At 42.3% G+C, this 55832-nt stretch overlaps 2 protein-coding genes across 14 annotated transcripts; one reads left to right on the plus strand and one right to left on the minus strand.

Moving 5' to 3' along the window:
- Positions 1-18921: 18921 nt before the first annotated feature.
- nat9.S (N-acetyltransferase 9 (GCN5-related, putative) S homeolog) lies at positions 18922-27778 on the minus strand. 7 transcript variants are annotated; one of them, XR_005964798.1, is made up of 8 exons: positions 27663-27778; positions 24533-24654; positions 23252-23361; positions 23027-23164; positions 22425-22484; positions 22245-22339; positions 20762-22167; positions 18922-19260 (listed from the first exon to the last, which is right to left on the minus strand). XR_005964798.1 is itself a non-coding variant. In XM_018238496.2 (8 exons), exons 2-7 carry the CDS (start codon positions 24607-24609, stop codon positions 22024-22026), a joined length of 624 nt encoding a protein of 207 aa, XP_018093985.1. In that variant the 5' UTR covers positions 24610-24654; positions 27663-27778; the 3' UTR covers positions 18922-19260; positions 22007-22023. The 7 variants fall into 7 exon arrangements, 5 of the variants coding, with proteins under 5 accessions (XP_018093985.1, XP_018093982.1, XP_041435079.1 ...); XM_018238496.2 differs by having other exon boundaries at positions 22007-22167; XM_018238493.2 differs by having other exon boundaries at positions 18922-21265; positions 22007-22167.
- Positions 27723-43625, plus strand: tmem104.S (transmembrane protein 104 S homeolog). Of its 7 annotated transcripts, none has more exons than XM_041579143.1 (13): positions 27723-27861; positions 31998-32106; positions 32345-32754; positions 34751-34866; positions 36130-36218; positions 36811-36932; positions 37347-37428; positions 37517-37604; positions 37689-37769; positions 38411-38510; positions 38932-39034; positions 39662-39755; positions 42272-43625. In XM_041579143.1, exons 5-13 carry the CDS (start codon positions 36174-36176, stop codon positions 43030-43032), a joined length of 1476 nt encoding a protein of 491 aa, XP_041435077.1. In that variant the 5' UTR covers positions 27723-27861; positions 31998-32106; positions 32345-32754; positions 34751-34866; positions 36130-36173; the 3' UTR covers positions 43033-43625. The 7 variants fall into 7 exon arrangements, with proteins under 7 accessions (XP_041435077.1, XP_018093979.1, XP_018093978.1 ...); XM_018238490.2 differs by lacking the exon at positions 32345-32754 and adding an exon at positions 35391-35575; XM_018238489.2 differs by lacking the exon at positions 32345-32754 and adding an exon at positions 35461-35575.
- Positions 43626-55832: the final 12207 nt, after the last annotated feature.

Below are 55832 nucleotides of genomic sequence, written 5' to 3' on the forward strand. Positions count from 1 at the left end.
GGGGGGACCAGGGGATCCCATAGTATGCACCTGCAGTTAAAGTTTGTGTTCATAAGTTGTTTTTGACCTTCCTAATAGGAAGGGTTGCCTCTAATTCCTTTCTGGGAAGCAAACAACTGCCCTGTCTTGCTATATGGCAAAGATTGTAAAATTAACACTATAAAGGTGACCATACACTATTTTCATACAGTTACCAGATATACAACAGGGGAGAGCCCCATACACCCAAATCAGCATTTTAAATCTGCCAGTGTATGGCCACCGTTAGGATTAGATTGTTTCATAGGACACAATCAAATCAGCTAATTCTACAAGCGCAGAAGATAAGGGAGTTTAACTACGGCCAAACAAACAAACCACTGGAATCTTTATACACATGAGTAGATGAAATCTAGATGTCTACTGGGATAGAAAGGCACAGCACTATTAAAGATTAAATGGGACTAGTAAATGTGTGACGGCAGAAACCCCTTAATAAATCCATGTCACTCTTTTCATTTAATGCAACAAGAAATTAGAGTGCTCTTACCCATACATGTGTGATAAACATCCGATGTGATGATCGGTGCTCGCTTATTCGGGACACTGCTCTTTCATGGTTTACATCTTATCTGTCTGACCGTTCCTTTAAAGTTTCCTTCTCTAACTCTATTTCTACTACTTTCCCACTCCCTGTTGGAGTTCCTCAAGGCTCTGTTCTTGGCCCCCTGCTGTTCTCGCTCTATACAACTTCACTAGGAAAACTTATTCAGTCATTTGGACTTCAGTATCACCTTTATGCTGATGACACCCAACTCTACTTGTCTACTCCTGATCTTTCTAATTCTGTCCTTTCCCAAGTCACAGACTGTCTCTCTGCTGTCTCCTCCTGGATGTCACAGCGCCACCTGAAACTGAACCTTTCTAAAACAGAACTCATTATATTTCCTCCAAGATCTTCCCCTGTCCCTCAGATATCACTCACCGTAAACAACACCACCTTTCATTCCACCACACAGGCACGCTGCCTAGGAGTCATCTTAGACTCTCATCTGTCTTTTTCACCACACATTCAAACACTTGCAAAATCTTGCCGTATTCAACTGCGCAACATTGCTCGAATACGACCCTATCTCAGTTCAGAATCAACTGAAACACTGATTCAGTCTCTCATCATCTCTCGCCTTGATTACTGCAACTTACTCCTCACAGGTATTCCAACAAGTCACCTTTCACAACTCCAATCTGTTCTAAACGCGGCCGCTAGACTCATTCATCTAGCCCCCCGCTCAACATCAGCTGCTCCCATATGTATGTCCCTTCACTGGATCCCAATCTCTTCTAGAATCAAATTCAAATTACTTACACTCACATTCAAGGCCCTTTATAATGAAACCCCTCCCTATATTTCATCTCTAATCTCCAAATACACTCCTTCACGAAACCTACGCTCTGCTTCTGATCACTTCTGCCCATTCTCGTCTACAAGACTTCTCTCGGGCTTCTGCTTTTCTCTGGAACTCTTTGCCACAAGCTGTCAGACTTTCTCCTTCTTTCCAAACTTTCAAGTGCTCCTTAAAGACCCATCTGTTTAAAGAGGCTTATTCGATGTACCTTAATTAATCATTGCTGTATCAAAAATGACAAAGTGTTTATATAATCCTAATGTCTCAATTGTACCCTAACCTTTTAGTTTGTAAACTCTAATCTCTAGGTCCTTCTAACCCTATTGTATTCTGTAATCCTTGTTTGATATCCACAATTTATTCCCTGTTTGCTATAACTGCAGTAAAGCACTGCATATCTTGACAGCGATATATAAATAAATGATGATGATGATGCTTATAGGTCTCTAGACTGCAACTGGAGACTTATTTGTAATCAAACTGAAGAATTTAGCGGCACTCTAGTAGTTTTAGTCAAACTGAAAATTTTATTTAGCCCTCCACAATGTAAAGCAGGCAACGTTTCGGACCCCACTGGGCCTTTTTTCAAACCTGTAGGCCTCAAGGCTTGAAAAAGGGCCCAGTGGGTCTGAAACTTGCCTGCCTTACATTGTGGAGGGCTAAATAAATGTTTCACTGTTTGACTACAACTACTAGAGTGACTCTTTACATTTAAAGCTTTCAGTTCCTTGCCCTTTATGCACCTACAGCTAGTAAGTTATGGAGAAGACACTGTGTTTGCCAGAGATCCATAGCAACCTTGCCCGCAGGTTTAGCACAACTCTGGGTATCTGGGCAGCGGCTGGGAGAGCCTAGGAATGTACTGTCTTTTCTGAATCCCAATTCTTTACCATGGGAACGGGTGGGGGCAGTGTGTCCAGCTGTGACTGCAATCATCTTACCTCACTGACTCACTGTGTCTGCACAAACTCCAATTATGGGGGTAGGAATACAGAGAGATAGGGTATACTTTGAACCAGGGCTATGGTATACTGTATTTAATATATATATATCTTTATATATTTCACTTTATTCAGGAATCTCTCAAGAAACCAACTAACTCTACTCTAAATACGAGACATGCTTGAGGAAGCTGAGTATCTGTGGGGCAGGCAGTATGGGTGCTGACTAAGACATATACATATGCCTACACTGTATCATCTTCACACAGTATCAGACTGCTCTGTGTGGTACTTTATTACCCAAACCACCCCACACTGGTATAACCCTAATTTTGTTACTGTCTCTTTAAATAGCAACTTACCCGTGGCAATTCAGGGGCCCGAGTCCCTTTTGTGTATGAAAAGTACCGGGAACTGGGAATACAGCGCAGTGCCTCCACCTAGGGAACACACCTCAGGGGGATTCCACTAGGAATAATAAAACACACAGTTTGCAAATTAAACAGATATAAACTTTATATAAACTGCAGTCAAATTTGAGCAAACTAATACACCATGCACTCCTACACTGGGGACACGTGGGACACTACCTAAATCACTATTAGGTATTATCAAAGTCCCAATCCTCCGAAAGGGTTTACTAACCACACAGTTCAAATAAAATGTCCTTTCCCCAGAGCTCTTATTCCCCAGGTCGCGCTACCATTTCCCCAAATTACCTCTCCCTTTGGAATTTAGCAGCAACTCCCACATTGCAGGTAAATACACAAGACTTGTCTTCACTTTGGGGCCCCACACTTGTATCCTTGCCAGTATCCTCCCTTGGGTGGCTCACTCACTGGGGTGCTCTCAGAGGTAATCACACTGGAGATTACAGGCAGCTCTTCAGCAGAATCTCCTTCTGAGTCTCTAGCAGCTTGACAGGGGACAGGCTGGGCTCAATCTGTACCTCCACAGATGTAACAGCTTCTCTGTACTTGACAGTCTTACAGCTACTCGTGCTGGCTCTGTTTAGCTCTCTGGGAGACCCTGTACATTTGGCTCCAAAGTCAGGCACACCCTCTCTCCCAAGGTTGCACTGGGGTGCCCAGCCAATTGAATCGCTCTCCAGCCTGTAACTGGGCTGGATGATGTCACAGGCAGGAAAACAGGGGAAGGATTCCTCTTGTCCCCTACACTGGCATGCCTGGTACCATTCCATCCCTGTTCAACATCACTTCTTTGCCTCTTACTGTATTGCCTGAGACAGGCGGTCCTCCACACTCACCCATAATCAATATTCTAAGGACATAAAGACATTTTGCACACAAGCTACTAAAAATGCCTTCCCCTTTAAAGGAATTGTATGAAAATAAAAACTGGGTAAATAGATAGGCTGTTCAAAATAAAAAATGTTTCTAATATACTGTAGTTGGTTAGCCAAAAATGTAATGTATAAAGTCTGGAGTGACTAGATGTCTGACATAATAGCCATAACACTACTTCCTGCTTTGTTGCTTCCTTGGTTTCCACTGATTGGTTACCAGGCATTAACCAATCAGTGACTTGAGGGGGCACATGAGCCATAACTGCTGCTTTTTTATCTGAGATGCATGCTAAGGATCAATTGCAAACTCACTGTACAGTTATGTCCCATGTGGCCCCCCTTCAAGTCGGTGACTAACTCAGAGTTAGAGATCTGAAAAGCAGGAAGTTGGCTTCTCTTCTGTTATGTTAGACATCCAGTCACTCCAGTCTTTATACATACATTTAAGGGTGGTGGCAGACGTGGCTACTGGGGGAGATTAGTCACCCAGCAAAAAAATTGCCTCTTCTTCGGTGACTAATCTCCCTTAAATGCCTTCCTGCCTGCTAGAATGTAAATCGCCGGTGGGATGGGACTCGGGTCGCTTCAGCTTTCCGAAGTTGCCTAAAGTTTCCTCGTGAGGCAACTTCAGGCGACTTGAGAAAATGAAGCACTCCGGATAACTGGTTTCCAGATAACGGATCCCATACATGCACTTCATTATACATTTATACAGTTCTTGTAACGACAAGGCTCCTACGTTGTGTGCAAAGAAAGATGGGGTCAGTATGTCTTCCTGGAACACCTTTATCTTTCAGTGTTGCATCTCTAGTCTAGCAGTTGCTATAGCCACACAGAATATAGCACCAAAATGTACTCTCCTTGCTTTCCTTTGGTTTTAACATGCTGACCAAAGCATTGTAGCCACCTGTCAATGCACTCACTGTCTCCTATCACTCTCTGTCTCGCGGTTTCACTTCCGGATGTGGTTATGTACCTAGTTTGAATTCCTGCACTTACTGATGCTGAGACACAGAATGTCAGTTTAGCTGATATATTTAGTGACCTACAGGAAGACTTCGAAGTGAGTCCTTTCTCTTCTGCTTCTACACTTTTTCCATGCCTCTGGGTCAGTCAATCTGGTTCCCCTTTGGCCCTGGAGTTTGGGGTTCAGTCCGTAAAGGGATACTGTCATGGGAAAAATGTTTTTTTTTTTCAAAACACATCAGTTTATGTATGTGTAAAGTGCTGCTACAGCAGAATTCTGCACTGAAATCCGTTTCTCAAAAGAGCAAACAGAGTTTTTTATATTTGATTTTGAAAACTGCCATAGGGCTAGACATATTGTCAGTTTCCCAGCTACGTCCAGTCATGTGACTTGTGCTTTGATAAACTTCAATCACTACTGCTGTATTGCAAGTTGGAGTGATATCACCCCCCTCCCTCCCCCCCAGGAGCCTAACAACAGAACAATGGGAAGGTAACCAGATAGCAGCTCCCTAACACAACATAACAGTTCCCTGGTAAATCTAAGAACAGCACTCAATAGTAAAATCCAGGTCCCACTGCAACACATTCAGTTACATTGAGTAGGAGAAACAACAGTCTGCCAGAAAGCAGTTCCATCCTAAAGTGCTGACTCTTTCTGAAAGCACACGGCCAGGCAAAAAGACCTGAGATGGCGCCTACACACCGATATTATAACTTAAAAAAATACACTTGCTGGTTCAGGAATTACATTTTGTATTGTAGCGTGAATTATTTGCAGTGTAAACAGTGTAATTTAGAAATAAAAAATACATCATAAAAATCATGACAGAATCCCTTTTAAGGAATGCTGTTGAGACTAGAGTTCAAATCCTATGGCCGTTCTGCAGCCCAGAGCAGCACTTAGAAACACCAGGTTAGTAGCATCAGATCGATAGCTAATTTTTCTATGTGCAGGAGGGAATATCATTCTCCATTCTAACTTATTTTGCATTGTTTGGCATACACCATATAGGTTGTGATCTCCTTTAGAACCCTCTTGCCATTTTTCCGTAATCAGCATCTGTGTAACACCAAAGCAGGCTGTCCCACTGGGCAGCAGTGGTGCCCACTTATTGAAAGCTGCCTGAGCATTACACAGCCCTGCAGCACATAAACACCCCAAAGCTACTTGTACCCTCCTTGATATCTGGATGTACCTCTGGCCTATTCCCTTGTTGCTGATATCCCACTTCTGCTGGAGCCCAGTTGGCAACGCCAGAACATGTAGGCGAGGGATAGAATAGTTCAGTCCTTTATAGAGATGGACTATATCACTGGTGTCTAGTAGGAGGCATATACTGTGTATATAGCCCACTGCACATTTCTCAACAGACTTCTTTATATGACATCAAAATTAAATTTGGCACGTGGATCCTCATGATCTTTCTCTCATCTTCTGTGTCTTTCTCACTCTTTCCAACATTACTATTCCTGATGGTTTGCTAGGAGACAGACTTTCTCATAAGATCTCTCCTTGTCTCTCTCAGTTCATCCAAATGATATCCTCTCTATACAACACAATTAGGGTTGCCACCTTTTCTGGAAAAAAAAAATACCGGCCTTCCTATATATTTATCTTTTTCCCTATTAATAACATTGGGATCAACAATCACTTTTAGCGGCCAGGCAATGCTAAACACAATGGCAACCAGGGATCATTCCTGCGATGTATTCCCCATGGCTGTTCTGCTTGAAGTCCGAGTTATTTAAGTATGAAACACTGGGGTTGGTGGGAGGAATCTCTGGAAGTGGAATCTCCATCTTGGATGGATGACGGTATGTGATTTTAATGTTATTTTTTTTTATCAGAATTGGAAAGCTTTGAGGTCTCTCCTGTGTTGGAAAGCTTTTTTGGAGCCTGGTTCATATACATTAAGTGCCACCTTGCACAATGTAGAAAGTGAGACAGAGGTGACCTGTGAGGTGTTTGTTCTGAATCCAGTCACTGGGCTGCAGATTATCTATCCTACCTTCTCTTCTGGTCCACTGCACACGTCAACACAATTGATAGCATTCAGTGCTCTAAGCTCTGCACCAGCCTCTGTGCTGTGGGAATGTCCTGTACAAAGAAAGGTCTGAGCTAGTTCCAACATGTCCTCAAAGTATGGCAACTTTCCTGCCTGCCTCAACCTATCAAAAATACAAGGTTTGGCTGCACGTGGCTTGGTCTAGAGCAGTGCTGTCCAGCTGGCCGCCTGCCCTACGCTCCCTGGGTGTGCCATACGGTGCCTGCCCTATGCTCCCTGTGTGTGCCATAATCTGACTGCCCTATGCTCCCTGTGTGTGCCATTTTCTGCATTCCCTATGCTACCTGTGTGTGCCATACTCGGGCTGCCCTATGCTGCCTGTGTGTGCCATATTCTGCCTGTGTGTGCCATACTCTGCCTGTGAGTGCCCTATACTTCCTGTGTGTGCCATACTCTGTCTGCCCTATGCTCCCCATGTGCGCCATACTCTGCCTGCCCTATGCTCCCTGTGTGTGCCATACTCTGCCTGCCCTATACTACCTGTGTGTACCATACTCTGCCTGCCATATGCTCCCCGTGTGTGCCATACTCTACCTGCCCTATGCTCCCTGTGTGTGCCCTACTCTGCCTGTCCTATGCTCACTGTGTGTGCCCTGCTCTGCCTGTGGAACATAAGCCTGGTAGGGGTTTGCTAGCATTTGAAAATAATTATTAGGGGCCCCTAAGGTGTTTAATGGGGAGTGCTGTGTTATCCATAGGGGAGGATGAGGCATATGGATTTTTAATATGTGTTAATATGTTTCAATATGAAAAGTTTTTTCACAAATGAGTGATAATTGAATATGCTTGCTTTTTTTTTTGCTACCACCATTAATGTGGACATGGTCTTGTGGTAATGTGGGTGTGGTTTAAAAACAGGGAGTGGCTAATGCTGGCTTCCATTATCAGCCCTCCACCATGTGGGCCAGAAAAATTCCATCCCTCGGTACCACAGAAGTTGGACAGCACTGGTCTAGAGGTTCCTGTGATTCTCTCTGGTGAATGTTATACCTGTAACAGTGAAACACAGGTGAGAATCTCAGTGATGATGGGTGCTAAAAAGTCATAATTTACAATGAGAAGCAGAAAGAACCCTGCAAGAGGCAATACACTGCTGCATTCATCTAGGCTATGTTATAATAGACACTTTCATAGCATAAATGGATAAGTGCTTGGAGCTGTAATACCTAACTATTGCCCAACTCTTCCGGTACATCTATGGGGGAATGTAATGAAAGTTGGTAACGGAAAAATATTCGCAATGTGAAAAGTTATGCCACTGTGCGAAAAAATTTGCCTTTGTGCGAATTTAATATAGCGGAAAATGTTTAGCGACCACTTCCGACAGTAGAAGAAGGTTTGCGAATTTTATAGTTTGCGCCAGTGAGCAGCGAATGTAATAAAACTTCTTACTGAAAAAGTTATGCGCAATTAAAATTCGCAACGTAATATTTACCAGTTTATGGTAGAGTATTACATAGCGAAATTAGATTTTTTATTCTTATTTGTGCTAATTGTTTTGCTCTTTGCGACTTTTATTACATTCCCCCACTAGAGTGCTGTTCAGTCCAATGGCCAGAGTCTGATGTTGGCTAACCAGACCACATCTACAGGTCCAAGAAAATGTGTATTGGTGGTCAAGAAAGGAGTCTTAAAGGATGGACTAAATTATACTTTTACCCTGAAGGTTATTCAGCTGGCAGAAAAGAAATAGAGCGAAGGCAGCATCACCCTTATGCAAAATAACCCACTGTGTGTACCATACTCTGCCTGTCCTATGTCCTATGGGTTTTTTAGCATTTGAAAATTGTTATTCCCATGTAGTGTATATTAGTTAACAAATATTATTTACACTGTCCATACTCACTGTCAAGACCCTCCCTTGATTCCATTCTGCATCCTGTATCACAGCTAACAAAGGTCTGGTGCCAACACTTTTAGTCAGTCTTGTAACATGGTCTAGTAACTGTCAATTATTAGAGTTCTGTGACCTTCTCATGTAGCACATTTACGCTGGCTGCTGGTGAGTATATTGTTAGAGATTAATTATTCCATAAAGTGCCCTGTGAACCGATTCTATGGATTTGTTTGGAACAGAAAGTGCATTCCATAAATACCTATGAAAAAATGCAGCGTGAGTAAATGTTATTCTATCCAATGTTAGAGGGTAATTGTACCTCACAGTTGTATCTATGTAATGATATGTATGTTTTATCATAGTATATTATGCAAAAGTAATATTTTACACTGTAATCTTTAATTTTACCTTCTTGTTTATTTACTGGATACAGTGAGAGCTGGAATTATAATTCCAGCGCGAACTGAACTAAACTGAATGAGCTCATGACAAAAAGAGGTGTATATTTTCCCTTTAAGTTATACACCTTACAAGGTTTACAGTTATGTATCAGCTATGGTGTGGTAGTAAAACTCTAAAGCTCTAGTGAGTAGGCTTAATTAAACAAATAACCTGTCTTTTCCAAGATGGATGGACCCAAGTAATGACGGTCAGCTTCTATTCAGTCTCACTGTACAGATCTGCAGTTATTTCAGCTGTATCATGACCCTAGGAGCTGGAATAGTGTGCAAGCTCCTGCAGGGAGTCAAAAGGGGGAGATACAGTACATACCTCCCAACTGTCCCATTTTTCGCGGGATAGTCCCGATTTTGACAGCTCAACCCTCAGTCCCAGGTTTGTTACTGAAATGTCCCGACTTTCTCTTTGATCTCCAGCACTGAGCAGCCAGAAAAAGATACAACGTTTCTAACTTAGTTGGCTTTTGGTAGAGAGCACAGAATAGAGACTTAGATACAATTTAAGATAAGCAGATCTCTTGGGGAAACTGTAATTTGCAGCTTAAAGGGCAATTCACCTTCATTAGCAAAACTGTAATAACACAGAAAAACACAGAAATGTATTCAAACTTTCATAACCTGCCAAATTAAAATACAAACAAACATGGTAATTGGGGGGTGTGGCCACAAAAAAACAAAGGCTCTGTAACACTACAAATACTTTTTTTATTACTCATCTTTCAATTCAGGCCTCCCCTTCAGGCCTTAATATTCCAGTCTCTAATTCAAATCAATACATGGTTGCCAAAGGATTTTAGACCCTAGCAACCAGATTGCTGAAATTGCAAACAAGAGGGCTGCTGAATAATAAACTAAATAACTCAAAACTAAAAAAACTTCAAATAATGAAAATTATTAATAAAATAAAAAATATAATAATAAAAAAAAATTAAAACCTATTGCAAATTGTCTGCCAATATCCCTCTCTACGTCATACTAAAAGTTCATTTAAAGGTGAACAACCCCTTGAATTTCTGAATTTCTGGGTTTTAAACGTAATTCGGCTCTTCTAGTGCATGAGAGTGCAATTGTGCTCTCTGGACCCACAATGTCCCCCCCACACAGGACCTGCCTCCGGGTGGCTTAGGGGCCACCAAAATAATGCCCACCCAAATAATGCAGCAGGATCCTCCAATATGAATTCTGCCTTATTGGTATACACCTGGCTCTGTGGCAATAGTGTAACTATCAGCAAACCAATGCAGGGGGCCCAGAAAGGCCTGACATCCCCTCCCTACTGCTGACAACCATGCTGCAAGATCCAATTGCTTGTTGGCACAGTAGGGAGTGGATCACAGCAGCATGATTTGGATGGGGGCAATAAAAAACATTTTTGCAAGGGGCCAAAAGAAAGTGAAGCTACACCACTGCTCCGTGATTGTTGTTTATGTGACATTAAGGGGCACATTTACTATGGGTCGAATATTGCGGGTTAATTAACCCTCGATATTCAACCATCGAAGTTAAATCCTTCGACTTCGAATATCGAAGTCGAAGGATTTACCGCAATTTGTTTGATCGAAGGATTTTAATCCATCAATCAAACGATTTTCCTTTCATCAGAAATTGCTAGGAAAGCCTATGGGGACCTTCCGATTAAATCCTTCGAATCGAACGATTCGAAGGATTTTAATCCATCGATCGAACGATTTTCCTTCGATCAGAAATTGCCTAGAAAGCATATGGGGACCTTCCCCATAGGCTAACATCTGTGATCGGTAGGTTTTAGGTGGCGAAATAGGTGGTCAAAGTTTTTTTTAAAGAGACAGTACATTGACTATCGAATGGTCGAATAGTCGAACGATTTTTAGTTCGAATCGTTTGATTCGAAGTCGTAGTCGAAGGTCGAAGTAGCCAATTCGATGGTCGAAGTAGCCAAAAAAATTTTTCATTCTAATCCTTCACTAGAGCTAAGTAAATGTGCCCCTAAGTAACACCCTCAAAACAACATGCACAATAATGTCCAATATGACAACTGCTAAAATGGGGGGTCCTCTTGCAACCTTAACTATGTTTGAACTGCCTTCTTTGGCAAGCTGCAGAGCCCTATGTGGAGACTTGTACTATATATTTCATCTTTAATCTGCCTGTCCCTCAAGTACTAAATGTAGCCAGTATGGTCTAAGTGGCAGGGATTTGTCCATAACTTTAAAAGAAATTAAGGATGCTGCATAAGAATATCTAACTAATGGGCATATTTATATATAACCATGTTCTGTCTCAGGCTGCCCCCATGAGATAACCCCAGGCTCCAGATACTAGAAGCGACAGAAAACATGATTAATGTGCTGGATACAGAAAGTGGGGCAAGACGCAGAGCTGAAACTGAGACTTCAGAAATGTCCTCACGGTGCTGGGTAAGAGGCAAATAAATGTTTGCTTAGGAGAAGTAGTTTCCCTAAGAGATTTATGCAGGAAGGACTTGCAGTAATTCTGACAGCAGCAGTTTAACAGAAATTATCCACCCAAGTATGGAGTATCCCTACACCCCTGCCTAAGGCTTGAAATACTTTTGGGATAAATTTAATACATCAAAGCCTAAGCCAATTAGAATGTGGGAGTGGATTGGGTCCTTTTGCCACAAAACTAAATAATGCATGATACAACACAGAATGAATATTGCTTGTTTATAGCTTGGAGGGAGAAAGGGAAAGCTCTTTCCAACACAGAATCCTTTGTTGAAAGTGATATTACAGGAAGTTGCCTTTTGCAACACAGAAATACTACTGAGTATCTAGTGCTATACGCAAATCCACTCTAGGCTTCACAAAGAAACATAATACCCTGCTGCCCCCTAGTGTTAACGAATTTCCCATAGCGCTTTATGGAGTCAACTCAAACATAAAACCAAAATAAAGAATAAGTTGTGTTATTCTTTGCCAGGTGGTGCCATGGCTGCATCTCCTTCGGAAGATATGTCTTTCTATGCCTTAATCCTGACACAAGAGTTGATGATATCAGCCATGCATTCCCGTAAAATCAGTGAAGAGCCTTTGGTACTAAAAGCCCCAGGAGTTGAGGTGCATAGATCCCTCATCCTTTCAAAAGGATTTGCATCATTCAAAACCTTCTGCCTTGTGTCAAGTGGGAAACATGCAGGAGGTCCCCAGAGCTCTGAAAGATCACCATGAGCTACTGCAGTTGGATAGAAGTGGACAATAATCCTTTCTCTTCAGGGATACTACCAAATGCCCCTATGACAACCAAGTTGGTTGCTCTTGAATTCAGCTCCCCTAAAGATAACAACACAGCTGTGACTGATTTGCCAAATGATTCTGTAATTCAGTTAAATTCAGTCTAAAACAATGTTAGCCCTAGACCAACTGTGGTCTACTTAGTGCCAGGAGATAGTGACAATCTTATAGTGACTACAAGCTTGGAACATCTTCTGGACTACACCTTTATAGTAATACCTCTCTGTCCAAGGGTGAGTAGATGGTGTATGCAAATTTCACAAACAACCGACCCAACCTTATTATTGAAATAGGATTTTATTTGCCCAAGTAAACAGTTGAGAACGAAATGCATTCCAAATGTCTGCTAACCCAGATGTATGTTACTATGCACTTTATAATAAACGAACCTCTTAATTTGAAGATTGTTTTGGTATCTGATTGGAAATCAACCTGGTTACTAAGCTGTGGAGCCAAAAGGCCTTATTTGCCAAGCTAAATCGCCCATTTTTTTGCATTATGCATGGTGCATGCAGCTGTCTGCAAATGACCGTGGGCCTCTGTGCTCCATTTTGGAGTGCAGAGACCTATCTATCCAACTCTAACTGCTTAATCAGCACAGTATCCAAGAGATAGAGTCCACACCCTTAAAATACCAGTCAGAGCCACCTAGCTTTACATATTAAGTGGCACTTGTATATGCAGTACCCCTGTCAATGTGCTAGTGAGTCTTTTCTTCAGCCTGTGCCAGTATTTCCATGTGCCCAGCAAGTCATGGAGGATTGAGGGAATGACCCCTAGCAATGCCAGCCACCCAAACCAAGCTGTGTGTAACACTCTGCACCTCACACTTTTTGGTGCCAGTCTTTTTGTTCCTCCACATCACCTAATTTTGCTGCCCCCGGTAAGTCTATATGGTTTTTCACCTACTCCATACCAATATTGTGCTTCCTGTTCAACTTAGAACCTAAAAAGTCTTTCTTTTATAACAGTTGAATAGGTTCTCATTGTCTCTGACAGCCCGTTTTTCCCTTCCTTCCTTCAACAGTTAAGATAACTTAAGTCCATTGGTGCAATTATTTGGACCCCCTTTTTAATTCCACACCATATTTTATATATCCACACCTCCTTTTGTTCATATGTGCTCACAGTTTAGCCTCTTTCTTTTATAGGTCCCACAATCTGCCCAGTGGACTCTTATCCTTCTGCTTTGCTCTCTACTTCTGCCTATTTATCTGGTGCTTGTTTTAATCTCTAACAAACTGCACCATCTGGATGTGTCACACATGGAACCATTCCCCTTTGTGGACAGTGTGGTCAATATAGGTACTGGGTACTGGTGAAGACAGGCTGGAAATGAGGAGCAGGTGTGTAGAACAAATGGTTTGTGTGTATAGGTGTGCACAGTGCACAGTGAATATATCTGTAGAGCTGTGTTTTCTTTCATCCAGGTACCACAGCTCACGTTGGAATAAGCCTGTATAGACTGAGCAAGAGTGGAGCTCGCTATCTAGAGAGTGTGGGAGCATTCGCCGCAGTAGCATAGACTACTTTCAGGTTGAAACTAACTGGGAGAGATCTGGAAAATCTGTGTATGGCATGACAACACAGGTACCACAGGGTAGCTGGGAATTTGAAAAACGCAAGGGAAACCAACACAGACCTATAAGAGTTGAGGTCACAGACTGGTTAGCAATTAAGATTATTGTTTTGAACATAATCCCACAATCAGCCTGTGAGTCTGGGAAGCACTGCCTACTTTAATGCACCTACCTCCTGATGAAAGACAAGGAGATTAGTCACCCCACACAAAGGGCTGAACTTGAAACAATGGGGAAAGATTTGTTGTGCGGTGACGAAACGCACGTGACGTGTTGGACTTGCTGAATGGGACTGATCAAGAAATCGCAGGTACAAACAAACAAACAAATATTTTCTCACCGGTGATTCACTTTGTTGCCAGTGGGGAAGCATTCAGAAGAGATTAGTTACTCACACTAGAGGAGATTGATTGCGGGGTTTTTAGGATTATTTCCAGATTATCTCCTGTCATGCCTTCCTGCTTGTGTCATCCACTTGCGGACAGGATAAAACCAGTGTTGGACTGGGACACCAGGGGCCCACCAAAAACCCTTAGACCAGGGACCCACCCAAAAACCTTTAGACCAGGGGCCCACTCTAAATATTATTTTCTTCCTCTCTTCACTCAACCTCTATTCTCTTTTCTTTACACACTATAACCTATTATTCCATCTATTTAGCGTCTTTATTCTCATAGAAATAGGCAATAACCATGAAATAGGCAAAATGTTTAGAAGCAGGAGGGCACACTGATACCTGGGCCCACCGGGAGTTTTTCTGGTATCCCAGTCTGACACTGGATAAAACAACTTATTCCATAAGTCTCATGTAGCTATAAACAAGGAATAAGGGATCCTGGTTCTTTAATCATCCACAGGGCCATCATGAATCATAGGGGCTCCATTTTACTCTCCCAGAGAGGGTCCAAATCCTTTGTTCATCTAGTACAAGAGCCTTTTCAACAAGTAAATTGGGTCAAAAAAGATACATTGATGCATGGCTATACACCTGATTTACCGCAGTAATGCTTATTATACTAAATCCCTGCCCAGTCTCCTGCAGACCCTGCCCCATTCTCCACCCATAAAAGCACTTTTGCATTTCTGCCATGGGGCCCCTGGCTGAAGTACCGCCTATACTCCACTGATGGCAGCCCTGGTCAGCCTTATAAGCTTTAGTTAAAGGTGTAAGCAAGTGCAGCACTACTTTAATTGGGATGAGCATGGATAGAACAAGCTGTTTTGTGTGCAAATCATGTGTCAGCGGTGGTCTTCCAGAGGCCACAGCAATCTATGGTTGCTCAGTTTGGGCCCGGTTGAACATTACCCACATATTGTGGGGGCAAAAGTTCCAGAGTGCACAAGTGGAATAGGTATGCGGCATTTGCATTGACCCTTGGTGATTTAGCTGTATATTAGATCATTGGCTTTTGTTGTGATTTGTTGTGGAACCACCACTCAGTGATCAGGTCTAATAACTAGATTTTATAGTGTATGTCTAATTTGACTTTTCTTTGATTCCTAGAAGAGAATCAATCCATTACAGCTGGCACTCGCCTTAGTGAAGAGTCTGACAGTGCTGGCAAATTTTCCCAATGTACAGATCTGCACTCGGCCCGGTACTAATACTGCTGATGAGCCAAAAGGGGGCTCTGTTCCCTGACACCTACATCACATGATAGGATTATATAGTACATATATAGTAAGGTTGCCTGTGTACTGATTATATAGTACAGGCACAGAAACCTTAAAATTTTAAGGTTTCTGTGCCTGTACTATATAATCAGTACACAGGCAACCTTACTATATATGTACTATATAATCCTATCATTTCACGGTCCTGAAAGTTCTAGTAGCTAATGGTCAGAGAATGCACGCTGCACAGAAGACTGGATAGAGGCCAAGCATGCAATAGTCATTCTCCTCTTCTAAGTCATACAGCAAGGACATTGAGCTTGATTAGTGCTGTGATGGTGCCTCTCTCTCACCCTTGCCATTCACAATATGAATTGGTGAGGGCTTATTTTCTATACTGCTTTGTGTAATACCTATAAAATTCTTTCTGAGTAACTATTTACCAGTATATAAACCAGGGTTATTTTGAGACAGAGTAGAGAGCTCTTGAACAGAACACTAATGACTTATTATTACATTGTATAATAAAGTTAGGGGAACGAAAATGTTTTCAATTAACCACAGGCATATATGAAGGTTACAATATTTTTAGGTATACGCTGGAACCCCCCTAGATGGCTGTTCCCCTCCTGCATACGGTGGGCGATATACCCAGTGCTATTCATGTTACTGGCCTCCTGCATTATGCTTTCTGTTTTGTACATTTCATCCTTATCTGCCAAGGGCATTCTCATGTAGCTGGTCTCCACGACTTCCACTCTGCTCACCTCCACCATCTTTCTTGAACCACTTAAAGTGATATTGACACTAAAAATTGTATTTCACAATATTAATTATTACATGAAAAGTTACCTATAGGTCATGTTCCCTCATAGGGAAAAAGGGGGTTAGAAAGCTGTACACAGATTCGCTTCCAGGAGTTAGGAAGTGATAAAGATGAAATGCAACTCACTGTGTAAAGGCTAAAGGAGAGGTACATACAATGGAATATTGGTGGATATGTAAAGAGTAATTGTGTTTAAAGTTTCTGCTTAAATAGAAAGTGCACATTCTAAATAGGGAAGGGCATAAACAAACAGAACCAGCAGTTACTGCCAATAGGATAGCAGTGTAGCCCATGAGGAGGGTATATGGTATGCTTAGGCTATGTTACCTTAGAAATCACAGTAGGTTCCACATATCCAGTCTTTACAAGGCCCCAAAGTGCTCGGTGGATTTTAATGTCTTATAACCCAAAATAAGAGTAGACTAAATTACTACTAACATATCTGAACAAGGTTATTAGAAGTAGCAAGGAGTTTAATTAACATATAAAGACACACGACTACATGTTGAGTTATACAGGGAACTCTGAGTATCACTCATGTATTATAGGGATAATGTACCCCCTACTGTAAATTATAAGGATATTAGAAGTCACTGAGGGTTTGTTCTTGAGTATCATTCATGTATTATACTCCCTACTGTAAATGATATGGATATTAGAAGTCATTAATGAAGGAGATATGCAGTGCACAACGCAGCAGGTTGAGTGGTTTTCTGCATAGAACTTGTATTTTAAAACAGTATACTGCATGATCTGAGAATCAAAAACTGCCACATTCAGTTGTCCAAAGCCCTAGAAGTGTTCAGGTGATCCAAATCTGAACCGTAAAAATGCTGTCTGGTATAATGAGCAAGTTGGAGTTCATGGCACTGAATGAGAGCTATGATGTCACCGAATTACATGACAAGTATTTGCCCCTTCCTGATTTCACCTATTATTGCATATTTTTTTTTTTTTTTATATCTTGTTTTTATTTGAGGTGATAAAGCAAAATCACAAGATATATTCTGACATGTTTTCACGGAGTAGAGATTGTAGTGATTATGATATCAAATATAAACATTTCAATAACAATTTAAACATTCAGCTCAGTTGCGATGAAAAACATGGGGGGGGATGTAGATCCTATGAGGGGTGCGTTAGATAAGAGGTCAGCTATCTGTTAGTTTGATGACTTCTGGGAGGTGCAGTGTCGGATTGTAGAGATTCTTGTTGCAATGTTGTCAAGTATTGGGATGATTCCATGAGCAAAGGGTGGCCTTTGAGAGTTTCCATATCGTACCATGGCGTATGTCTAAAAGTGTAGATCGTGAGGCATTTGATCCGTTGTGGGAGGTGTGATATATAGGTAGACCAGGTTGAAGAATTTCGGTGTATCATGTTCTTTCCTGGTTACAGTTTCCAACCAGTCCATATGGAATATGTGATGCAATTTTTGTTGTACTAATATCAATGGAGGGGGATCAGTGTGTAGCCATTGTTGTAGTAGTTTTCCTGGCTGCTGCAGCCAGTCTACCCATGAGGTGCTTTTCAGTTTTTGTTAGTTATGTAAATGAAGTGGGATTGCTGAATAGGGCCCATTCTATATGTGCTTGGAGAGGCTTCCCAGTCACCCGCGCACCATAAGAGATGACTTCTTTCCAGAAGGATTGCATTAAGGGACAAGACCATATGGTATGTATCAGGTTTGCCGCAGGGGCGTGGCATTTTAAGCATTTGTCTGAGGAGAGGTTACCCATCCTAAATCTCCTAACTGGAGTAAGGTAGGAGTTATGGAGAATTTGTAATGACATCTCCTGATACCTACTAGCTGGAAGCGATGTCATAATTTTACTATGTTGTCTCAAAATGTCTAATTCTGAGGTGTTAGGAATTTCCGTAATCCATTTGAAGTTAGGTTTGTCTTTGTCATCTACGTTCAATAATGGTTTAATAGCGTGATAAATGTGTGAAGTCGAAAGTTTCTTGGTTTTATTCTTCCACAGTTGGTTCAAGAAGTTGTTTTTGTCTGTAGTCGTTAGGAGTTGTAATATAGCGTTCGCAAAGTGAATGATTTGCAGAGTCAAGTATATGTGGGTATTTGTAAACGGAAATTTTTCTGTCATTTTGTCTAAAGAGAGTACTGAGTAATCATTGTCTAATACCTCATGTATGTTGTGTAGGCTTGTAGAATGGGATTTCGTATACCAGGAATGAAGTTTTTGTTGTCCATCCATGATATGTAAGGAGAAATGTATTGTGAAATGTTCTGCTGTTTCCTGACAGAGTGCCATGACTTATACGTGTCTAGGAATAACGGGTTGTTTTTTATGTGTATTGGAATATGTTGTATGGGTGTATGTAGTAAATAATTCAAGGAGTGGTTATCAGTGTGATATTGGTCTAAGGAAAGCGTGGTATATAGATCTCTATTAAGAATCCAGTCTCCGACAGGTATATTCAAATAAAATTCCTCAATCGGGTGTACCTTACCCCATATAGACTCTCGAAAATATTCCCCCAGACATCTGATATTTGTATTAAGTGTGAACAAGAAATTGGTTCCTACATGCATGTGTTTTGGCACTGCCCACTAATCCAGTCATTTTGGAGAACTGTTGTACACTATATATCTGATGTCCTTGATTTACCAAGAATACTATCGCCCCTGATATGCCTTCTTGGAGTTGAAGAGGACATGGACATCAATAACCACATTAGACTGTGTTATCTTCAACTTCTTTATTACGCAAAGAAAGCCATTCTCCTAAACTGGAAGGCTACTGGCCCACCATCGCTAAACTTCTGGCGAAGTCTTATAAATAACTCATTGTCTAACCAAAAACTGACATATCTTGCCAGAGGTTGCCCGCAGAAGTTTGATGCAGTTTGGGGCACTTGGGTATCATTTCATGACGAGAACAATACGACTATTGTCATTCAACATAATCAACTTTGACATGTGATGTATAACTGTATGAACATCCTTCTCCTCTCCCTGCTCCACTTCTTCTTCCTTCTTTCTTTTCCTGCTTTCTTCTCTTTAATTCGCTGTTTTGTGTTAATCTAAAATGCAAAAATAAAAACTTTAAAAAAAAAAAGAATCCAGTCTCCTGCATATCGAAGGAGTGCCGCTTCATTGTAGGCCTTAATGTTGGGGAAATTGAGACCGCCTAAAGTTTTAGGTTGTTGTAGTTTAAAGAGACTAATTCGTGGGCGTTTCCTGTTCCATACGAAGGTTCGAAATATTTGGTTTAAACGTTTTTGATCGGTTGGTTTAATATAGTATGGTAACATCTGTATTGGGTATAGAAGTTTAGGGAAGAGGATCATTTTAATGAAGTGTATTCTGCCGAGGAATGATAGATTAATTATTATTGCATATTTGTCACACTGTATGGTTTCTGGTCTTCGAAGAAAATACAATTTTAGATAAAGGGTACATGAGTAAACACATAACATACTTATTTAACTTATTATAACTTTAATTCTCCATTAAGTTACACATTTGTTTAAATCTATACTGTCACACACAGTCATGTGACAATAATAATAATGATGATTCAGAAGTGACATCACTAAGCTTATCTATGGCGCTTGTGCACTCACAATCCCAGCTCTCTGTCTGTGGAGATGACTCCGTACCACAGAGATGTTCAGCTTCACATGTCAACCCGCCTGCAAGTTTCCCTCTCATTCCATGGCTGTGCTGTCTCCTCCCTCTCCGTCCTAACATTCTGCCTTCAAGAAATGAGAGCTGGCCTGAGCCTGCCCTTCATACTGGCGTAAGTAAGATGTAATCCTGTGCATTGCTAATACTTCTCTCTTAGCATCCATATCTAGTGATGGGTGAATTTATTCGCCAGTCGCGAATTTGCGCCGGCGAATAAATTTGCGAAACGGCCGCGAAAATTCGCTGGCAAATGTGTGCCAGCGTCCAAAAAGCGGACGCCGGCGTCAAAAAGGAGATGCTGGTGCCTTTTGACAGATTTTTCACCGTTCGCCCATCGCTATCCATATCTGCTTCTACTATAACAGCACCCATCTCTTCCTAGATATCCATGCTCTTTGCTGCTCTCCGCTTCCTCTTTCTGGAGCTTCAAGCCTTGACCAAATGTCAAACTGAGTGCAGCTTATTCCCCAAACTTTGAATTTCTCTGAGCAAACAGCTGCTGCAACAATACCGGGAACAACCAAGAGCTTTCACACAGTGGCAATCCTGACACAGGCAGAGGTAGCACTTGTTGCCACCTTGCTTCTTTTGGGAATGTTAAAGGTGAGAGAGTAGAGGTTTATTTGATATGAAGAAAGAAACATTTTTGGATTTCACTTTTGAAACCCTCTGCATGATAGGGTCATGTAATGTTTTTTTGATTATGGGAGATGGTGGTGGACAGAACAGAAATTCACTAGTGGCAAATGACAAATTGCCCCTTCCCCCAGATACCAACTACTTTCCTTTTCCTTTAATATGAGATCAATTAAATAATAAAATGGAAAATGATTCCTTTAGAGGGAAGAGTGAGCAGATCTGAAGTCGTACTCTCTGCCTCTGTTTGCAGCTTACCAGACAATTGTGTTTTGTACTGCAGTGGGCAATATTTGGCAAGACTTTTCAGGATGTAAAGTCGGAACTTTTGGGATCCAGTCTTGTCATTCTTGCTCTCACAGACAGCATGTGTGGTAAGTTCAAAGGAACTGAGATATGGTAATAGATTTGGTGGAATGATTTGGAGTCACTGTTGTTCCTGTTCCTTAGTTCTCCTGTGTTATATGTCCATCTCTTCACATCCCCTGCAACACGCTTCTATGCTCTGTGCTGGGAAAAGGGTCTGTCCTGCAAAATTCTCCAGCTCTAGGCTTCTGTGTTGGGATGGGTTCTGTCTGCTTGCTGTATGCAGGGGGGTCTTGTGTGCAGCAGTGCTGAGTGGACCTCGGAAAGTTTGAGTGGAAAGTTACCGTCCAGTCTTGAAGCCACAGGATTATGAGATGATTGGTGAAAAAGATTCAAACTCTTGTTGGGACTCATCAAAACCAAAGAGGTGAGGGACAAAACACTGTGGCAAACATTCTATACATATAATGTAAAGAAAACATGGAATTAGTTAATTACACTATTACACACACATGAATTACTAGGTAAAAAACACTCAATGACTATGCTTCTTCTTCCCACAGTATCAACACACTGTGAGATTTGATGGGTTAAAATCTGCTTGCTCCATATCTTCCAACAATGCTAGACTCTCCTGTCCTCTCCTGCAAATCACCTTTTCACCCGCTCTGCCTCTGTATTTCCTAAAGTGCCCTCAACCAGTCCCCATCCTGTGCTTTCTCAAGGTCTAGCTGTGGAGCGTTTTCCCATAGTAGTCACTGATCTTTTGGACAGCTAGATAAAGTGACCACAGCCTTAGAGGAAGTGTGTGCTCTGGAACAAAGGCTGGAAGAGTGGCACAGAACAGTGGGGTCTAGCAAGCCTTCAAAGACAGAGCAACCTAGTACTTCTGCCAGCAAGCACCTTCAGCTTTCTCGCACCTATAGTACTTTGTCAGTTGGCTCTAACTTGGATGAAATCAAAGGTTTTGATTTATAATGTAAGTATAAGGCCAGCCCCCGATAGTGCTGACCGTATGTGTAGGGCACGCCTGCACAAAGCCTCCAGAACAAAGGAGTCAGAGGGAACACTTGGAGACCAAACAGTGAAGAGAGTTCCAGGGGCAGGAAACTTATGGAAGACCCACACAGACCCATAGACCCGCAAACATAGAGCCTGGGACTGTGAGAGACAAGGAGATACATAAGTGCAATGAACCTTTTCCACAAGGATGGTCAGCTCTTTCTGTCAGTAATGCTCTGTTTGATCTCACTATATGTCGCCATTTGGAAAGGAGTGGCTTCAGTTAGCCAGTGTCTCTCTTGCTCTGTCACCTCCCAGCGCAGTGTCACTTCTTGGAATACCTCACTCACTGACGCCTAGAAACAAAGCAAATTAAAATGAAAGGGGTCTGATGTGGGATATGTGGGTAGATGTGTCTGAAAACACCTCTTACCTCCTGGAAGTGCAATTTTTTGAACAGCCGAATGCTTGCAAGATTTTCTTGCCCAATTTTAGCTTCAAAAATAGTAATCCCCAAAACAGTGATACCTGAAAACAGAGAGGTGACATCAGAGCCATGCAGGATACTGAGCAATGACATACATGTGCAATGCGGCAACATACCAGACCTCACCATAAGATAACATCAGCCGCACAGATTCTTCACCAAGTCCTCTGCCACGGAAGCTAGGCTCTGGAATAGAAAAAAAGAGAGTTATAGCTTTAATGTGGAAGAATTCGGACAAACAGCAGAGACTGAGGATAAAGGACAGAATGCAACTGGATGAAATGGTGAAAGGAAGAGATACAGAAAGTGATATAAGGATCTACTAGCAGAGTCACCAAATAAATGTCCAATGAAGAAATTACATGAAAACAGCAGAAAATGGAAAGTCTCATTATACAGATATAACCTAATAAAGGGAATGGTAACTATAACTTTTAGTATGTGTATGATGTTTTGAAACTATTTGCGGTTCATTCCCATTTTCGTGTATTTGTTCTTTCAGTTGCACCCTTGCTGGCAGGGTGCCCTTTGATCTATGCCAGACATTTAGCTCATACAGGTCAAAGAACATCCCCAAAGCTTAAACACACAACTCTGAGTCTTCAGCAGGTGATTGGAAACAGAAGAGCAGGTTGACTGTCGCACTGAGATTTTCATAGATACACACACATATATATACAAGGAGGAAAAGAAAGAGTCAAGTGTAAAAGCATTGGGAATGGGCAGACCTGCAATCATAACTTCAATCTCTGCTGACGCTTGGTTGTCAGGTTCAGTAAGGAAAAGATTTACATCTCCCACCATGCAGTGGTGCTCAGGGCAACCTTGGTCCCACAGTACCGCATCAAGTATAATGAAAGTGCATTCTGTCAACAAGAAGAGAAAAGCCATTAAAATCCCCGCTGCAGAGTCTAAGGTGATGAAGGTCTTTTCTACCACGATAAGAAACTCACTATCAGCATCCTCTCTCCAGCTCTGCTGCATGCCATATTCCTGCTCTAACGTCAGAGGTTCAGATGCAGTCAGCTTCTGTAGCTCCTCCGACTTCATCCATTCATGGTACCTGGAAGAACATTTATAGTGAGAGAACTCTATGAGGAATGTTGAGAATGGTGATATAATATACAAATATATGTATTAAGGGTGTAGCATAGAATATGCAATATTCCAAATTCTCTGTGGCTTCCAGCACATCTGTGTACAAAGCTTGGGGCAGAGGGGGTATCATAATAATGTTTAACACAGTGGCACTGTGCTGTGTGTCAGCTTCAGGTCAGGAACAAATTGGAGATAGACCCCATGCCCATTAACTGGATTGCACACACACATATATATATACTGCATGTATAAAAACTAGGGATGCACCGAATCCACTATTCTGGATTCAGCCGAACCCCCGAATCCTTTGCGAAAGGGTGGGAAGGGAAAAACATTTTTGCTTCCTTGTTTTGTGACAAAAAGTCAGACAATTTCCCTCCCTGCCTCTAATTTGCATATGCAAATTAGGATTCGGTTCGGCCAGGCAGAAGGATTTGGCTGAATCCAAATCCTTCTGAAAAAGGCCAAATCCTGGCCGAATCCCAAACCGAATCCTGGATTCGGTGCATCCCTAATAGAAACAGACTGGAGGTGACAGTGCTCAGGGTAGGGTTGCCACACCTGCTGTCCGGTTTCGAAAATACCTGCCCGGTTTTCAGAAGTCTGAAAACTGGGCAAGCCTGTTACCTGCTTCCTGGACATTGTGGCCAATCACGGGCTGCCAGGTCACAAGCCCACCCCTTCGCATCATAGGCCCCCCTCTTCGCATCACTGGTCTCCCTTTACATCACTGGCGACGCCTCTGACATCACAGGTACCGCCCTCTGCCTGAATTCCGAATGTAGGAAAGGTGGCAACCCTAGCTCAGGGGGTACTAAATTGATAAAAACAGTATCACCCAAAATCAATGATATGTGGAATGGCAGACTAAAAATGCCTGTAGTCCCAGAACTATCCAGACATTAGGACATTGATGATTAATGAATGTTAGAAGACTGTTAGCACTTAATACAGTCATACACCCATGTGAGCTCCAGTAAATCTTTATAAACACCAGCACTCCATAATATCAATTATCATTCGTTCTTATATATCCTAGTTTCTGCAGAGCTTACATTCTTTTTATGTTTACATTGCTCAGTGAGGCATTGACTGTAGATTTGAAAACACATCTAAGAAAATAATTTTTTACATACCTGGGGACATGGTGACGTTCATATGGTACCAACAGCACTCGCTGACCTCTTAGTACAGTGTTCTCATTCTCACGCATGGTCCCGCAACCCAGATGAGCCGTCACAATAAACCCAAATCTTAGCTGCACAGAAACATAAGAATGTGTTGGCAAGTCAATGTGGCTAAAAAATGAAAGTGGAAAAAACAAAGGAAAACTCACTAGAATTTCATGCTGTTAAAGCTGCAGGGTAGCAGGGTTCCAATCGAGGACACAGACACAATGGGTTATCAGCAAAGTGCAAGAATAGTTTAACAAGAATAGAATAATACTTTTTGGATCAGAATATGTTGATGATTAGTGTCTGAGCTAGAATATAGATACTTATAGACAGATGGTGTTAATGACAACAGAGTTGCCTTACAAATAGGCATATTTTTTCACATTTGTTATTTATTTAGTTTTGCTTAACCATTAAAAACCATAACATTAGAACAAGAAGCTGACATTGTGCTCAGTTTACCGCATATTATTGGCATCAAATGTTCATTCAGTACAAGGTTGTGTATAAACATTCAGTACAAGGTTGTGTAAATGTAAACCTTCAATCATGTGTCTGTAAAGGGACAACTGAGTGCCATGCTTAACCAATAAGCGAATTACCCAACCAATTCTGATTATTGTGTGCCCTTTGGGAAACTGGGAGGGGGGGGTAGTAGGGGGGTGAGAAAGCGGAGTAAAGTTAGGGCGTGGGAGAATTCCGTGAGTCTAGTTGGTCTTGAATCATCAATGATGGCATGTGTTCTGCCATGGGGACCAAACCTTGTCAAATTTCTTTGGGCACCCTCTTCGCATGTACAGTATGGCACAATGATACTGAGCTATTGACTAGTTGTAGCCACTGTTTTTTCTTAGGGGAGTTTCCAGATTTCCACTTGAAAGCAATTAGCCTTTTGGCCTGGATAAATAGAAAGCATAGCAAGGCCTGTTCTGCCACTGTGGGAACATATAGGCCTTTTTTTTTTTTCTTTACTGGCGTGGGAGCAATTTCAGATTCTGCCAGTATCGGACTGGTCCTGCTAAGGTTCACCAGAGAAACTGACAGATCGAGGCAGTGCCAAATGGCATTGGTGTAAATAAGAATTAATGGGAATTTTTCCAACTCTGGATTCTACTTTTTACTGGGAAGATGACCAGTGACCTCACCACAGAGAACTTAAACTGTTAAAGTTTCTATAAGGCCATTTTCAGAACGCCTCACCTATATGCTTGGAAGCCAAATATATGGCACATCTGGAATGGGCTCTGTGAAACACATACAAAGCCCTGATGTGGTACTGTACAAACCTCCATGAAATATATGTAAGCACCACAAGCTTGTTTACCACCAAAGCCACCATCTTAACCTCTGCCCATGACAGTGTTGCTTCTGGATGTACCCCAAAAGTGGAGTCATAGAAGGCATCAGAAGCGTGATGTACCTAGTGCACCAAAATAGACACGTCTCTGCTGCCTGCACTTAGTTCTGGCTCTGTCCCTAGAACATCCATGTATCAAACAGAACAACAAGCCACAAGCAAATGCTGGTTCTTTGTGGCTCTAGGGTGGGTGAGTGTTCATTGTTAAAGAAATACTGTCATTACATAATTGTAACAAGTATGTATGTTAATATCATTTGTATGAATGTATATCTTTATGTAGCATTACAGTAAAGGCATTTTACAATACAGGAAAAGCACAAACAGTGAGATAAACTACCCTGCACTTTCAATCTGTGCTTTGCATTACTTAGTTAGGGTTGCCACCTTTTAATAAAATTTGCTGGTGTGGGGGGGCAGGAACAAAGGGGCGGGCCATGATGCAAAAGGGGGCGGGTCATAATGTAAAGGGGCAGAGCCAGAACGCGTGATTGGCCAGAAGGCAGCATTGCCGGTAAATTTGTAATACCAGCCCAGCCTTGGCAGGTATTTTACTGGCTAAAATATCGGCCAGGTGGCAACCTTAGCTTTAGCTTGGGTCACAAGATCTATATTGCTTATATTAAAGAATTATGAAAGTTTTAGTGTAGCCAGCGCCGCCATCAGCTGGGCACAAGTATACCGGGCCTGAATGGGGCTCGGCTGTGCTGCAGTTTTTGAAATAGACGGGCCCCCTTGTTTACTAGCACTCTAAAAGGTGGCCCATACATGGAGAGATCCGCTCGTTTGGCGATGTCGCCAAACGGGCGGATCTCTCCCCGATATGCCCACCTTGAGGTGGCCAAACGATCCGATCCTACGGGGCTGTCGGATTGCGGGACTGCATCAACAAACAGATGCGGCCGCGATCCGACGGGATTTTTAGACCCATCCAATCGAGATCTGGCCAACTTTCGGATGTTCCCTCCTCTCTAGCAGCTTATTGTTTTCCAACAGACCAGACTGGTCTCACCACCTCCCCGAGCAGCCAGCCCATTCCTTACAAACAAGAAACCCCCAGACTGATTTCATTGCCTTTTCCAGCAGCCTATTGTTTCCGCAAAACCACTCAAGACTGGTGTCGTCTGGCATGTTACTACACACAGCCCTTATTGGGCTTCACTTGTAGTCGCTGCACTCAGCCTCTTATTTATGGAAGTTGTAGTGTAGCCAGGGCCGCAATCAAGAGGCACATGTGTACTGGGCCTAAACCAGGGGCCCGGTTGTGCTGCAGTTTTTGAAATACACGGTCAACCCTTGGCATCGGCGAAGTCCTGAAAATAGCCGAAGTAACGGAAAGAGCCGAACTTGGAAGTCCTGAAGCCACGGAAAGACCCAAAGTCACGAAAACAGCCGAACTTGAAGTCCAGAAGCCACAAGTTCAGTTCTACAGAAGACCAATGTGTTTTTTTAAAGCCAAGCCCTAGCTACCAATGTATTATTTTAATACTCAACAGGACCCTGCCACCAATGTGTTAAATAGTAAGGGGGGTGAGATGATGATGGTGAGAGTATTCAATAGCAGGAATCCCTGTCATAATGTTCATTGTTTTAAGCAGAGGTAAAATAAGGGGATACAAGTAAAGATTAAGACAAATAATATCGGTAGTGCTCACTGAGAGACGGAATTAAAAAGTGTACGTTCAGGAAATGACCGATTGTAACCACGCTGGCTATGGCAAATCTTCCGCTTACCTGGCTCTGTAACAACTTCCGCCCTACTTGCGTTCTCTTGCACGTGACTCCCTTTAACCCACGCCCAAGTGACGCGCCCGAAAGCCTTTGCGGTGCTGTTGGTTGTTGTTGTTCGATAGCCGGGAACTGGTTGGTTAGGCATGTGACCCGACAGCTGCACGTGATTCTAGAACTCCCGGAACTCTCGAGGGGAACGATGGTAACTATGGGCAACCCGGGTGACAAAATATGGGGATGGGTTGCCATGGGGGAGCAGGGGTGGCTGTATACGGGACATAAACTGAGTTATACGAGTGTTCGCTCTGACTACTGAGCTTGTGGTTATTTCTTTCCCTACTTCTGTCTGTCACTATGGATTGACCCCTTGTATATAAACACCCTGTGTATAACCTGTCATTCTGTCTGGCACCCAGTGTATAACCTGTCCTACTGTCTGGCACCCTCTATATAACCTGTCCTACTCTCTGTCATCCAGTGTATAACCTGTCCTACTGTCTGTCACCCTGTGTATAACGAGTATTCCTGTCTGTCACCCAGTGTATAACCTGTCTTACTGTCTGGCACCCTGTGTATAACTAGTCCTACTGTCTGGCACCCTGTTTATAACGAGTATTCCTGTCTGGCACCCTGTGTATAACTAGTCCTACTGTCTGGCACCCTGTGTATAACTAGTCCTACTGTCTGGCACCCTGTGTATAACCTGTCCTACTGTCTGGCACCCTGTGTATAACTAGTCTTACTGTCTGGCACCCTGTGTATAACTAGTCTTACTGTCTGGCACCCAGTGTATAACTAGTCCTACTGTCTGGCACCCTGTTCATAACGAGTATTCCTGTCTGGCACCCTGTGTATAACTAGTCCTACTGTCTGGCACCCTGTGTATAACTAGTCCTACTGTCTGGCACCCTGTGTATAACCTGTCCTACTGTCTGGCACCCTGTGTATAAATAGTCCTACTGTCTGGCACCCTGTTTATAACGAGTATTCCTGTCTGGCACCCTGTGTATAACTAGTCCTACTGTCTGGCACCCTGTGTATAACTAGTCCTACTGTCTGGCACCCTGTGTATAACCTGTCCTACTGTCTGGCACCCTGTGTATAAATAGTCCTACTGTCTGGCACCCTGTTTATAACGAATATTCCTGTCTGGCACCCTGTGTATAACCTGTCCTACTGTCTGGCACCCTGTGTATAACCTGTCCTACTGTCTGGCACCCTGTGTATAACTAGTCCTACTGTCTGTCACCCTGTGTATAACGAGTATTCCTGTCTGTCACCCAGTGTATAACCTGTCTTACTGTCTGGCACCCAGTGTATAACTAGTCCTACTGTCTGGCACCCTGTTTATAACGAGTATTCCTGTCTGGCACCCTGTGTATAACTAGTCCTACTGTCTGGCACCCTGTGTATAACCTGACCTACTGTGTGGCACCCTGTGTATAACCTGTCCTACTGTCTGGCACCCTGTGTATAACCTGTCCTACTGTCTGGCACCCTGTGTATAACCTGTCCTACTGTCTGGCACCCTGTGTATAACTAGTCCTACTGTCTGTCACCCTGTGTATAACGAGTATTCCTGTCTGTCACCCAGTGTATAACCTGTCTTACTGTCTGGCACCCAGTGTATAACTAGTCCTACTGTCTGGCACCCTGTTTATAACGAGTATTCCTGTCTGGCACCCTGTGTATAACTAGTCCTACTGTCTGGCACCCTGTGTATAACCTGACCTACTGTGTGGCACCCTGTGTATAACCTGTCCTACTGTCTGGCACCCTGTGTATAACCTGTCCTACTGTCTGGCACCCTGTGTATAACTAGCCCTACTGTCTGGCACCCTGTGTATAACGAGTATTCCTGTCTGGCACCCTGTGTATAACCTGTCCTACTGTCTGGCACCCTGTGTATAACCTGTCCTACTGTCTGGCACCCTGTGTATAACTAGCCCTACTGTCTGGCACCCTGTGTATAACGAGTATTCCTGTCTGGCACCCTGTGTATAACTAGTCCTACTGTCTGGCACCCTGTGTATAACGAGTATTCCTGTCTGGCACCCTGTGTATAACTAGCCCTACTGTCTGGCACCCTGTGTATAACGAGTATTCCTGTCTGGCACCCTGTGTATAACTAGTCCTACTGTCTGGCACCCATTGTATAACTAGTCCTACTGTCTGGCACCCTGTGTATAACGAGTATTCCTGTCTGGCACCCTGTGTATAACTAGTCCTACAGTCTGGCACCCATTGTATAACCTGTCCTACTGTCTGGCACCCTGTGTATAACTAGTCCTACTGTCTGGCACCCTGTGTATAACTAGCCCTACTGTCTGGCACCCTGTGTATAACTAGCCCTACTGTCTGGCACCCTGTGTATAACGAGTATTCCTGTCTGGCACCCTGTGTATAACTAGCCCTACTGTCTGGCACCCTGTGTATAACGAGTATTCCTGTCTGGCACCCTGTGTATAACTAGTCCTACTGTCTGGCACCCATTGTATAACTAGTCCTACTGTCTGGCACCCTGTGTATAACGAGTATTCCTGTCTGGCACCCTGTGTATAACTAGTCCTACAGTCTGGCACCCTGTGTATAACCTGGACTATTGCATGGGAGCCTGTTTATAACCTGTCCTACTGGCTGGCACCCATTGTATAATCTGGCACCCTGTGTATAGCCTGTCCTACTGACCAGCACCCTGTGTATACCCCTCCTACTGTCTGGCACCTTGTATATAATCTTTACTGCTGCCTGGCATCCTATGTATAATCTGCCCTACTGGATTGCTTTGTGCTAACAGTATCATTTAAGGCAATTTAAAAACTCCAGGTAGAACCCCATTAGTTTGTTTGAATTAGTAGAGCACAACCTTTGTTTGCAGAACAGCGCCAGACTGAAAATCTTTATGTTTAAAAAGCCTTTATGTTTAAAAATACCTTTAATATTATCAGCAGCTTTCTCAGAGCAACACAGGATTTTAAAGCATTTTTATAATGGACTACAGCTCTAGGATGGCAATGGCTTTGCACTCCAGTATCATTATACAGGGGTGCTTTATAGATGAGCAAGATAGGAATGGCTTAGCACCCCATAATTATTATACAGAGGTGCTGTATTAGATCAGCACAATACTAGCCCCTTTCTCTCTTTCTTCATGTTGGAATGTGCGTCTCTGAATTGGCATAATGTATGGGTGCTAGGCCATGGATGTACGGGGCATCACTAGTGGGTAGGCTAGGACATACCTCCCAGCTGTTTTCTGCGTGACAGTCCTGATTTTGACAACTCATCCCACATTCCCGGTTGTTTATTATAAAGTCTTGGAGTTTCTATTTGATCTCCTGCACTGACACCAGAAAAAAAAACAAAGTTTCTGAAACGTAATTAACATAAAAAGCTTTTTGGCAGAGAACATGGAACACGCTGCACCTGCACTGGGATATGCAAAGATACAATGGTAACTATTTAAGCAGGTCTCTTGGGGAAACTGCATTCATAGCTTATAGGGCAATTTCACCTTCATTAGCAAAACTGTTATAACACATAAAAAATGACCCTAAAACTCCCAGATATGTGTTCAAACTTAATAATCTGTCAAATTAAAATTTGGACATGGTAATAAGGGAGTGTGGTCATAAAATGGGCATGGTCAAACATTTAGCCATGCTGCACGTCAGCTCTTTTTGTCCCTCTTTTCATTTTTCAAATGTTGGGACTTGTGGGCTAGGCTAGTACACCGCACTAACATTTTGCCTTGGGCCCAGGGTGGTGGCAGGGCCCAAGAACAATACCCATAAGGGCAGAGACACATGTTAGATTTGGGGAGATTAGTCGCCCAGTGACATCTCCTCTTGTTAGGGGTGACTAATCTCCCCAAACTGCCTTCCTGCCGGCTACAATGTAAATCGCCGGTGGAATGGCACTCGGAGTGCTTTGTTTTCCGAAGTCGCCCGAAGTTTCCTTGTCAGGCAACTTGAGGGGGACTTCGGAAAACGAAGCACTCTGAGTGCCATCCTGCCGGTAATTTACATTCTAGCCGACAGGAGGGTAGTTCGGCAAGATTAGTCACCCCGAAGAAGAGGAGATTTGTCACTGGGCGACTAATCTCCTTGAATCTGACTGTGTGTCTCTGCCCTAATGGTGTGTTTAATACAGTGGACTTTTGCCCACTCTGTGTGTGCAGCAGCTGTATTTGTTTCTTTCCTGCTGTTGATCTACAGGGTCACCACCAGCCTGCAGTAATGCAGCTTATCAGCATTTATGGGTTTTTTTGTTTTTTTTTACTGATAATCTTATTTGTTTATGTTTCACCTTTTCTAATATTGGAATGTGTCTCAATAGCCTAAAGAGCTGATTCTACACTCAAGTTCTACACTCAGACCTATCAACACATTGATAGAGAAGAAGGCAATTAAACACCCCAAAGAGGCCATCTACAACCAGTTAATAGGTATAAAATTCAATTTTTAAAACAAATCCTAGTTATATCTATAAAATGCAGCCAACCCATTAGAGCCTACCCAACTAATCATTCACCACATTCTTTGACTTGGTATGCTCTACACTGGTTGCCCTTAAAGCAAGGAACCCGTTCCTATAATGATGGTGAAACCTCCTCCTGCCTGGGCACTAGTAATGTGTAGAGCAGTGGGTTTAGGCTTCCAAAACACTTTTTTTTTTTTCTTTAGAAGGGTGGGTGGCGAGACAGTCTCCAGAATATTGCTGGAAATGTACCGGGACATTCTTGATAAGAATCTGCTACCATCTACCAGGCTGCTGAAGATGAAACGAGGGTGGACATTTCAGAAAGACAATGATCCCAAACTCACAAACAAGGAAACTCTCAGTTGGTTTCAGTGGAAGAAAATAAAGCTGCTACAATGCCACATTCAATCATCCAACTTAAATCCAATTGTAGATTAATGCAAAGAACTGAACATCAGAGTTCAAAGAAGAGGCCCCAGAACCTTTAAGATTTGAAGACAGTTAGTATGGAAGAATGGGCCAAAATCACACCTGAACAATGCATGTGACTAGTTTCTCTAGACAGGAGGTTTTTTGAAGCTGTCATTACCAACAAAGTATTAAATACATTTCAGTAAGTGTGTTTAATTCCCTGTTTAATTTCACTTTACTACACATAATTTAAAGGGATACTGTCATGGGAAAAAATTTTTTTTCCAAAATGAATCAGTTAATAGCGCTGCTCCAGCAGAATTCTGCACTGAAATCCATTTCTCAAAAGAGCAAACAGATTTTTTTATATTCAATTTTGAAATCTGACATGGGGCTACACATTTTGTCAATTTCCCGGCTGCCCCTGGTCATGTGACTTGTGCCTGCACTTTAGGAGAGAAATGCTTTCTGGCAGACTGCTGTTTTTCCTTCTCAATGTAACTGAATGTGTCTCAGTGAGACATGAGTTTTCACTATTGAGTTAGATATTAGATCTACCAGGCAGCTGTTATCTTGTGTTAGGGAGCTGCTATCTGGTTACCTTCCCATTGTTCTTTTGTTTGGCTACTGGGGGGGGGGGAAAGGGAGGGGGTGATATCACTCCAACTTGCAGTACAGCAGTAAAGAGAGCACAAGTCACATGACTTGGGGCAGCTGGGAAATTGACAATATGTCTAGCCCCATGTCAGATTTCAAAATTGAATATAAAAAAATCTGTTTGCTCTTTTGAGAAATGGATTTCAGTGCAGAATTCTGCTGGAGCAGCACTATTAACTGATTCATTTTGAAAAAAATGTTTTTTTTTGCCATGACAGTATCCCTTTACTTTATGCACTTATTTGCTTTGAGTTCTTTGTATGTGTGGATTACTTGAGTTGTTATCGACATCTGGTGTAAATTTCATGTCAATATATTAGAAATATATTTACTGAGAAAAACGTTGACGTGTTCAATATTTTGTTCAGCGCCATTTGTACCTGCCAGGCAGGTGAGATTTCCGCTGGAGTAGAGGCTTATGGATGACACTAGGTGATGTGATTTACAATAAAGGGGCTTTATGGTGCATCGAGTATGACATTCTATTGAAATTAAATCTCCCCTGGGATCCTTATGAAAAGCCAGTTTGTTAGCGTTCAGAAGCACTGGGATTTTTACAGCAGGCCATTAATTACAGCAGGAGGGAGACTGCAAATGGCAGCAGCAGACAAATGACTCCCAGATTCAAAACAACAAAACCATGGGCAAAAAGGCTCCCAATCTAATTTGCAGGACAATGCCGCTCCAGAGGCCCGACTGCTTCCTGGAACTCTTTAAGAGAATGGCAGAGAGATTAATTGGGAGAATCAGTCATAAAAGAATATGAAATGCTTCCTTAATGGTTGGGTCTGCAGAGCAGTTTCAGTCTGATGCAGTATTTGATGTAAAGAAAAAAAGTGGCGGATCGTGTGTGTTTGATAGTATTGTTTCAGTTTTTTTGGCATAAGGCAAAAGCTTTCTCTGTATATGTTATAATTCTAGTCTACCTCTGCTAAAGCAAGCAACTTGGCAGCCCTGACTTGTGAATTACATTTTTTGTGCACACTGTACCCTCATACTTCTGTGTCTTTGGCCTGTCGAGACTTTATTACTCAGCAGGGAGTATCCTACTTCCTAGGGACCACTGCCTAGTTGCTATGGTTAAATGAACCCTAGCAACAGATATCTGCTGAATTTTCAAACGAGAAAGCTGCTGAGCAAAAAACTAATGGTTAATGCCACACTGGGCTATTTTCCAGCCTGCGTATTAAAGCAGCCTGAGAAACCACCTCTCCTCTCATATGTGTTTTTTTTTTTTTTCTGGAGCTACTGCTTTGGCCTGGACACAGTAACATGGAGTCAATTTCAGTGACAGCCTGGCCAAGCCAAATATTTAAAAAAAGAAAAAACATACTGAAAGTTAATTTAAAGGATAACTACTCCATAAATACACCCAAAAATGGGTCTGCCGTGAGTGTATCTGTTAGATCCTGCTTTAAAAAAAAAAAAGCCTCCGTAAAATAGTGCTGACCACAAACGTGGAAATAAAACTTTTTTAATTGCTGGGAGTGCAGAACTCAGTTCCCCTCTCCTGATCATGTCTGTGTATTTGTTCTTTCTAGATTAGAAGCTCCTCCTGAGGACTTTCTGTCGGCTGGGATTATGTGTGAGACAAAGTGACTGTACCCTGCTAACCCAAGGAGTGTGTCTGATAAGGATTCTAAGGACAGGAGAGGCGGTGAGTAGCATTTTCTTTTATCTCCGTCCCTCTCTAGTACAGAATTCCAGCATTAGATTTTTCTCATTAATTTTATCAATGAGCCAGACCCTACTAATAAGCAATAGCAACTTTATAGGGGTTATTGTCAATCTCTAACCTGAGTAAGGAAATATTTTTGTAGCATTTGACCCTCAGCCTGCCAGTCAGTTGGATAGGAGCAGAGCCACCAGTCTCTGTTTAATTCAGGTGCCTGAACTCATTCCAGTATTATAGAGAAAGCCCAGAAATGGTTTGATCCAAACCCCAATTATACTTCTCACTTGACTGTATAGAGCAGATTTAAAGGGAACTATAACCCCCAAGGGCTATAGTTAAATATAAAATGTACTTTTTATAGCCAATGCTCATATTGAAAGGTCAAATAAGACCAACTGCATATGATTTATATTGTGGATGTCCTGCATGGGGGAAATTTGAATGTACATGTTATTAGTTGGACCATTGGTTCTTGTTTGTTTACAGATGTTTTCTGTTTATTAAAGTCCCACAGGACCTGCTGGTGGGCCCAAGCCAAGGACAATGCCCATTATCAGTTTCTTGTTTTCACCATAGATATACAGTATATGACGGCTTTTACATTTAGCAGTGTCAACATCAGATTGTCGTGAAAGGAGGTTCTCAACATCGGACTCACTTGTGGGCCCTAGGACACCCAGCCCAAAACTGTGTATGGAAGTATTATGACATTTATAAACTTTCTTCTCTCCCCAGAGGTTGTTAAATTACAGTCCCCTTGATTCCTCTGCAGCCTTGGCACTAAATAATTACATATCATTTTTGTACGGATCCTGCCATTAGAAAAAGTGAGGGCCCCTGTTGTTCTATATTCTTTATCGCAGAGAAGCCTGCCATTGGCTTATGGTCATTGTCCTTTAACCCTTGCAGAGACATTTGTTTTAAAGTAACACTACTGGGGTTTGGGTGTCTGTGTGTGTGTGTATGCAACTGCTGTTAGAATAGGCATGCACAGCAGTCTAGTTGTTTCTGCCCACTTCAGGCAGTAGGGAGGATGAGTAGATTTGTTAGAGCTAATACAACTGGGCAAAGTAAAACCTCTGGTATAAAGTGGAGTAACAGAAAGTGGTGGATACTAGTAAGCACTGCAGGCAGCTTGTTATGACCTAAGCACTAGGCATTAATAATGAGCTAATGCACACAGGTTAAGTCCAGATTTGTGGTTTCATGTTGCTTTTTAATTTACGTACTGTTTATTACCTCCAGATTTTTGAATTTCAAAATTCTTCAGTTCCACGCCACCAGCAGTCATGGCAGGAGAAATAACAGAAACAGGGGACCTCTACTCTCCATTTGTAAGTACCTACCCGCCCAGCATATAAGCAGCAGCCTTTCTTTCTCTCCTGAGTCAGGAATACAGATGACCAGTCAGGGCTCAGATCAGATATACAGTATATCATGCACCAAATAAACACTGAACATGTATCCTGCCGTTACCCAGAATTAATGACAGGGCAGCCCGCAGGTTTAATGTTTCCATTTCAGCCCTTCTTATTCCCGCATTACTGTATCGTGTCATTAGCATTCCATCCATACAGCTCTTTCCTGTTGCACAAGCTTTGCCACATTAGCTATGCATGCAAGGGGAAATGCTGACAAAGTAAAAAAGGATGTTTAACCCTTATGACACATCCATATTGTCAGCCCTCTTGTTTTTGGCGAGTCAGCAGGAGTAGCAGGAAGTATAAACGTCATGTGACGACACATGTCCCCTGTGGGGACACATTATATGCAGCAATTAGCAGCCCCAGAAAACCACAGTGACCCTTACCTCCTTTCTGCAGTATCTTATTTGCATACTCATTAATATCAACCCAATCCCATGTGGCAGTGCTAGTGTCCTTGTGTCCTATTATCTCATATTCATATCCCTTATCTCCTTTGCAGGTCGGCCTGGTGTATATGTTCAACCTTATAGTTGGCACCGGTGCCCTCACCATGCCAAAAGCCTTTGCCAATGCTGGCTGGCTGGTTAGCCTAATCCTTATTATCTTTCTTGCATTTATGAGGTGAGTGAAAGTTGTAAGCACAGTTCAATGTGATATCTGGGTAATACAGGGTTAAACAGCCCAGCACTTGCAAATCATATGTAAGGGCTACATACAGGACTCGGACAATCAGACAACTGGAAATAGGCAGAAGAAAAAGAATAATTTAAAAAATTTAAACCAATTGAAATGCTGCTTAGAATAAGACCTTCTATAACATACATATACATACATATAACATAAAAGTTCACTTAAAGGTAAACAACCACTTTAAGCATGCTGACAGCAGTGTAAAGCTAATAGCTGTTGCCTTCAGATTTCAAAATTTACACCCAGAGAAATGGTATTACCAGTATGAGTACTCAACACAATTCACTTTTAACCCCTTATTTACTTGCCTGCTATTGACAATGACATAATACCCCTTATTCCTAGCTATATGACAACCACTTTTGTCGTGGAAGCAATGGCCGCTGCCAATGCTCAGCTGCGATGGAAGAGATGGGAAAAGGAGGAGGTGAGTCATACATTGCCTTGTAATGACCTTCCCAAACCTAGGGCATCTGGACATGGACTTGCAGTGACCTGTCCCTTTTTTCCCTCAGGATCCTGACTCATCAGAAAGCTCTGATAATGAAGTTTCCTCTTCCAGAGGGTACAACAGATCTGAGACCCAGCCTATCCTCTCAGTGCGTGAGTATCTGGCACATGAGAGACTGGGCATAGCCACACAGCCCTGTCTACCCCAATGTGTAACATGATTTCTTGGAATTTCAGAACGTCGTGGCTTATCTGACCCTTTTGAGATTGTGGAGCGTGTGGAAATGGGCCAGATGGCATCTTTGTTCTTTAATAAAGGTATATCAATTGCACTCAATATCAGTACACTAATGGCCTGATATGTGGTAGGATTTGCTTAGTACAGGTATAGGACCTGTTATGCAGAATGCTCGGAACCTGGGGTTTTCCGGATAACAGATCTTTCTGTAATTTAGATCTTCATACCTTAAGTCTACTAGAAAATCATGTAAATCTTAATCAAACCCGATAGGCTGGTTTTGCTTCCAATAAGGATTAATTATATCTTAGTTTGGATCAAGTACAAGGTACTGTTTTATTATTACAGAGAAAAAGGAAAAAAAAATTCAAAATGTGAATAAAACTGAGTTTATGGGAGATAACCTTTCTGTAATTCGGAGCTTTCTGGATAACGGTTTTCTGCATAATGGGTCCCATACCTGTCTATATCCTACATTAACAGTGGCTTCTTTTATATAATTGGCAACTTTTCCACTAGGTGGAGCTCTTAAACTATTAATAAAGTCAGAAAATATTTTGTTATTTGTCCCTATGCTTTCTTCTTCATAGTCTCCAAGCTATGCTTTTATGTTTTGTCTGCATAGCAGATTTCAGTATAATGTTTATGATTTGAAGAGCCATTCTTTGGTTGATCTCATGATACGCACCAATGCTTTCTAACGTGTCTCCTTAATTTGCAGTTGGAGTCAACCTGTTTTATTTTTGCATCATTATATATCTGTATGGGGATCTGGCTATATATGCAACGGCTGTACCTCTGTCTCTGGTGCAGGTTACGTGGTAAGTGATATCTTGGGCATAGAAAACTACTGGCTTTCTTACCAACCTTGATCACATGTTCCACAGGTCCTTTCATTATTGGTATCCTGGAGCAGGACGGAACATGGCGGAAGTGAACATAATGTTTCTCTTCCAGCTTCTCTGCAAATGGGTCTTGCTAATTAATTGAACAGTGGGGATCATTGGAATGGTGGGAATTTATGTCCTTCTCTTTATTAATTCATTTGTAATTTAATTTCCATGATCAAACAAGTCATTGGATTAGTAGTTAATTCATTGATCATTTTTACTTCTAATTTATGAATGAATAAGTACCATGAACCATTGGTGAATGAATTTATTTTTTATATAATGATTCATGCTGCACAGTAAATTGAGAAATACTTATTTAGGAAGTGAACCTAATGTTTGTCTCTTCCAGTTTCTCTGCAAATGGGTCTTGCTCAGCCCAGGCAGAAGAACGGAATGACACTGATCCATGCTGGGGACCTGTCCGACGCATTGATGCCTACAGGATCTATTTGGTGAGATGAGCTAGATATCTTGTCAATTTAAATTACAGCCATAAAGTATGACCAAACGGTTGCTTACAATCAGATAGAATCTGTGCCACTGTGACTGAATTCTCTGTTATAAATATAGCTAGAATCTCAGCCATGAAGCAGGACAGGACCAAGGAACAATAAAAATGATTTTGGGAGCAGAAAACCAAGATGGTCTGATAAGTGTTCTGCACAATGTCAATTTTGCAAACAAAATTATCCTCACTGCCCTTTTCCACTCGTCAATTAGCCTCGTTAATTGGTGACTGTGCTTAGACATTGCCCTCATCCCCTTATTTGGACACCGCCAAGGAAATTCATTCCCAGCATGATGGTTAAAAAGCAATTTCAGAATGCTAGATTATTTTTGTATCATCATTGTTCTGATGTCGGTGCAGTTCCAATGGGGTGGGCGGGCGTGGAGTAATTTAAAAGGTACCTGTACCTCATCCATCAAGTCAATAGCAATGTCTTCTTCTGGACTGAATTATGTGCCCAAAGGGTTGAACAGTTTCACTGACCATAGTAATGTAATCAGAGGAGGTGGCGTTAGCATTTTACTAAATAATAGCAGCTGCAGATGTGAATGTTCTACTTTTCTGCCCCCAGGCCGTCTTCACATTGCTTCTTGGCCCCTTTACTTTTTTCAACGTGCAGAAGACAAAATACCTCCAGATCCTGACCTCGCTCATGAGGTGGATCGGTAAGTGTAATTTAAATGTGTCTGACTGTATGTGGCATCACAGCTCTAGGGTCTTGGGCCACTAACTGCGTTGATTCTGTTTGTTTTCCTTGTGTTTGTGAGGTTTTCCTATGACTGCTTGATCCAGAATTCTATGGGTAGGTTCATTGGTTTCTGATAAAACTGACCTTAGCATGTGGGTGGTAGGCAGTTTAGATTGTAAACATAATTGGGCCAGAGCTTTTTAATATTTGTTATTTAGTACCAATATATTTCACTGTAAAGCTGGCCATAGATGCAAAGATCCAATCGTTCAAATCTTTGAACGATCGGACTTCCCCCATCTCCCGACCTGCTACTAACCATTCCGATCAAATAAAACAGTAAAAAAAACAGATCAGCCGATGTTCTGCCCCTGACAGCAATCGTATGAAAGTTATATCCGACAAAAGCTAATGACAGTCTCCCATGAAAATCGTACAATCGGCAATACATGCAGAGATATTATCAGCAGCTGACAGAAATCTTTTTTTTTTTTTTAACCTGTCCGATCGACTAAACGGCCGATCTCCGCCGGACGAAATATGTCTGGACTCTCCACACACGTTCCGAAAATCGCACGAATCCTCGAATTCGTACAATCGGATCTTTGCGTCTATGGCCAGCTTAGGGATGAATAATTGAGGCTCCCCAAGACAGTCCTGTCTTCCTAATCTGACTTTACTTATCCCCTTAGCACTAAACGGCACTTAGGCACCGATAAACAGCTATTCTTACATAAGGAACTGCATGGCATCCCCAAGGCTCTGTCAAATTCCATCACGAGTAGCACGGCCCTAAAATGTAATTAATGAGCTTCATCCTCTTTGTTCTCCCGGGGTAAAGGCTTGTCAGAAGTCCCTGTCTGATCCCTTTCCTTCCCCCCTATATTAATCTATTTTTTGGCATCGGATCCACGTTTAAACCCTGCAGGCGGAAGAAGATTAAAATCCTCAGCCGGCATCCAGTTCATAAAAAAATGATATAATGCAGCTGGCAAACGTACCAAGGAATGCAACTAAAATATTAAGGGGGATGGAAGGAAGGAGGGTCCTGATGGATATGTTTATATCAGAAAAAGACACATTTATTAGCAAGGTCATGCATCTTTCATACAGATTGAAACATTTAAATATGATGTTCCAAACGGGACACTTTGTTCCCTGAACAAAATCTTTGCTAAGACTTACGCTGGAGCACTAGCACAAGTTAGCAGTTGCAGGGAAATGGCACTCTCTCATTTTTTAATGGACTTCTGATACCAATGTGCAGTCGCTTGTTTAGAATACCCATCACGCTAGCCATTTGGAGGGTTATGGGCATGATTCTGGGGGACTGTTCCTGAAGGGACGCTTGAATCCCCTCCACATTTTCAGCAACAGTCTTTGGCAAGTGTGCAGCTGTCTGCGGTGGGCTAAGGGGTAGTGCAAACTTATGATAGGCTTGAGATTTTTCCCATCCTCTTAGATGGCTGGAGGGGTTTGTCACAAGTAGGTACAACAGTGTAGCACCTTCTTTATCAGCCAGTGACAAAACTAGAAGATGCTTGGCCCCACTATAAGATTATTTCAAGGCCCAGAGAAACTTTGAGTAAAGACATTTTTTTATAAACATATATTTAAACTGCTCTAGTCAGTGCAGTGAATGCAGGGTCTGCCTCCTCTATATTTACACCCCATGGAAATATTGGTTTCCCAACTTCATGGGAGTGCAGGAATGTTCTGTGTAACTTGTAGCTACCCCACATCCTCAGAATATCTCCCTAGACTATTCACATATACCACACCAATGCCCAAGAGGCATGCTGGGAACTGAATTTTATGAGACTTTAAAGGCCAAGAGTTTGACATACCTGTGCATGTAGAAGGAGCAGTAATGGGTGTCTTGTTCCCCTATGTATGTAAGAGAGCAAGGGTTCTGTCCTTGTATCATGGTTATGGGAACAGATGAAGTGTCACAGGCCTCTTTTCCCCAATGATTTATGGGCCGAGTAATGGGTTTTCACTGCTTTACTGCCACTTGTTCTCCTCTCTGGCCATGCCATAAATCGTGGCGACAAATGTTTAATTCTTGCTCTCCCATGTGTGATGGAATATGCAGGGCCTGAGTGAGTCAAGAAAGGGACACCGGCCAGTGCACAAAATCTTGGGTCCCCAAATATAATACAATGCATAAATCCCTGACAGAACAGGACTGCTTTGTACAATGGGTATCAGAATTTGTGCTACTATGACAGAATGCTCTGTTTTAAAGATAGCTAGAATCTCAGCCATAAAGCAAGGCAGGACTGCTGCTTACAATGGGTATCAGATAGGATCTGTGCTACTAAGACCGAATGCTCTGTTATAACGATAGCTAGAATCTCCGCTCTGTCAGGCTTAATGGTTTTATTCCCTTTCTGTCTAGCCAGTAGAAAAAGGGCTGAGTTTCAGTGAAGTTCTGAGGTATGATGGGAGTACTGTGAATGTATTAACTATTTCATCTCCTGTCTGTTTCAGCATTTATTATCATGATTGTAATTGCTCTGGTTCGGATTGGTAAAGGGGAAGGGGCCGGCCATCCCCCACTAGCGCAAGTATCAGGGATCAGGAACCTGTTTGGGGTCTGTGTGTACTCCTTTATGTGCCAGCATTCCCTGCCTTCTCTGATCACCCCTGTATCCAAAAAGAAGCACCTGACTGGACTCGTCCTTCTGGACTATTTCCTGGTGCTAGCCTTCTACAGCCTGCTGTGCTTCACAGCCATATTTTGCTTCAGCTCTGGGGCCATCATGGATATGTACACCCTTAACTTCGGCGGCTGCAGCCCCTTTGTCCCCCAAGTTATTGGCTACTTCCTTGGACTCTTTCCAGTCTTCACCATCAGCACCAACTTCCCCATCATTGCTGTGACGCTGCGTAATAACTGGAAAACTCTCTTCCACCGAGATGGGGGAACATACCCGTGGCTGGTTGACCGTGTAGTCTTTCCCCTCATTACACTGGTACCCCCTATAATTGTGGCCTTTTGTACCAACCACTTGGAAATCCTGGTTAGTATCACAGGTGCTTATGCAGGGAATGGCATCCAATACGTCATCCCAGCCTTCCTTGTCTTTTGCAGCCGGAAAGACAATGCTTTGGTATACGGTCCTGGACTCACCAATAAGCACATTTCCCCATTCAGACAGGTGGGCTGGGTGTGGTTTGTGCTGTGCTGGGCACTTACATGTTTCATCTATGTCACAGCCAATATCATCCTAACGGATGGCTCACTGTAATCAAAAAGAGACTTTTATCCCCCATGCACAATCAAGGGTTTGGCCTGTGCTGGACACAGGAGTTGGATAAGGGCATCTACTAATGTGGTCTCTCCAGTCATGGGGCAGGCCCCTCAATAAGTGTAACTTTGCTGCTATCACTCCCTTATTTAACATTTTAACTCATATCTGGAGAGCCGACAAACTGTGTGTAACAAATACTGTCCTATTCCCCTCCAGAGATGCCTCTCTCTTTTTCTCTGTGCCTTTCCTTAAATACTCACAGGACCACCAGGATATGCCCCCTGAGTTTCCACTGTTTTCCCGAGGTTCTCGGGGGGGAAATGGGGCCTGGTTGTGGCTTCCATAAGGGATTCGCACTGCATTTGCTGTGGCCAAGCTTATGGCTAAGGGTTAGCTTAATACAGGCTTGGGCAACTTCAGGCCTTCCAGGTGTTGTTGTACTATAACAACATCATATGTAGGGACTGCTTAAAGGGGAACTAAAGCCTAACTGAAGAAGTAGGGCAGAAATGTTGAACATTATGTTTTGGGCTTCTGTACCAGCCCATGGCAACCACAGCCCTTTAGCATTGAAGATCTGTGTCTCCAAAGATGCCCCAGTAGCTCCCGATCTTGTTTTCTGCTGATTCACTGCACATGCTCTGTGCTGCTGTCACTTACTGAGCTTAGGAACCCACTTACAATATACAGTACACATAGAAAAGAAATGTCATAATATAAGGCTGGTTAGTAATTAATACGGATAATTACTACATGGCAGCACAGAAACCAGTGCAACTGAGAATGTAATAATCCCCTGTAACATCAGTTTATATTACAGGCCAACCTCATTTTCTGCTTGATAAATTACGATGACCCCTAAGCTGAGCTTCTCAACAGCTGCACAGAGCCCATGTGAGTGTTGCAGAAACTTTCCAAGATGGTGACCCCCTGTGACAAGTTTGAAGTCCTGGATCATTGCTGCTATTGACAAGCTGAAACATTAGGCTGGTGCATTAAATTCAGTGTATAAAACATGGCTTTTGTTGGGGTTTAGTTCTCCTTTAAAGGTATTCTGATGCTAAAAGAAGTTTTTGCATTTGCCTGACAACGATGTATAATGCTGTGTAAAGTCATATCATTTGGTGAGATCTAAATTTGCTATAACAATTTGTACTTGCCTAATCATGTGTAATAATGTAATCATGTAGACAAATACTCCTGATCAGAATATTCCACAAGACACGTGGCAGTTCCATTGCAGTATCAAGATGGCCTTCCACAGGCCTATTTTGTAATTTGGTAATTAAACTGCGGCCTTTCCAATCAGTTATCTGATGGAAAATCAGGATGCAGGAGTGTTGGGCTATATATGTGTTCCAAATTCACTGGAGGGTGCCATTTTATTTATTGGCCTTCCTCCTCTTCTCTAAAAAATGCACCGGCCTGGGGAGATGTAGAATTTGTTTTTTTGTTATCCCTGGGAATATCAAAGGAGATGGTAATCTGGCTGGTGTATTTTTTTTTTAAAGAAAAGAGGTGCACTGGGTGCAAAGGGATCAATTAGAGTGAACGAATTGGCACCCCCTGTCCTTTTAACTATATCATAAATTTACTGCACTACCCTCTTCTGGCTGATACCATCTCGGTTAGGTGGGGCAGAGAAGGAAGCAAAACCATTTGAACGATTCATAAACATCTGAAATGTGACCTCTGATGTATTACAGAGTAACAAATCACTGTATAAAGGAACATGAAACAGTATTTGTAATAATGGGGCTTATTATGTGATGAGAGTAGACTCCTTTTAAGGTTCCTTTTCTGTTGTGTGGGCTGAGCTATGCCCTATTGGGTCCAGCCATGGCTAGAATAATGTTGAAGTTGTATTTTTATGATGTGTAAGTGCCCAAGGAGTACTTTGCTGCCTTGCGCTGAAATGACAGCCTTCTTGATTGCTCCTGCACTTTGCACTCGGAATAAACCCTAATGACATTTTTGGTGACTCTGGTTGTGCATTTTACTTCTGCTGGGATCTCTCATTACACAGTCCAGCTCCTCCGCTGCCCTCCCTCCTCACAGCACGTGCCAGAAACGAGCTGATTACTGATGCTCTTGGCCCTGATTAGATTCCTTTACACCCCCCTTTCAGACTGTAGAGGTGATTTATGACTATATTATTTTGAGCGCTGATGAATTCTTTACATGCAGTAGCTACACCTGCTGCCATGCTGCCCAGATACAAAGGTTTGTGCTGCTGTTTATGGATGTTAATGGCAGTGTAAATGGCTGCACATCTGAGCAATTTAGGCATTGGTTACCTTAACTTAATCCCCCCACACTAAATTTGGCCATACAGGGGGCCGATGAAAGATGCAACAAATGACAGCTCATTGGCTCAATTGATATCTTGCCGAAAATCAGCCACATGACGATCGGGGAGGCTTAAAATTCCAGTTTGAGGACAACATCGGCCCACGATTGGATCACTCCGATATTGCCCACTCAAGATGGGCTGGGACCAATGAGCTGCGAAGCTACACGAGAATAGCAGGTTTGGTTTTTGCGTGTGTTTTGTCTTCCAAAAGGGGAGCACTTCCATTCTAGCAGGGGTTACCAGCCTGAGCCCCATCCTGAGGACTGTTGATTGGTTCATTATAATTTTGGACATTGGTTGTGAGCCTTTGTCAGTTGGAGCCCCTGGCCAGGTTCAGCCTTTGGACAGCCCCTCCCCTTTAGCCACTCTTTCTGGAATATCAAGGGCAGTAAATAATTTTGTACCCCAAATATTTCCCTGGTTGACTTTTAATTAAGCTTGGTTTAGGCATATTTTACTCTCTGCTGAAATCGTGTGGGGGTCTGCTTGGGCATCTAAAACCCAGACCCGCTGACCTGCAACCAGACTGGGACTTGAGTTCCTGCTTCACTTGTACCCCAGACCCACTCCCCGAAACATAGTGTGTTAAAAGAAAAGCCAACGTGACACTGCATAACCTGGGAATAATGTCATTAAAGGCTCTAAGCGATGTCACCTTGGACACTAATCATCCAGATTGGGGAGGGTTCCCAAAAAAGTGGCTTTACCCAGGAAGAGTAAACGGCATGCACGATCAGGGACGTTCTACCTGAACCCCCACTCCTTTGTGGGTATTCCACAGGTACCCATCCCGATGCAATACTTGACCCTTTACCCTAAATGGCATTCAGTTTGCCACAGTTCCAAGCCCACTCGGGGGTCAGCCCCACAGTTTAGGAAGCACTGATCAAGAACAATGCTATTTAATATATTCCGTAAAACAATGATGCCTTAGAAAAAATATGCAGCAGCTTAATGCCTGCCGACTGAGCCAGGGCGCCTCCACCGGAACAATACAAATGGGAGCATGGGAGGATATATAAATATATACATTACCAACCACGGCAGCTGAAAAAAAAAACAAACAAACAGGAAATAAAAAGTAGGACATATTTGCTAAAAGAAAAGTTCTAGGCTCAATATTCTTGAGGCTTTAGAGGTTCCCAAGCTACAGAACTTGGTTTAGTACCAGAAAACACTGTAATGCATTGATTGGCTTTCTGCAAATGACCAAAACTACTTTCAGCACCCCTGTCTTTAGAGTGAATTGGGGGATTCGCCTTGAGAAAGGTCCCATTTGGGACCGAAACGTCACGTCGGTTACACATATAATAATAATTTATTCATGAAAAATCCTAGTGTTGCTGGTATTCTTTTATAATCATGGTCGCAGACAAAATCAATTAAACAATTAACACATTCATTCACCATATATCAGCAAGGTATAACATATGTTCAAAAATACACAGCAAGTGTTAGGGCTCTTACTCATGAGCGTTTTTACCTGCGCTCCCCTGTGTTCCGTTTTTCGGCGTTCAGCCGCAGGGGAGCGCAGGAATAGACGCATTTCATTTTTTCAAATGGGGCTGTACTCACACAGGCGCATGTAGGCTCCGAACGCAGGTTGAGACGCAACATGCTGCATTTTTCCTGCGTTCAGCGCCTACATTCGCCTGTGTGAGTACAGCCCCATTTGAAAAAATGAAATGCATCTATTCCTGCGCTCCCCTGCGGCTGAACGCCGAAAAACGGAACGCAGGGGAGCGCAGGTAAAAACGCTCGTCAGTAAGAGCCCTTAAAAATAAGTTATCAAACCCCAATTTAAAAACAAGACACAATGTAGCCTTATACTACTCAATCCATCTAAGCATGCTACATATTGTTATTAATGTTACAAATGTGTCGCTAATTGAAAAACAATTCGGTATCAAACACAATAAATATCAATCCCCCATTTTTCCACTGGATTAACCATTTCATATCTTATACTGCTATGTCGGCGTCTGTGTTGACGAGAGAGGGCAAAATTATGTAAAGCAAGATTTGTATAAATATAAAGGATTTTGTTGCTATGAGCTTCCTAAACTAGCAACAGAGTACTATGTGAAACTAGTTAATAAGTTCTTGGCAATGTTAGGACAGTGTTACAAGTGGATCCCACTACATCAGTGTAGCTGCGAAAATCCCACCATTGGTTTGTATAGATATAAAGCATCTTGTTGCTATGAGCTTCCCAAACTAGCAACAGGGTACTGTGTGAAACTAGTTAATAGGTTCTGTGGAATGTTAGGGCAGTGTTACAGTGTTAATTGAATTTATGGGTTTTAATGATTAATTTATATATTCACTATATTTTATACACACAGGTGGGTATGGATACTACGGTGTTAGATTAATGGTTGGAGGGTAATAGATACTTATCATACACTGATGGATTTTCAGGGTTGTTTTGGGTTTCAATGACTAGCACCTGTTTTTTTTTTTTTTGTAGGTTTAACACATTATCATGGATAAGATAGTTGTTTAAACAATGTGTGAACTTTGCAGTGACACTGATGTAGTGGGACCCACCTGTAACACTGCCCTAACATTCCCAAGAGCCTATTAACTAGTTTCACACAGTACTCTGTTGCTAGTTTGGGAAGCTCATAGCAACAAGATACTTTATATCTATACAAACCAATGGTGGGAGCTTCGCAGTAATACTTATGTAGTGGGATCCACCTGTAACACTGCCCTAACATTCCACAGAACCTATTAACTAGTTTCACATAGTACTCTGTTGCTAGTTTAGGAAGCTCATAGCAATAAAATCCTTTATATTTATACAAATCTTGCTTTACATAATTTTGCCCTCTCTCTTCAACACATACGCCGACAGAGCAGTATAAGATATGAAATGGTTAATGCAGTGGAAAAATGGGGGATTGATATTTATTGTGTTTGATACCGAATTGTTTCTCAATAAGCGACACATTTGTAATATTAATAACAATATGTAGCATGCTTAGATGGATTGAGTAATATAAGGCTACATTGTGTCTTGTTTTTAAATTGGGGTTTGATAACTTGTTTTTAACTTGCTGTGCATTTTTGAACATATGTTATACCTTGCCGATATATGGTGAATGATTGTGTTAATTGTTTAATTGATTTTGTCTGCGACCATGATTATATGAGTTTTGTTATAGCTGATGTAGGCATGACTGTGAATCATTTGGCACTTTGAGAAAGGCCTTGGGTAGGCCGAAACGTCAGTCCTGTGTAACTAATAAATGATTTATTTTTCTCTATGAGACCTGTGAGTATATATATGTGTATATATATATATATATATATATATATATATATATATATATATATATATATATATATATACTGTGTGTATGAAGATAGGACCTGAATATTCATGTATGTATGTGAGTAAGTGCAAAAGATTATTGTGTGCCCAGAACATTCCTTCTCTATGTTTGTACTTCTAATTATGGGTGGGAGCTGCCATATTGTTTCCCATAAACAGTACAGTATGAAGGTATATTTGATTGTGTGCCCAGAACATTCCTTCTCTGTATATTTGCATCTATATACATTTGTGTTCAGAATAATAGCAGTCTGACGTCACTAACCTTATCAAGACAATACGATAATTAGGGGGGTATTGGGCAGAAGAGTACCAGGATCTTGCCCCAGTTCTTAGGGCACAGTTAAATAACTATTCACCAAGAATATATATCCTGTGAATACTCCATAAAAGTTTTATGGTAGATTTATTTTGATTAACGTGTTTAAACACCTATGATTAAGTACCGGAGGTTACGAAATGCGTAAGGTGCTTTTCATGGGGTCAGTATGTATTACTTTTTAATATGTTCATTGAATACATTTTATGGACTATGAGTCACTAACCTGATCAATCACTGTTTTTTTTTATTTCTACATGGGAAACATTTTACTAGTAGGTGTAAGGGCTCTTACTCACTGGCGTTCTGACCTGCGCTCCCCTGCGTTCCGTTTTTGTGTGTTCAGCCGCAGGGGAGCGCAGGAATAGACGCATGTCATTATTTCAAATGGGGCTGTACTCACTCAGGCGCGTGTAGGCGCCGAACGCAGGTTGAGACGCAACATGCTGCGCCTGAGTGAGTACAGCCCCATTTGAAATAATGACATGCGTCTATTCCTGCGCTCCCCTGTGGCTGAACGCCAAAAAACGGAACGTAGGGGAGCGCAGGTCAGAACGCCAGTGAGTAAGAGCCCTAATAGAGATTCAACAGTCAGCCCATGCATGCTACTGATTCTGTGTAATTGAAGGCAGCAAATGTTGTGCATGTTGGTTATAGTGTATTTCTCTCTTAAAATCAGAGTAAAATGACTTGTTCCAGACATTGTTCAGAAGAACAGCGTATTTGATTGAGGAGAGAGGAAAACATATAAAGAAGTTCAGAAAATGATGGGTTGCTCAGTTAAAATGATCTTGAATGATTTAAAATGGCAACCAAAACCTGAAAGACATGAAAGAAAACATAAAGTACCATTTGAATGGATAGAAAATTTGCTAAAATGGCAACTCCAGGAAGATCAAAGAAGGAGTAAAGTTACCTGCAATACTGTTACAATTAGATGACGACTATGTGAAGCCAAACTATCGGCAAGAAGCCCCCGCAAAGTCCCATTTAAAAAAAAAACATGCTGAAGAGCTTACAAATTGCCAAAGAGCACATTGACTGGCTTAAAGAGAAATGGTGCAACATTTTGTGGACTGATGAAAGCAAGATTGTTCTTTTTGAGTCAGACAGTTTGTCAGACGACCCCCAAACACTGAATTCAAGTGACAGTACAGTGTAAAGACAGTGAAACATGGAGGCACAAGTATCATGATATGGGGATGTTTCTCATACTATGGTGTTGGGCCTATTTATCACATACCAGGGATCATGGAGCAGTTTCAATACATCAAAATACTTAGTCATGTTGCCTTATGCCTAAGAGGAAATGCCCTTGAAATGGGTGTTTTATACTGACCCAAAGACCAGTAAATGAGCAACATCTTGGTTCCAGACCAACAAGATTGACATTATGGAGTGGCCCAATCCCCCGACCTTAATCCAATAGAAAACTTGTGGGGTGACATCTAAAATGCTGTTTCTGAGGCAAAAGCAAGAAATGCAGAAGAATTGTGGAATGTACCAGGTGCCAGAAGTTGGTGGACTCCATACAACACAGATGTGCAGCAGTTCTCAGAAACACTAATTATACAACTAAATATTAGTTCAGTCATTCAAAGGAAAGCAGTCTTGAAACATGTTTCAGTTTATACAGTGAATGTTTGAGTTAGTAAAGAAGAATACAGACACTGCTATTTTTTGGAACAGCCTAATATTCCATATTCTTCACTTTCTGTAAAGGGATAACACACATTTGATACATTTTTCTTCATGTTTTGATTTGGAATAGAATGTGCAGTGTTCCCAATGCAGTTGTGTGTATGGAAATGAAAACTATTATTAGGATTTCGAGCTTTATTCACTTTTTTAAACACACTGCTATTATTCTGAACACAACTGTACATGGGTGAAAGATACTTGTTCTTTCTTTCTGATTTACCATGTAGCGCCGTCATTATTGTTTCTGCAGGATGGTTTTGCCGTGAGGCCACCCCGCCATTGGTCTCTGTGGAATACCAAGTGCATATGTGCTATGACAAGGAATCCAGATACCATTTCCATAAGTACTAGAGTGTTCTGTTATAGCTGTGCCCACTTGCAGGCATCGGTATAATGTTACTAATACTCTGTGTGCTCTTTGGGTTGCAGTAGGAGTCAGCTGTGTGCTCAGTGCTGTGTATTACTCTGCTCCTAGCAATGTTGAAAACCCTAGCACAGATGGCATGAGCCGGCTGGACAAGAGAAGGGATTAAGCTTGGCCCGAATTGCCTCACCTGCTACTGACCTGGCACTTGCTCTCAGAACAGATCTGGGGCCTGTGCCAAATGTGATGCCAGGGCAACTGCTGACATAAGTGAGTGTGATTTTGTAAAGACTTGCTGTTGTACTCCTAGGGTTTTGCTAATGGACACAGGCAAGAGCCACTCTTACTAGACTCTCAGGGTTAGTGTAGCAGGGTGGCTGCTGCAACTCCCACAAGCCATTAGTATAGGTGCCATCTCACGCTGCTCCTCCTGCTCAGTGAGAAGCTGATATCCTGAGGAAGCCACATAATCTGGGCCCCATTTCTCTTTATACGTGTCCCTCTTGACAGGGAATCTCAGACAGGTCCGCGCTTCTCCTCACGTCCCTCATTTCATCTCTGTCACACACTATTTCCATCTCTCATTCTGTCTTTGTCACTACCTGTCCTACTTCACCTGCCTCCTCATTTGAAAGTCTGCCTCTTGCTTTGCTGAAGCATGGAAATCAGACAGTGGCACTTTATTCTGTTACTGCCATCAGCAGGGCGAGCAGGTCTGGAAGGGCTCTGAGGGTCTTATAATATTAGGCTGTGTGCCTAGGGTTATGAACCTGGGGGCAGGAACCCTTTAGTCTGTCAGCACCACACTCATATAGGAGAGCGGTGCCTCAGTTAATTTTTTTAAGTAGAGGAGGTTGCCCCTAGTAGGAAATAAGCAACTAGAATTATGGGCAATACCTAACCAACCCACCCCCCTTGCCATCTTCAGGCTTCAGTGAGACCGGGCAGGGGCAGGCAGGCGATGACATCATGGGGGCAGTGTGGGTAAGAGATGGGGTTATCACATGATAATTGACAATAGATTGACCGCCGGGTCAATATAACCGTGAACTATTTTGGACAACCAGGAAGGCCATTTTGACTGGACAGCCCTCCCAATAAATAGGGATGCACTGAATCCAGGAGTTGGTTCAGGATTTAGCCTTTTTCAGCAGGATTCGGCTGAATCCTTCTGCTATGCCGAATCCTAATTTGCATATGCAGATTACTTTTTGACACAAAACAAAGCACATGCAAATTAGGCCAAATCTTTCGTGAAGGATTCGGGGGTTCGGCTGAATCCAAAATAGTGGATTCGGTGCATCCCTACCAATAGCTGGAGTGTGGGTCAAGACACACACACATACTACAGTTCTGCTTTGGGTCGGGTACCCACAGAATACCTGCAAAGTGGTCGGTTTCTGGGCAAAAAGTCTTCAATTCCTTGGCCCTGTGAGCAGTCTGTTGGTAACCTGGCTGGGTACCCAACAAAGGTGTGGGCTTGATCCCTCCCACCCTTGTGGTTCTTCCAGTTTTAAAATTTGTTTGGGAAGATTTGGCACCGAATGACATCATTTCCGGGAAAATGTGACGTCACTTCCGGTTTTGCATATCCCCGGTCGGAATGTTTGTTGGCCAATTGCTGGTCCAGTAGCGGGAACATGTTGGTTTAATTGCAGGTTAGGGTTTTGGGTACGGGTTTCAAATAATGAGCCTGTGCAGGACTCTAACATACGTCCTCTGTAATTGAATTACACACAAGTTTTCAGGGTGGCAATTTTATTTTTAAAAATGAATTACACCCCAGTAACCAATAATTACTTCTAGATGCTATGTCTGAGCCAACAGCTGAATGCTTTGCAGTTCCCTTTAAGTCCAGAGACAACCCTGACTTTTTGTGGCGGCAAGTGATTGAGGGAGAATGGCGTGAGACAGAACCTTCTATCTGTCAGTGCCCTTTTATTTAGCCATATTTTTCCTTCATTGCACAAGCAAAGGAAAGAGACAGCTGCTCAATTTGCAACCCTCACTTTATCACTCGCTGCCGTCACGTCCCTGCAGTATGCGTTGGTATATGAAATATTAGCCAGGCCGGTGACAGGGGCCAACACTGCCGTACTCCTCCCTCCTGCCCAGTTAATGAACTTCGAGCACGGACAGTGACAGTTCAGAAGCGAGCATTTCTGCCGGTGAGAAATTGGTGCTTCTCTCCTTTTATGATTCACCCTCCGGGTCAATGTCAATCGACCAGCGACTATTAAAGATTTAGTGGCTGACGGGATATTAATGCGCCGTGGTGACAATATCTTATAGGCCTGAGGCAAGGCTCATTTGGGAGTTAGAAGGTGAGCAGAGAATAAACAAGAGAGAATATATATATATATATATATATATATATATATATATATATATATATATATATATATATATATCTCTATATATATCTCAAAAGGTGAATCAGACCTGCAACAGGGAAATTCCGCCACTCTATTAATTTCTGTGGGATTTTAGGGACATGTTTATTAAAGGGGTTGTTCACCTTTAAATTTACTTTTAGTATGATGTAGAGAGTGATATTCGGAGACAGTTTGCAATTGGTTGCCATTTTTTATTATTTGTGGTTTTTGAGTTATTTCGCTTTTTTTATTCAGCAGCTCTCCAGTTTGCAATTTCTGCAATCTGGTTTGTTAGGGTCTAATTTATCCTAGCAACCATGCATTGATTTGAATAAGAGGCTGGGATATGAATAGGAGAGGGCCTGAATATAAAGATGAGTAATAAAAAGTAGCAATTACAATAAATGTGTAGCCTTACAGAGCATTTGTTTTAAGATGGGGTCAGTGACCCCCATTTGAAAACTGGAAAGAGTCAGAAGAAGAAGGCAAATAATTAAAAAACTATAAAAAAAAAAAGTTAAGAAAAAAAAATTAAGGCCAATTGAAAATTTGCTTAGACTTTAAATGGGGAACTCACTTTCACCCATCATATAAATAGACCCTTAAAAATCCCATACAAGCAGGGGCATTTCAGGGGTCTTGGTTGCTGTGAGGCAGCCTTTTGAATGCCGCCACGTCGCTAGCACAGAAAGCATGAATTCGCTCTCTCCACTAGAAAAGCCGAAATCCCAATTTTAAAGTTGGAATTTCTGCTCTTTAAGTTACCAGGAGCAGCGTTTTTGCTGCTGCCGTCTCAGGCGAATTGTTCAACTCGCATAATGGCAGCAGCACCCCTACTTACGAGTTAATAGAGAGCAGCACCTTTAGATGAATATGCCCCTTAGTGTCACACACTCCCCCCTCCCTCACTGTGACACAGGGAAATTCACCTCTAAAGCTGACCATACATGAAGAGATCCACTTGTCTGGCGACATCGCCAAACAAGCCGATCTTTTCCCGATATGCCCACCAACGGCATCTGGGTAATTGAACATTCAGCCCTAGGGCTGAACGATCGGATTACAAAGAGGAGCAATGGGATCTGACGGGTTGGTCGGCAGAAAAACGAAAGCTTCCCAATTGATACTGTGGCCAGATATATGGGAAAACCCGTCGTAAGCCCCCATACACGGGAAGATAAATTGCCGAATTGGTCTAAAGGACTGATATTGGCACCTTTATCTACCCGTGTATGGCCACCTAACAGGCCCTGATACACCAACTCCTCTCCTGCTGCTTCATTTGTTGGAATTGCTGCATGTAAAACAAATATAGGGATGCTCCGTATCCACTAATTTGGGATTCAGACGAATCCTTTGGCCCAATACAAAACCAAATCCTAATTTGCATATGTGGGTTCGCTTTGGCCAGGCATGAGGATTCTGCAGAATCGGAATCATGCTGAAAAAGGCCAAATCCTTAGCCGAATACCAAACCAAATCCTGGATTCAGTGTATCCCTAAAACAAAGCTGCAATTTTGGGTAATCACTTAAAATGCCTCCTTCACACATTTTTGGGTGATTACCCAGTATGCACTATGTTTTAGATGTAATATCAATGAATGTGAAGGGACAGGAATTGTCAGGCACTTCATCACCCACATGAAAGGAGATTCCCTGCTGGATGATGAAGCACCCCATGTACGAGATGGGCTCCCACTGTCATCAGTCAATGTCACACACAGGGAAAAGGACACACAGTCTGTGTCACACACATACATCCAGTAAAGGGGCTCCGGTCTATCAGTGTTACAAGAGAGGGAGTCTGTATAACTCTGACACACAGGAGAGGAGGAAACCCCAGCGCCATGATTGTCTATTCCCCTCGCACACACCCTGTGATGGCACTAGGAATCCCTAATGCTGTTATTGTCACACACAGAGGTGTGATGTCTGTGGATCTAGCTGAGCTCAACGTGTATACAATCTAATTGCTACAGAGTCAGCAGTGCTTCATATGGCTAGCTGCCTATTCTTAATACATTCATTTGAGGTGACCTTCCTGCAATAAAGGGAATATCATTTTCACTCAGAGAAAAAATCGATAGGTACAACTCCAGCAACTTCCCTCCCTGCAGTTATTATAGTTTCTCCATTAGCTGCTTTACGCCACTCATTCCATCTTCTTACACTCTTTCATGTGCCCCCCTAATGTCACTGTATCTAGTTCTTGCCCTACATTCCCTCACTCCCCATCCACCATTACTTAACTCTAGCCCCGCATTCCCTAGTACTCGCTCTCCATTCTTTAGCTCTCTCCCTCCATTCCATAGCTCTTGCCCTGCATTCTTGGCTCTCTCCCTGC

This window comes from Xenopus laevis, chromosome 9_10S (assembly GCF_017654675.1).
Source record: "Xenopus laevis strain J_2021 chromosome 9_10S, Xenopus_laevis_v10.1, whole genome shotgun sequence".
Lineage (NCBI taxonomy): Eukaryota > Metazoa > Chordata > Amphibia > Anura > Pipidae > Xenopus > Xenopus laevis.

Excerpts from the sequence above, each read along its gene's own strand:
- nat9.S (XM_018238496.2), bottom strand. The coding sequence starts at position 24,609 with ATGCGTGAGAATGAGAACACTGTACTAAGAGGTCAGCGAGTGCTGTTG. Across the intron at positions 23,362-24,532 it reads GAACGTCACCATGTCCCCAG|GTACCATGAATGGATGAAGT; the intron begins GTATGTAAAAAA and ends ATGTTCTTCCAG. Across the intron at positions 22,485-23,026 it reads GATTGAAGTTATGATTGCAG|AGCCTAGCTTCCGTGGCAGA; the intron begins GTCTGCCCATTC and ends TTTCTATTCCAG.
- tmem104.S (XM_041579143.1), top strand. The coding sequence starts at position 36,174 with ATGGCAGGAGAAATAACAGAAACAGGGGACCTCTACTCTCCATTT. Across the intron at positions 37,605-37,688 it reads CCAGCCTATCCTCTCAGTGC|AACGTCGTGGCTTATCTGAC; the intron begins GTGAGTATCTGG and ends TTGGAATTTCAG. Across the intron at positions 39,756-42,271 it reads CTCGCTCATGAGGTGGATCG|CATTTATTATCATGATTGTA; the intron begins GTAAGTGTAATT and ends TGTCTGTTTCAG.